General features: G+C 39.9%; 1 protein-coding gene across 2 annotated transcripts; it reads right to left on the bottom strand.

The window, feature by feature from the left end:
• Positions 1-27,954: 27,954 nt before the first annotated feature.
• Maged1 (MAGE family member D1) lies at positions 27,955-63,102 on the bottom strand. 2 transcript variants are annotated; one of them, XM_042665790.1, is made up of 13 exons: positions 63,046-63,102; positions 35,755-35,826; positions 34,372-35,091; positions 32,747-33,412; positions 32,569-32,632; positions 32,052-32,131; positions 31,797-31,888; positions 31,484-31,563; positions 31,350-31,392; positions 31,031-31,093; positions 30,117-30,231; positions 28,381-28,766; positions 27,955-28,175 (listed from the first exon to the last, which is right to left on the bottom strand). In XM_042665790.1, the coding sequence occupies exons 2-12, from the start codon at positions 35,797-35,799 to the stop codon at positions 28,389-28,391; spliced, it is 2,346 nt and encodes a 781-aa protein (XP_042521724.1). In that variant the 5' UTR covers positions 35,800-35,826; positions 63,046-63,102; the 3' UTR covers positions 27,955-28,175; positions 28,381-28,388. The 2 variants fall into 2 exon arrangements, with proteins under 2 accessions (XP_042521724.1, XP_042521723.1); XM_042665789.1 differs by lacking the exon at positions 63,046-63,102 and adding an exon at positions 36,376-36,520.
• Positions 63,103-72,089: the final 8,987 nt, after the last annotated feature.

Here is a 72,089-nt window from a genome sequence, read left to right as displayed (position 1 = left end):
TAAGCAGGAAAGTCCATGAGATTCTTATCTCCAATAAACCACTAGAAAACCGGAAGTGGCACTGTGGCTCAAGCGGTAGAGCATTTGCCTTGAGCAGAAGAGCGCAGGGACAGCGCTCAAGCCCAGAGTTCAAGCCCCACGACCAACCAAAAAAAAAAATGGAGAAGGGGTTTTTTTATGTGTGCTGTGTCAGTACTGGGGCTTGAACTCAGGACCTCAGTACTGTCCTTGACCTTTTCTTCTCAAGGCTAGAACTCTACCACTTGAGCCATGTTTCCATGTCTGGCTTTTCTATTAGCTAGTTGGAGAGAAGAGTCTCATAAACTTTCCTGTGCAGACTGGTTTGGAACTGCAATCCTCAGATATCAGACTCCTGAGTAACTAAGATTGTAGTCAGGAGCTAGTGGTGCCCCACAGAAGAAAAGTTTAAGGAACATGACTGAAGCTTCAACCTCAAAAACTAAAGAAAAATAACAGCAGCAGCAACAACAAAACAACATTAGTGGAATTTCAAAGAAGAACTGGTTTTAAACGGCTGTCAGAAGATCCCAGGTCCCCATCCTTCCATAGAACAGAGGACATGGAAAGTGGTTCCTATAAAAATAGGTTCCCTCACAGAAAGAGGCCTCATGACACCAGGTCTAAATGTGGATTTTTGTCATGCAGGGAAGAAAGAAAATGAGAAAAGAAGAAAATTGCATTATAAATGCATGTGCTTTACTTCCGATACTTCTCACAACAACAAGAGCAGAATTTTGAGATTCAGCCTGGTGTTATTGTTGGTTATTAATACAGGCCTACCACTCTTATTAAAACACATTGAAAATATATCCTGGTGAAATTACAAGTGATTCTCATGCTCATCTCTAATAGAACCATTGAAGTAAATGCATTCAAATACAAGTCAATACAAGTGCACCAACTACCAACATTATTTTCAACATTCTTCTACAGGTTAAAACTGGGACAAGAATGGAAGAAGAGCTGAAGTGTACTTCTGCTATTAAGCACTGGCTTAGAGATCAAGAAGCCCTGGATTCTACCCTCTGTACCACAAATGGAAGAGGAATGTTAGTAAATAAAATGATCAATGCTTCTTATTGAATACCCAAAAGGAGTCAACTCTGAACTTAGTAAAACTTACCAAAGATCAGTATAAGGTTACAGAATACAAGATGACATTGTGTGTATGCCAGGCCTAGGGCTTGAAATTAGTCCTGGATGCTGTCCTTGAGGTGTTTTGTTTTTCTTCTCAAGGCTTGAATCACAGTTCTACTTCTGGATTTTTAGTAGTTAATTGTCGATAAGATTTATAGTCTCATAGACTCTCTTGCCCAAGCTGACTTTGAACTTTAATCCTCAGATCTCAGTCTCCTGAGTAGCTATGATTACATCAGGGAGCCACCAGAGCCCTGCCTGAGATGACTTACAAAACAATTACAGGCCAGGCACTGGAGACTCATGCCAACATTCCTAGATACTTTCACAAGGCTGAGATCTGGGTATTGTTGTTCAAAGCCTGGGCCAAAAAGTTCATGAAACTGTAATCTTCAACTAACAAGCAAATAGTTGGAAGTGCAACTGTGGCCCAACAAGTCAAGATCAGTGATAGCATGTGGCTCTGAGTTCAAGCCTCAATACTGGCAAAAAGTAAAATAAATATCAATAAATTCAGCATTATAAGAGTCTGTGGTATTTGACCACAGAATGAGCAGTAGCCATTTAGATAACATTTTAGATAAGAACAAACCTTAATGTCAACTATAATTTCACTACTCAGAGATAATTTTATAGTTTAAGACCTTGTGAAATATTTTCTTCTAGACATTTGTGTCTAGCAGAAAACAATATTTTCTTACAATACACTGTTTCATAATCAGTTTTCCATTTATTATACCTGAAACATATATTCTGTGATAGCAAATAATTTTACACTTGTTCCAAATAAATACCAAACTAGTGTTTGTCAGGTTCTGATGACCCACAACTGTAATTTTATCTACTCCATAAGCGGAGATCTGAGGATCAAGGTTTAGAGACTGCCTGGGGAGACAAATCAGATAGACTCTTACCTCCAATTAACCAGTAAAATCCAGAAAGTACAGATGTATCTCAAGTGTTAAAGTACCAGCTTTGAGTGAAAAAGCCAGAGTGCAAGGCCCTGAATTCAAGCCCAAGTACCAGCATACACACACACACACACACACACACACACACACACACACACACACACACACACACACACACACACACACACATACACACAGAAGGGAGGGAGGGAGGAAGGGAGGGAGGGGAGGGGAGGGGAAGGGAGGAAGGAAGGAAGGAAGGAAGGAAGGAAGGAAGGAAGGAAGGAAGGAAGGAAGGAAGGAAGGAAGGAAGGAAGGAAGAAAAGAAAGGGAGAAAAAAGGGGAAAGGAAATATAAAAAAAACTATTTAGAGAAAAGGAGTTAGATTTATGGAAGTCTGATGATCTGGCTACTGCTAAGAATAATAGAGTGTATAACCTAAAACATGATATTTTGGTTGTGTTTATGGAGAATCCAAACTCAAGAATTCCATCCACTGGGATGAGTCAGTCAACTTTTCTTACTTAGTTTTCTGAAGCCTCCAACCTCTTTGTGACTATTTTATCAGGGGAGAGGGTGCATATTTATCAACACTAGTCATTCAAAATAGAGTTGTGTTAGTTAATTGGCTTCTGGGATTTGTGTGTGCGGCAGGGGGGAGATGGGTGTGGGTATTTATGTGTGCATTTTTTGTTCTGTGTATGTGTCCTGTGTGTGGTGGCACTGGGGCTTGAAGTCAGGGCCTTGAACTCTAACCCAACTCTTTCACTCACAACTGGAACTCTATCATGCCTGCAGTTCAGCATCTTGATGGTTAATTGGAGAGAATCTCAGACTTTTAAGCCTGGGCTGGTTTTAAACCTCAGTCCTCATATCTCAACCTCCTGAGTAGCTTACAGGCTTGAGCCATTTGACCCAGTTTGCTTGTTTTATGTTAGTTTTATGTGAGTCTGATTGCTATGGATTAGCCTCATGAGACTAGACCTTTTCTGGAAATCAATAATCTGAAATACAACAACTCACAGCACTTGGCACAAGAAGGCTAGTCTTAAAAGCCTGTCTAAAGGAGACCTCTGTAAGGGTTTCTAAATGGAACAAGATCTTTAGTGCATCACCTAAGAGAAAAGGAAGGAAGGAGAGAAGATATATTAATGAGGGTGAGCATTGGTTATCTCTACATTGCCAAGTGTCTCTATGTGAACAACTTCATTCATAAATTGCCTAGATCTTCCTTATTGAACTGAACCATAAATTCATTTGGATAAAAGAAGAGGAGCAATGGATGGAGTGAAGGGAGAGGCACAGCTTATACTTCTTTTCAGGTTCTGTGTTGGGGCTTGCTTGCATCTCACATCAGCTTTGGGAAGTGAGTGCCAGCACCCCCATTTTAAAATACCTAGAAACTGAGACACATACATTGTGTATTAACTAGACAAGGACACTGTAACAATAAACAGAAATGGTAAACTTCAGTCCTGAGTTTTCCTGACTTCAAAGCCCATACATGTTCAGTTGCTGCTGGCCTGGGAATAGATGGACACCTTCCACTCTTCCTCTTCCTGTGGAGTGCCAACCTCCACCACCTGAATACTTGTCCCAAGTGAAAGAGGTTTATAATGTTCTTATCCTAAATTCTGTTTGGGTCCAGCCAAAAGTGAAACTTGAGCCTTGAGGTCCATTCTGTGCTCCCACCCACAGGCCTCTTCCTATGAGTAATGTTGTCACACTGTCCCTCGGGCCTTCCTTGTGCCTGATAAGCCTGAAAGAACAGTCAGATGCTTATGTGTCTGCCCTGCAGGGAGAAACTGGATTGGACTTCAGAATTCCAAGGACTAAATACTGGCTGCCCTTCTCCAACTGTGTGAGCTTCCTTGTGTCACTCTACTTCTCTAAGCTTCATTTCTCAATATGCAAAATTTCTCAATATTCAAAAACACAGCAGTGAGTCTTGCCAAAAAAAAACAACAACACAGGTTTCTGTGCTTCTAGGATGACTGGAAAAACTCACCAAGGCAGAAGATGATATACAGATATAAGGTGACTCAATCAAACTAAACTGACAATGCTTCAAAATCCAAGGTAGAACTTCATGGATGTCCTGTTGATTCTACCATTAGCTCCATCCAGGAGCCTGAATATGAAAGGAAGCTAATGGTAGGAAGGACTGCAACATTTGGTCCCTAAGGGCCAACATCAATTCTGCCTGGCTGGATGACTTTCCTCTTGTGTTGCATAGCAACCTACTTCTGTCAGCTGCCTGTATTTCTTCAGCACTTCCTCTGTAAAGTGTTGGCAGTAGGACATGATTAGATTCAGAAAAGGAGGTTCAAAATGCGTCTTATTCTATCAGCTTCCATATCAGTACTTCCAGTCCTGAATTAACCTATGAATTCAAAATCTGTGATCCAACTATCTACCTCACTTCTCCAATTGGATATCTCTCACAGTTCTGAAAAGCAACATTCTTTGGGGGGGTTCCGGTCATGGGGCCTAAACTCTGGGCCTGGGCACTGTCCCTCAGCTCTTCAGCTCAAGGCTAGCACTCTACCACTTGAGCCACAGCGCCACTTCCGGATTTTTTTCTTTTTGCTTATGTGGTGCTGAGGAATCGAACCCAGGGCTTCATGCATACAAGGCAAGCACTCTACCACTGAGCCACCTTCCCAGCCCCAAAAAGCAACATTTTGTTTATTGATTATTTTGTTTTATTGTTTGTGAGTGCCAATTGTTAGAGTTGAACTCAAGGCATCATGCTCTTCCTCAGTTTTTTCATCCAAGTCTGAAACTCTACCACTTACACTATAGCTCGACTTCTGGCTTTTTGGTGATTAATTGGTAATTAATTGGTAATTAATTAGTTATTTATCATGGGCTTTGTTGCCCAGGTTGGCTTTGAACCATGATCTTCATATCCTTCTGGGTAGCTACAATTATAGGTGTAAGTCACCGTCACCCAGCTGAAAATCAGCATTTTAAACTGACCTTTTTGAAACTTTTGTTGTTGTTGTTGGTCACGGGGCTTGAACTCTGGGCCTGGATGCTGTTCTTCAGCTCTTCAGCTCAAGGCTAGCATTCTACCACTTGAGCCACAGTGCCACTTCTTACTTTTTCTGTCTATGTGGTGCTGAGGAATCGAACCCAGGGCCTCATGCATGCAAGGCAACCACTCTACCACTGAGCCACCTTCCCAGCCCCAAACTGACCTTTATGAAAACATAACCTTGTCACAAACATGAATTTGAGTTCTTCATCTTAGCAAGTACCACCAAAATATATTTTAATCCTTAAGACAGAAACTGATGAGTTGTCTGTCACTATTCTCTTTCCTTCATTTTCTTTCCCATACTCACATCATCACCAAATTCTGAAAATTCTACCTCAAATAAATACCAACTTCTTTCACTTTTGATCATTTTTGCTTAGTCCACTATTATCTCTACCCAGGGTTACTGACAATACGGCCTCCCTGTTTTCGATTTCCAACTTGATCAGTTTTCTACCAAGTAATCTTAAAATGTACATCAGACATGTTACTTCCCTACTTAAATCTTCCATTACTCTCCCATTACAATTAGAATCAAGGTCAAATTCTTTACATTGGACAATACTGACTTGGACAAAGCTCTGATCTTCTGCTTTCTTCATCTCTATTCCTTTCTGTTATTTCTTTCAAATACTATTAATATTTTTCAAAAGGAATTAGTATTTTCTGTGTGTGAGGAATACACCAATTCTTGTACTATCCTCCAACTGATAACAGTGTGAGGAAATGGAACATCACACATTGCCATGATGGGCCAATGGAGAAACAGATGCAGAACTCAGATCAGGCCTTCTGACAGGAGTGGAAAACTTTTGTAGAAGGAGGAAGGAAAAAATACCTTGACTTCATTCTTCTCTTCAGATCTCTCCCTGTACTCTTGAAGGCAACAGAGTCTCCTGATTGGGGGTGAAGATCCATATGCAGCTGTGTTTGGCAGACAAAACTCAAGTCTGTTCCTTTCTGGCTTCTACAAGCCCATGAGGTGGGCAGATCTGGGCAGGCCCAGTTGATGTGCTCAACCTAGTCGCTCTCATGGGGAAAGTATTATCTCCTTCAACCAATCTAGGTGTATCTGGCAATGACTACAGGCATTTTCTCTTTTCATAATTGGGAGAGAGAGGATGCCAGTGGAATCTAGTGAGTAGAGACCAGAGATGATGTACAGAGATACAAAAATACACCACACAACACCCACAACAAAGAATTGCCCAGCTCAAGATCTCAATGATGTCATGGCTAGAAATCCTGGCTTAGGGGGAGGTTTCAGAGGAACTCATACTCAGGTCAATTTTGCGTTGCCCTTGTTGATTCTGAAGAGCTCACTCTCCTGGATAAGATAGCATTGGGCTGTCTAATCCAAACATACCAGCCAGAAACTGACACTTCTTGAGTCCTTTTGAGAAGGTATTATGTCCAAGAAGAAGTCAATTTGCTTTCCATATTTCACTAACAACAATGTCCTCAGAGTGACCAAGATGGTGAAAGACCAATGTCTATTTCATCCTGATATGAAATTCATTTCCACTGGGGTTTGGATACCACAATGAAAACTATTGGAGTTGAAGTCACTTTGGTCCTTAATAAATGTCATTTTTCTCCTTGTCATGTGTTAGAGAGTTTGTCTCAAATACGTTGTATATATGCATTTATGCCAAATACCCATTGAGAAACAACCAGAAGTTTGATGTTTCATGGTTTGAAAACACCTGATAAGCAAGACAGGAGATCTTGAAAAGAGACTCTTGAAGCCAAGTCATAGAGTACCCTAATAATGGTACAGTACATTTCTTATAAATTTACTATGAGCTAGCTACTGCTCACATACTTCTATGTACTCATTCACTGAATTCTTAAGTATGCTATTATAGCTCTCACTTTATAAAAACCTCAAGCTGTCAAGATAATTGCCCAGGGATCCTAAGTAGCAGGCTCAGTACTAACACATGCCCCAACATGGATAAACCCAGACCATTGTGCAAAATGAAAAAACACAAAACATCAGTTACAAAAAAGAGCAAATGTTATATGATTCCATTTAATGGATAGCTGTAGGGTAGTAACATTCATAGAAATTACAAATTAGATGGATCATTGTTACAGGATTTGGAAATTGACTAGTAGGTACAGGTTTAAGTTTGGCATCTATTTTTTTTCCTTTAGTTTTTTTTCTTTTTTTTAATATATTTTTATTGTGAAAATACTGTACAGAGGGGTTACAATTACGTGGGTAAGATAATGAGCACATTTGTTATCAAGCATTGCAGCCTCCTGCTTTGTTTCCCCTTCCGGTCCCTTTGTATCCTCCCCCCCCCCCCACCCCGTCCCGCTCACCAAGTTGTAAAGTTTGTTTTTCGACATAACGACTTGTACATCTCATTGTTGCAATGGGTCCTCCTGTATCCCTGTTTTAACAATTTGTTTTTTCCCTTCCCCTCCACATATACCAACATCATATATAGTGAAAGCAGGGGTTGTACCATGGGGGAGGGACATATAAGGCAACAAAGACATAAGCTTATAAATATGGCATCTATTTTTAAAGTCCTGGAGATGGATAATATATTGCAAAACAATGTGGGTACACTTATTGCTACTAAATTGTATACCTAAAAATTGCTGAAGTGCTCAATTTTATGCTATGTGTATTTTCCCACTTTACAGTTGGCAATTAAAATTCATAAATTGATTTCAGAAAAAAAAATCAATGTTTTCAAAGTAAATGCAATTCATGAATATACGCATCTTCAGAAAAAATTGATGGTTTTGTTCACTTGTAATATGCATTTCTAAATAAAACATCTCTGCTTATAAAATGCAGCTTTGTTGCAGATAATCTTGCATTGCTCTTTCAATGTAAACAGAAGCTACCTATTTGCCATATGCAGAAATTCTGGAAACCCCTTTGTTAACTTCCTGGCCTGATCTAAATCTTCACTACTCCCATCTGCAATCTCAGTCCATTCCATTGTTTTCCCTTCTCCAGTTATTTTGTGCTAATATGGAGACTAGGCCTCAGAACCTCATGTTTTCACTTGGCTTATCTGCTAAAGGCTGATGCTCTACTACTTTAACCATTTTGCTACTTCCTTTTCCACAGTTAATTTGAACTTTCTTAATTCTCTCAAAACAGAGCCTTTGTATTCTTTTTATTTTTTTCAGTAACATGATTCCCAGTCCTTGCTTACTCTTATGCATCCTACAGAAACTGAATCTCATTTTCTCATATTAAATTTCCCTGCCCATCTTGACCTGTGTATTTAAATTGGAGATTTTTCAAAATAATAAAACTATATTGGTACTGGCATAAAAACATACTTATAGGCCAATAGAACAGACTGAAAGACCCATAGTAAAAGTTTCAATAAGTTCTAACACTAGAACTCATTGACATAGATAAGCACTTCCCAAATAGAATTACATGAAACCACAGCCAACTAATTTTTCACAAATGAGGCCAAAATATACAACTGGAGAAAAGATAGCCTCTTCAACATGCAGAAGACTGAAATTGTGACCATATTTCTCATCCTATACCACTATCAATTCAAAGCAGATCATAGACCTTAAGATTTGAAGCTACTACAGAAAGGAGTGTGATAAACACTACAACTAAGTTGCATTGCCAAGAACTTCCTGGATAGAATCTAAGAACTCAGCAAATAGGAAAAGAGAATTAAAAAACAGGATTACATTAAAGTAAAAAAAAACAACAACAACAACAAAAAACTTCTGCAGGGAATAAACCAAAGGAGAAAAAGAAAAAAAAGAAATAACTGCCAACAGTACCCTATAAACAAGCTCTTGTTTCCATTTCTTGGAGTTCATTTCAATAAGCATCATTTTAAATGGCCATATGCACGTAGCTATCGAGCTATTGTGATTCTTTTTTTTTTTTTTTGGGGGGGGGGTCCGGTCGTGGGGCCTGAACTCGGGGCCTGGGCGCTGTCCCTCAGCTCTTCAGTTCAAGGATAGCGCACTACCACTTGAGCCACAGCGCCACTTCCGCCTTTTTTCTTTTTGCTTATGTGGTGCTGAGGAATCGAACCCAGGGCCTTGAGCATGCAAGGCAAGCGCTCTACCACTGAGACACCTTCCCAGCCCGCTATTGTGATTCTTCTAAGAAGGGGAATCACAAAAATGGTGGGACAAAGGGTGATGCAATAGTGATACTCCCTATGTTGGAAATGAACTTTACAGTTTGTGGGAAAGGAGAGTGTGGGGGGGGGGGGGAGTGAGGGAGGGTGTAACACTGTTCAAAAAGAAGTGTACTTATATAACTGTAACCCCTCTATACATCACCTTTACAATAATTTTTAAAAAGCTTCTACACAACAAAAGGCATTGTCACTAAGCTAACGGCACCTACAAAGCAGCAGAAGATTCTTGCTAGCTCTATGTTAAAAAAGGGTCTTATACCAGTTGCAACAATGAGATGTACAAGTCGTTATGTCGAAAATGAACTTTACAACTTTGGTGAGAGGGGGGAGGGCAGGGAGGATTGGCGGGGGGCGGGAAGGGGGAGGATGGGAAGGGATGGGAAGGGGAAACAAAGGAGGAGGCTACAATGCTTGATAAGAAATGTACTCATTATCTTGCCCATGTAATTGTAACCCCTCTGTACAGTATTTTCACAATAAAATAAAAAGAAAGAAAGGAAAATACTGGATATTACCATCAAAAAAGGGGGGATATTATAAAAAATAAAACCCTAAAAGAAATAATAACCCAACAAATAAATGGGCAAAAGAGCAACAAACCCTGGGGAGGATTCATGGGACAAGGGCCCCTAACATGCTGTTGGTGGGAATATAAATTAGTGAAATCACCATGGCTATCAGTGTGGAGATTCTTCAAAAAGTAAATAGAGATCCACCCTATGATCCAGTGGGGACACTCCTGGGCATTTAGAAAAGATTTCAAGATAGGATACAACAAATGTGCTTGCACACTCACGTTAATTATATGTTAATTTCAGGAAGTTCAAATATCTTTTTAATGAAAGAGTCTAGAGTAAGGAGGATGGATGAGTTAAAGAGGGAACAGTGGATAAATATAGTCATATATTCAATACATTTGTTAAAAAAGGAACTGGAAATGATAGAACTCATTGGGGAAGGTAGGGAGAATGATGGAAGAGGTGACTCTGAATAAAAACACTTTATACGTAAATGGACATATTAAATTGTAATGCACTTATTCAACCATTTTAAGAATAAAAACAAACCTAAAATTAGCTGTATTTTTGGTAATAAATTAAAATTTTAAATAAATAAAGAAAATGGTGCTTCATTACAGCTCCTGGGACCATGGCAGTTTGCCTAGGACAGTACTAGTTTCTGCCTATTTCCTTAAGAAAATTATAGATTTAACACCATCATTTACTCACAAAGGTGGCATGACTCATTTAATATATATTTTATGATGAGCTTTAAAATGAGTTCACCTGAAAGGGAATAGTAATAAAGCACAAGAATAAAGTCAGGAAAGGGTTTGACAGGAAAATGAATATAATTTAAAGGTAGGAAGAGTGGAAGGACCCAGGAAAAGAAGATATTATGAAAGATAATTGAGAAAATGAGAGGAAGGACTAAATACAGGAAAAGAAATGATAAACTTAGGAACAAGCAAAAGAATCAGGACAGAAAAAAGTAACAGATGAGATAGTCACATTGTCATTTCAGTGGTTATATTAAGTATTCTTACCTCATTAGAATAAAAACATAAAGGGAATTTACTTTTTCCAGTAGCAACTCTGTATAAACTAAAGTTGAAATTACTCCCTTTATACTGACATAGATTGTTAGTTTCCCTAAGTTGCTAATGATATTGTTACTAGAATAATCTCAAATTTATGTTTATGAGTCAGTTCTAATTAACTATTTTATATTTGAACTTACTACAAATATCAAATCTCTTTTCTGAATCTATGGGAGGAAGTAAAGTCAAGGATTGTACATTTCTTCCCCTTCTCCTTCCTTTTAATCATTTATTTTCTCCTCTATGATGTAATGGGATATAAGAAGAGAAAAAAAAGGACAAGCAATTCTTTACTCAGCTGTCTAAATTTTCAAATCTTACTCTATTATTGACTTAATTCCTTTCTTCCTCATAGTCAAGAGTTTAATGACAATAGGTTGCAACTACAATGCCCTACTCTTTTTTTATTTTTTAACATTTTTATTGTGAAAATACTGTACAGAGGGGTTACAATTACATGGACAAGGTAATGAGTATATTTCTTATCAAGCATTGTTGCCTCCTCCTTTGTTTCCCCTTCCCATCCCTTCCCATCCCCCCGCCTCCAAGTTGTAAAGTTCATGATTCACCCCGATGTAACTTTCCTAAGTATTGAAAGTCATTTGAAATATTTGTTCACTCAGTTCCACTGACCTCCAGTGAGTGGCTTTCCTACAGCATATCTCTAATTAAGTATGCCTTTTACCTACCCGATAATAAATTGTGTCAGTACTAGAAAAACTATAATATTCAATATTATCTTCTCTCAGTTTACCAATACTATTACGGTATGAACCCCTGTCTACCAGGCAACCCTTAGTTCTCTTTTCTTCTACTTGTATTTAATTTGTTCTCCTTGTGATCGCTTCGGAAGACAGGAATTTAGGTAATGGACTTTTAAGACTTTGTGTTTTTCAATACAAGTATTTAAAGCTATAAATTTCTTTGTGTACTGTCCTAGCTGTATCCAAAATATTTTTAATATGTTGTGGTTATATACTATATATTTAAAGATTTTCATATTTTCTTTGTCATTCCACCTTTAATATCTTGCTTAGGAGTATATTACTTCATTTAAAAGTATTTGGGCAGCATTTATAGGTACTTCTAGATATTTCATGTTTACTAATTTTTAATATAATGTTATTGTGGACAAAGAAATATTCCACAATGGGCTGGGAAGGTGGCTCAGTGGTAGAGCGCTTGTCTTGCATGCATGAGGCCCTGGGTTCGATTCCTCAGCACCACATAAGCAAAAAAGAAAAAAGCTGGAAGTGGCGCTGTGGCTCAAGTGGTAGAGTGCTAGCCTTGAGCTGAAGAGCTGAGGGACAGCGCCCAGGCCCAGAGTTCAGGCCCCACGACCGGACCCCCCCCCCCCCAAAAAAAAAAAATAAATATTCCACAACACAGCAGACTGATTATTTGTAAACATATGTTTAATTCCCCATAATATATATAGTCTATCTCAATGAGAATTCCATGTGTCATTAAAAGCAATATTAATTCTGTAGTTTTTAGGCATATTGTTCTATAAAATATCAAGTTGATTAACAGACGACATTATTATTAAAATATTCTAAATCCTTACTGGGTTTTTTGTTTCATTCTACTAATAGCTAAAGCAGTTTAAAGAAAATAATTATGATGGTGATTGGGTCTTTCTTCCTCTAAAGTTGTCTGCATTTATCTCCTGAGTTTTATGTTTGTTTCTCTGTGACACTGAATCTTGCTAGCCTGGAGCTCGTGATCCTCCTACCTCAGCTTCCCAAGTTCTTGAATTACAGATGTGCACCATGACTGGCTTCTTCACTAAATTTTGAAGGTTTGTTTCTATGTATATACATATTTAACATTCTTTGTTTGTTTGTTTGTTTTGTCAGTTATGGGGGTCTGAATTTTGGGCCTGGGTGCTGTCCCTCAGCTCTTCAGCTCAAGGCTAGCGCTCTACCATTTAAGCGAAAGCACCACTTCCAGCTTTTTCAGCTTGTGCTGAGGAATCAAACCCAGGGCTTCATGTATGCAAGGCAAGCACTCTACCACTGAGCCACCTTCCCAGCCCTACACTACTTGTTTCTTTACTTTTGTTTTTTAGATCTAAGTCTGGAACTCAAACTCAGTACGTGCTGCTTTTGCTCATTGGCTAGCACTCTACCAGGTCTACCACACCTCCAACACCAACATTGTTAGTTATTAATCTACTATTTTTGTAAAATTTCTCACTTTTACCATGTAATGGTTCTTATTAAAGTCTACCTTGCCTGATATTCTTAGGTTTATAATTTTCTTTTCTATTGTTTTATCTTCAACCTATTTGATCCTGTATATTCAAGTTCAGCTCATTTGTTAGCAAGTTGTTTGGTCTTCATTTTTTCCCTAAGAATCTTTGTCTTTCTACTGCAGTATTTGTTTATTTCATGTAATTATGTATATGATTGCATTCAAATCTATCACTTACTATTTTTCTTTTTTCCATTTATTACTCCACTCTTTTCTATCCCTATCTTATGTGGTAACAAATATTTTAGCATTTTATTTTAATAGCTATTTAGATTTTAGCTAAACCTGTACTTTTAGTATTTACTCAATGTTACCAATAAATGATGTAATGAAGATACAATTAACCTACTGGCATTTACTACAGTTGATATTTATCATTTCACTTAAAATAATAATACATTGACAGTAGAATAGAATAGAGGAAATTATTCATGTCTCTAAACTGTGTAGTTGTGGTCATATGTTTTATTTCAACATTCACTCTTAACTCCATAACAGATACTTTTGTAAGTTTTCCTATTTATATTTAAGAGGAAATAAAAGATAATATTTTACACTTAATACTTCTTGTGTTCTCTTTTCCTTGGTGTAGATAAAAAACATTCCTTTGGATTTTATTTTGCTTGGGGCTGAAGAAAACTTAAAATTTCTTTTAATGCTATTCTATTAGTGATTAGATTTCTTACCATTTATCACAAAAAATTTTGTATACATTTTATATATATATATCATATATATATGATAGAGAATTTTTGTGTGATGGTTAATTTTTCTAGTTAGTACTTTACATCTTTTGAAGCAAACGAAGGCAGTGTTGTTTGAGAGTTGTGTAAAAGTTCAGCTCTAGTTCTTGATTGCTAAACCTAAAGTCTCTTTCTGTTTTCATGTTTCTTAACCCAGAAACTGAGACAATAAAACAAAGTACTATTGGTTGCCAGGGGCAGAACAATAAACCACCAAAAAGTGAGGATTTGTGGAAGCCTGGGCACCTCTCCTATCATCCAACTAAGAGATAGGAAAGTAGCTATTTGTAAGGGAGGTAATAGAGGAAAGGGATGAGGAAGGTGACTCTCATCTCAACACACCAATTATACAGATTTATACAGATTTTACCTGCTTGGCATCTTGACTTAGTGGGGGTTTTTTGTTTTGTTTTTTGTCTGTCATGGGGTTTGAACTCTGGGCCTGAGTGCTATCCCTCAGCTCTTCAGCTCAAGGCTAGGCCTCTACCACTTGAGCCACAGAGCCACTTGCAGTTTTCTGGTGGTTTATTGGAGATAAGAGTTTCACAGTTTTTCCTGCCTAGACAGACTTTGAATCACAATCCTTAGATCTCAGCTCCCTGAATAGCTAGGATTACAGGTATGAGCCACCGGTGCCCGGCTTGTCTTTTGTTTTGTTTTGTTTTTTTGTTTTTACCCCACCACTTTTAACAGAAAATTAAGAAGCCACAGAGAAACACAAAAGATTAGAAAAGCAGCAATAACAATAGAGCTTCTTCACCAGTCCCAGCTTCAGTCCAAACAGAAATCTACAATAAGAGAGAAAGATAAGCCTAAGAGCTTTTCAACTTGGTTGTACTGTTGAGGTGCATCCAGTTTTCTCAATCTGAGAATATTTAAAAGCCAGAGATACAATGTTTCTGAAGAAGGCGTACAAAGGAAAATGAGTGAACATTCCATTACTCAGCTCCCAGCCCTATAAAGAAGAGCACTTCTTAGTCAGGGGGTATCCTTAATTTTCTAACCTAAGGACAGTTACCATCATTTCTTCCAGGTTTGAAGATGAATAATCAAAGACCAATCACAAACAAACACCAAACCTAAACATTTACAAGGAAGATTGAGCAACTGTGGCACAAATAAGGCACAGCCCAATAACTTAAGGGGAGAACACATACGTCACTTAGAATAATGACAGAGAGTTTTGTGTGGTGAGTGTGTGTGTGTGTGTGTGTGTGTGTGTGTGTGTGAGAGAGAGAGAGAGAGAGAGAGAGAGAGAGAGAGAGAGAGAGAGAGAGAGAGAGAAAGGGGTTTACATGATCAGTCCTGGGAGAATAAAAAGAAATGGGTTAAGGCGATGTGGTAAGAATATAGAAAAATATAATATGGCAATGAGATTTATTTATCCTGTAGGTGACTGTTGAAAGAATTTTAAGGAAAATGCATTCTCACAAAACTAATAATACTGATAGCACCAGAGGGAATGGACCCAGTGAATAGCATAAACTTTTTTTTTCTATTTTATGATGAACTATCCATACTCTTTTCTGGTATGCTAGGGTGTTATTCCATTCTCACTCTTGGCAAAATACTCAGGCTGATATTTTAAATCATCAGATAAAAATAAATCTACTAAACTTCATATTGAAGTCATAAATGTATTATTCCCCCCAGCACAAATAAATATTAATAGTTATAACCATTAAACATGGTAATCTTAGAACAAAGCTGTAACATAATATCATATGTTTATCAAGTTATATGTGGTTTTATAACTCACTATGAGGCAGTTATTTGTGAAAACCGGATGATAAGAACTTTTTTAGCCAAGGTTTTCAGTATCCAAATGAACTAAAATGGAAAAATTTCTCCCATCCTGAATGATCTTGCTATACCAATTTTAGTTATGCTGAAAGGTTTTTTCACTCTGCTTTCTTGAGCATGTATAAGGAAATGCCTACTATATGACCATTACAGTGGAGCCAAATTTGAGTGATGGCACCATGTGATATGAGCTTGAATTCAAAAGTGGATTTATTTTGGGACAGCAGAGGAATGAAGCTTTTCTTAAGAGTTTATAGGAGGGCTGGGAAGGTGGCTCAGTGGTAGAGCGCTTGCCTTGCATGCATGAGGCCCTAGGTTCGATTCCTCAGCACCACATAAGCAAAAAAGATAAAGCTGGAAGTGGTGCTGTGGCTCAAGTGGTAGAGCGCTAGCCTTGAGCTGAAGAGCTGAGGGACAGCGCCCACGCCCAGAGTTTATGGGAATAGCCGGGCACCGGTGGCTCACGCCTGTAATCCTAGCTACTCAGGAGGCTGAGATCTGAGGATCACGGTTCAGAGCCAGCCCGGGCAAGGAAAGTCCGTGAGACTCTTATGTCCAATAAACCACTGGAAAACTAGAAGTGGCGCTGTGGCTCAAGTGGTAGAGCGCTCGCCTTGAGCTGAAGAGCTGAGAGATAGCACCCAAGCCCAGAGTTCAAGCCCCATGACCAACCAAAAAAAAGTTTATGGGAATAGAGAAATAATTTTCCAGTGCTATACTGTCACGTAATAACAGTTGAGGATTGATTATAGAGAATATAAGTCTGTCTACCTGCTCATATAGAGGTATATTTTGAAGTGGATAGCCAAAGAGAAATGCATTGATCCTATTTGACTCTGCTTATATTAGCAGTAGATATGAACCTGTAAGCATGAAATTTTTATGCAAGCAAAAATGGTAGCAATGTCATAGAACAAAATTTCGAATACACAACTTACTGAGAGCTGAAAGTCATTTCCTAAAAAAAAACAAGAATGATACATGTTCTCTATTCGAAGAAAATTATAAAATGTGAGGTATATAAAATAATACTGTGTGCATGGCAAGTTAATAATTATGTATATGGGAGTAGTTACCAATTCTCTGAGACAACTGAGAAATGAAAGAAACCAGCAATTTTGTCTGGCCTGTATTTACCAGTTTTGACACTGTAAATGTCAAGGTCAAACTACTAACACATAAAATATTGTTTAAATGAGTACAACTTACTGCAATAAAAGATTATACTCAGAATCTAGTTTCACTGTATTATGTGAAAAAAACAACATGGAGAAAGTAAAGGGTTTAAACTACTTTAATTCAGGAGGCCTACTACCAGTTAATCTCCCTTTGACCTTTCCACTCAGCTTGCCATTAGACTTGGGTTTGTATCATCATATTCCAGGGGAGACAGACAGGCATAGACATTCTGAAAATGATAGCCAGGTGTCGGTGGTTAACTCCTGCAATCCCAGCTACTCAGGAGGCTGAGATCAGAGGATCACAGTTCCAAGTCAGCCCAGGCAGTAAAGTCTAAGATCTTTTGTGTGTGTGTGTGTGTGTGTGTGTGTGTGTGTGTGTGTGTGTGTGTGTGTTTTGTGTGTATGTGTGTGTTCGTGAGCCTGAGCACTGTCTCTCAGGTCTTCAGCTCAAGGCTAGCGCTCTACCACCTGAGCCACAGCACCATTTTCCGGCTTTTCTGCTTATGTGGTGCTGAGGAACCAAACCTACGGCCTCATGCATTTAAGGCAAGCACTGTACCACTGAGCCACCTTCCCAGCCCAAGTCTAAAACTCTTTATCTCCAATTAACTACCCCAAAAAACTGGAAGTGGAGCTGTAGCTCAAGTGGTACAGTGCTACCCTTGAGCACAAATGCTCAGAGATAGTACCCAGGACCTGAGTTCAAGCTTTATTCCCAGGGAATGTGTGGCCCGGAGGCTTTATAGGCCCTCAACATCCTTTGGTACATTACAGGAAAGACAAATCTGCTTCTTAACTTTCATCAGCTGCTCACTGCCTGCTAGCCAGTATTATAATTTAGTATGATCCATGAATGACGTTATAAATATCCATATGGCCCTTGACAGATAAACAGTTTCTCCATCCTTGCCAGCCAGTCTGGTCACTATGTTTTCTTCCAAGGCTTGCTTAAAAGGGACATACATACAAGGAACTGGTTTGTCAGTCTTTCAGCCAGTTCTATGTCCCTCAAGGCAGAACTCTCTGGCCTTGGTAGGTTGAAACATAGGCTCAGGCACAAAAAACAAAGCAAGGTCTCTTATCTCTGTACTCTGACATTTTACCATCAGCTGACTCCTAGTGATATGATAGAGAAAAAAATTCAGTAAGAAGAAAGAGGGTGATGTGTCAAAGTCCATTCTTCATGGTGAGCACTAGATAATCTTACCACTTCAGTATTCTAACAAAATGAAAAGGTATCTTACAGATTTGGAAAGATATATCTGTAAAGGGGTTTAATGTCCAAAAATGTACGTAGAACTCATACAAACAATGGTAAACAGGGGCTGGGAAGGTGGATCAGTGGTAGAGCGCTTGCCTTGCATGCATGAGGCCCTGGGTTCGATTCCTCAGCACCACATAAGCAGAAAAAAAGCCGGAAGTGGCGCTGTGGCTCAAGTGGTAGAGCGCTAGCCTTGAGCTGAAGAGCTGAGGGACAGTGCCCAGGCCCAGAGTTCAGGCCCCATGACCGGACCCAAACAATGGTAAACAAATTTGATTAAAATTGAGCAAAGTTAATCAGGTTCTCTATAGAAAACTTAACAGTAAACAGCTATATGAAAAATGCTCAACAGCATTAATTATCAAGAAAATACAAGTCCAATCCACATTGCGATACCACCTCACAACTGTAATACTGGCAATTATTTTTTAAACAGACAAGAGTTAACAAATATTGGTGAAGATATAAAGAAAAGCTTCTATACTGTTGATTGGAACATATATCAATACAGTCATTACAGAAAAGAATTTGACGGTTCTTAAAGAAATATGCAGTATGTTTTCTAGTATCTACCTTAAGGATATGAAATCATCTCCTTTAGACCTCTGCACCACTAGGCTTCTTGTCTCACTTTTTTCATATTAGCCAAGACATAGAAACAACTCAAAATCTTTTCAATAAACAAATGGATAAAGTATGGTGTGTGTGTGTGTGTGTGTGTGTGTGTGTCCATCTAATGAAAAGTTGATCAGCCTTAAAAAGACCTTCTCACTTGTTATAACCTGATATTATACTAAACTAAATAACCCAGATATAGGAAATAAAAAAAGCTACATTATCTCCCTTAGGTATGAAATATTTTAAAAGTCAAATATGAAGAAATAGAGAATAAATGGAACATGGATGGGCAAGGAAATTTGGACATGTAAGTCAAATACATAAGAACTATACGTATTAATCTTCTATTGGGTTTGATATTTTTACTAATGTACATTTTAGCTGTGCTTCAAAAACATACACAGAAAATGGATATTTTAAATAATGTATATGTTAATTTGCATACGTGCCCCCACTGTACTATCATGTTTACATACATGTGTATTAAAAAATTTTAATTATATTAAATTATTATATAAATATAATTAAAACATTTAAATATATTAAAATTATTAAAAAGCAAACAATCACTGCCAAAGACAAAAAGGAAATTCACTTCAAATACAGATATATATAGATATATAGGATCAAAATTAAAACTGGAACCTAATATATAATGCAAATACTAAGAAAAAGAAAGCAAGAGTGTTGACATTATCAGATGAAATAGAATCCTTTAGCTGGGCACCGGTGGCTCACGCCTGTAATCCTAGCTACTCAGGAAGCTGAGATCTGAGGATTTTGGTTCAAAGCTAGCCCGCAGGAAAGTCCGTGAAACTCCTATCTCCAATAAACATTCAGAAAACTGGAAGTGGTGCTGTGGCTCAAGTGGTAGAGAGCTCGCCTTGAGCTGAAGAGCTGAGGGACGGCACTCAGGCCCAGAGTTCAAGCCCCATAACTGACAAAAAAAAAAAAAAATAGAATCCTTTATCACAGCCTGGCACCGGTGGCTCATGCCTGTAATCCTAGCTACTCAGGAGGCTGAGATCTGAGGATCATGGTTCAAAGCCAGCAGGGGCAGGAAAGTCCGTCCGTGAAACTCTTATCTCCAATAAACCACTAGAAAACGAGAAGTGGCACTGTAGCTCAAGTGGTAGAGCGCTCGCCTTGAGCTGAAGCCCCACAACTGACAAAAAAAAAAAAAAAAAGAATCCTTTATCACTATGTAGTGCTTCTCTTATTAGCAAGCAATTTCTTTTGCTTTTAATTCTATTTCGTCTGATAATGTCAACACTCTTGTTTTCTTTTTCTTAGTATTTGCATTACATATTACGTTCCAGTTTTTATTTTGATCATATATATGTATATGTATCTTTGTATTTGAAGTGAATTTCCTTTTTGTCTTTGTCAATCATTTTTTTTGCTTTTTAATAATTTTTCCGATTCTAAGTGTATATGCATTAAACAAAGCCTCAAAAATATATGGGGGGAAAACCCTGATATAACAGAAAGGAGAATAGCAGGGCACTGGTGGTTCATACCTGCAACCCTAGCTCCTCAGGAAGCTGAGATAGGAGGATCCTAGCTTGAAGCCAGCCTAGGAAAAATAGTCCATAAGATATCTCCAATTAGTCAGCAAAAAGCCAAGAGCAGAGGTTTTTGAGTAGAAAAGACAAATGAGAGTACAAGACCCTAAGTTGAAGCCACAGTTCAGACACTTAGGAAAAGAGAGGAGAAATAAACAAATAAAAAAAAAAAATCATACTAAAGGACCTTGGCAGTGCACTCTCAACAACAGACAAAACTACAAAACAAAACACCCACAAGGAAATGGAAGAGAACATGAATGATCAATGAGAAATAATTTAGATAAGATAAATAGGTAGATAATAGATCTATATATGTCCATCTCTATATCTAGATCCAGATACATATAGAGAGCAGCACTTCACTTAACATGATCAAAAAACACATTTTTTTTTCAAGTACCCAGGGAATATTCAACAGGATAAATTGTACTTTGGAGGCAAGCCTCAACAACAATTTAACATAACCACACAATATGTTCTCTGGCCGTTAAAGAAATGAAATTAGTGATCAGCAAGAGAAAAACAGCATCAGAAAATATAGGCAGGCTTGGAAATACAGCAACCTACTTCTATATAATCCATGGATAAAAGATAATACTTCAAAGGAAAGTTTAAAAACATCTAACTGAGCAGAAATGGTCAAATAAGTTGATGTTAAGCTAAATGAACCCCAAGATAAGGACTCAAATGTTTTTTCTTTCTTGCTATTGTGTCTAATGTATTAAGATATTTCTTTGTTGCTTTGTATGTCCCTCCCCCACGGTATAACCCCTGTTTTCACTGTATTTGATGTTGGTATAATTTGTGGAGGGGAAGGGAAAAAACAAATTGTTTAAATAGGGATACAGGTGGATCCATTGCAACAATGAGATGTACAAGATGTTATGCCAAAAATGAACTTTACAACTTTGGCCCAAGGCAGGAGAAGGGGGGTGGCGAGGTGGGGGGGGGGGGGTAGGAGGGAGTGAAGAGGGGTGGGAAGGATGGGAAGGGATAGTAAGGGGAAACAAAGGAGGCAACAATGCTTGATAAGAACTGTACTCATTACCTTGCCCATGTAATTGTAACCCCTCTGTACGGTATTTTCACAATAAAAAAAAATCTAACTGAATGAAATTGAAATAAAAATATTGTGATAAAATAAAACAATGATGAGAGGAGGAGCTCATAGTATTACCTGTTTACAACAAAAATAAGAAAGGAAGTGAAGGTGTGGCTCAAGTGGTAAAGCACCAGCCTTGAGAGAAAAAGCCAAGCAAGAGCAGAGGCCCTGAGTCAAGCCCCTGTACCAGCACAAAACAAAGGAGAAAAATACAAACATACAAAAAGATACAAAATGCTGTTTGGAAAAAGGGGCAGAGGTAGGGGAACAATAGGAACATAAATTTGTTCAAAATACACAGTGAACATCTACAGAAGTAACAAACCTCCTTCATATTACAAATGCTAATTTGTATGTTAATTCGATAATAAAAACTAAAAGAAAAAGGCTAAAAGATCTGAAATCAAATATGTAAATTTCATCTCAAGAAATTAGGGAAAGAAGTGCAAAATAAACAAGCAGAAGGAACAAAATAAAAATATGAATAGAAAACAGTACTTGGGAGGAGAGTTGTGGTAAAGTCTTGCTATATAATAACTCAGGCTGGCCTCAAACCCAAGATCCTTCTACCTCAGCCTCTGGAATGTTGCGATTACAGGTTTACACTATCATACCTAGCAGAAAGCAATGCATAGGCAACTACAAGATAAAAAGGGAAAGACTACACCGTGATAAAGGGTCCATCACCTTTATTGTTTATTAAAAAAAAAGTGGTCCAGAAAACCAATGAAACAAAACCAAGTTCTAGTTGGAGAGGGAAGGGCAAAGGCAAAGGGTGAAGGAGGATAAATATGATAAAAATATTTTATGTACATATGAAAATGACAGATTAGTCTAATCAAGGTGCATTATATGCATACATGCAAATGTCAAAATGAACCCCCTTTTACACCTAATTGATGCTGAGAAAAATTACAAATGCCTAAAAAATAAAAGCTAAACCTACATATATGTGATAAAACTTAACCCATGCTTTCACTGTATTTGATGTCGGTATAATTTGTGGAGGGGAAGGGGAAAAACAAGTTGTTTAAATAAGAATACAGGTGGACCTGTTGCAACAATGAGAAGTACAAGTTGTCATGTCAAAAACGAACTTTACAACTTGGGGGGGGGGAGGACTGGGGCGGAGGGAGGATAGGAAGGTATGGGAAGGGTAAACAAAGGAGGAGGCTACAATGCTTGATAAGAAATGTACTCACTATCTTGCCCATGTAATTATAACCCCTCTGTACAGTATTTTCACAATAAAAAAAAAGAAAAAAAAACTAAATTTCAAAAGGCAAAAACAACGATAATCTCACAATCTAAATAGAAAAAAATGAATGATCATGTTTACTTGTCCCAAACACCAGGGGAATTTTTTTTTTACTGTTTTAGTAAAGACCTTCGACTCTTTCACTTATCTGCAAATGCCTCAGCAGTTTAGACACAATTATACTTTTATTATAAAGTTACGGCAATCTTAACAGCAGCATGCTAGGAATGGTGGCAAACCCCTGTAATCTAAGCATTCAGGAAGCAGGAGCAGGAGGACTATGAGGTCAACCTGGGCTACACAGTGAGATACTGCATTAAAAAAATGATTGAGGTTGTAGATGAGTGATAGTGTGCTTGCCTAGCATGCTCAAGATCATGGGTCCAATCCCCACACTACAAATAAACACATACACAAGTAATATAGCATAGTTTAAGATAAATCCTCATCTCTGTGGTTAAATGATCTTTGACAAGGCTGCTAAAATTACTCAGTAGGGAAAGAAACAACATTGGGAAAACAGGATATCCATAAACAAATGAAACTGGATCTGTATCATATATCAGGAACAAAAATTAATTCAAAATGTGGTATATGCATAAAATTCAATACCATTCAAACTTGAAAAGAATGGAATATTTTATAACAAAATCATACAAACCCACAACAAAAAACATCCAACATGAATAAAAATAAACAAAGAACCTGAACAGAAAACCTTGCCATTTGACATGAATGTAACTAGAGGTTCATTATGCCAACTGAAATAAACCACTTACAGAAAAACAAATACTACAAAATACAACTTATATGAAGTACTTAGAAGTGACAAATTTATAAATATAGACAATACAATGGTAATTTTCAGGCACTGAGAAAAGGGAAAATAAGTTGTTTCTTAGGTATAGGTTTATAGGTTTTGGTATAATGTTTTGCAAGATGAACTAATACTGCAGATGGGTTGCACAAGAAGATGTCCCCAGACCATTACTGAGCAGAACCCTACAAATGGTAAAGATGGAGCTGGGAGCTGGTGACTCATGCCTGTAATCCTAACTATTCAGGAGAATGAGATCTGAGGATCACAGTTCAAAGCCTCCCCAGGAAGTAAAGTCCATGAGACTCTTCCCTCCATTCATCACCAAAAGCCAGAATTGGAGGGGGCGGGGTTGGAAAGGATATGTGTGGCAGGGTAGATATAGGGAGGCTGGATTTAAGCGGTACATGTTATAACGTGTAGAAATATCACACCAAAGCCCACCGATATGTACATTTAACACATACTAATCCAACATTAAAAACTAGAAAAGGAAAAGGATTATTTCCTAAATTACAAAATGTTTTATAAAATTCTTTTGGGGGTAAATCTAGATGATTTTCATTTATTTATTTTAGCTTTTTGTAAATATAATTCTGTTATTATTAAGGTCTTGTAGCGAGGTGTTACCATTTGAATTTTATTTGTTTTTAAATAATGATTTGTGGAGTTTATGATTTGGATCATAACCCATAAAAATGATAGAAATAAAGTTATCTCCATATGATAAGCATGGTAATTGAATGGGAAAGAATCAACAGATAGTAAAACTAGTGAATGGAAAAAAATCGGCAGCATATGCATGGCAAATGGCCCAGTCTGTCATTGAAGTTTTTCTTCATTTTAGTCTCAAACTACCTTTATTCCTCTGGTTTCCTTTTGGCCCTTAGTCCTAAGTTTGTGTCCTTCACTTGACCTTCACAACACTCAAAATTCACATAATTGAAAGGGTAAAATTGGTATGTAGGATTATTTTTCTTGCCAATATAAATTTTATTAGAAAGATGTCAGAGGCTAATAGAACTGGAGGAAAGCTAGAGAAGGAAACTTCAGAATAGGATAGAAACAAACACAAAGGCATGAACAGTTTGATGAGAATGTTGTCCTGGGAATCAAATCATATAAACTATTTTTTCACTCTTGTATTAATTACTTAAGTTTCAAATTCCAAAAAGAGAGCATGTAATTGACAAAAAGTAGGTTGCATGCTTGCCTGTTGGCAATTTCAAAGGGAATAATCTGGTTTATTCTTTAAATATGCTAGTCAAACTACTGTTTTCCTATTAATGCATAAAAATGACCACAAACTAAGTGGCTAAAACACAATCCTTTAAGATCTCCTAATTATTGCATGTCTTAAATCTAGGCATGGCTTGGCTGGTTTCTTTATATAGATAAGACTGAAACCAAAAAGTCAGTACAGGTGCATTCCTTTCTAGAGCCTCTGGGTGGAAAATCTAGTTTTAATCTCATTCAAATTATTGGCATAATCCATTCCTGTAGCTGAAGGTTTGAGGTCCTGGTTTCATTGCTGGCTGATAGATCACCCATCTTGTTTAACATATATCTTCAACCAGTTTCAAACCTAGGAACAGCAAACTTCCATGTATCAAATCCCTTCACTCTTCAAAAATATCATGTCAAAAAGAGTACAGTCATCTCTAAATTGCACCTGACCAGGACAGGCCCATACAGTATTATCTCTTCCCCACTCCCCCTCCACACACATACCACACATATGTACATGCATGTGCACACCCCCAAATTCCTTATTTTGACATTAAGTTACTATTTTTGACATTAAGTCATTCACTTACCAAAAATCCGCATTATAATAAAAATAAAACTATCTACACTGATAAGTATTTGAAAGTCTTTATTTACTTTCTACTACTTTGAAAATTACACCAGAATTTCCTAAAAAGAATCAGATCTAATCTGGGGTGTGTACTGGATGGAATGGCCTACTGAAGCCTACAGTAAGAGAAAAAGCTAAAGGGCTTAGTTCCAGGGTTTCTTCTCTCAGTTCCCGGTCTTAGGGTTGCATCCTTTTCCTTTTTCTTTTTCTTTTTTTTTTTGGGGGGGGGGGGGTCCAGTCGTGGGGCCTGAACTCTGGGCCTGGGCGCTGTCCCTCAGCTCTTCAGCTCAAGGCTAACGCTCTACCACTTGAGCCACAGCGCCACTTCCGGCTTTTTTCTTTTATTGCTTATGTGGTGCTGAGGAATTGAACCCAGGGCCTCAGGCATGCAAGGCAAGTGCTCTACCACTGAGCCACCTTCCCAGCCCTGCATCCTTTTTCTTTAGATTCCCCAAACTACCTAGTGAGTTCCACAATCTGATGTCTTAACAATATTACCCTCTAAACAAACACCTGTGCCTGAATGCCAAGAACAGTGGCCTAGGACTCTTCCACATCTTAGGTAACTGGCATGAGTTGGAGGATTTACATGAATAACATTATTTACATTAGATCACTGCCTTTTGGTCACAAGAATTGGGTAAGGACACAGACATCATCTCCTACCTATCTACAAATGAGCAACTGAAACTCAGGGAACTCCAAAGACTGTTAGGAGTGGAGATGGGAAAATCTTCATACACATCCCGCTGGTCTGAATTCCTCTCCCTACAAAACAATGGGGCGGGGGGGGGGGGGGGGGTGAGGAGAAAGTTTCTGTGGAATTGGAAATGATAGCTCAGGAAGACCTGTGCTTACCTCAAAGGCTTATGAACACATGGCTTGTTCCTTTCTGAAGCGGTAAAGTGGAGTCCATCTACCTGAACATAGAGGTTATGAACACACACTGGGAGAAGCTAAAGGGTTCTGTACCAAAATTAGCTGTGGGCATAACACATGGTACAAGCACCTTTGCTCACATAAGAACCAACCTAGCCCTAAAGATCCTAGTTTTATCAACAGGAGGAACAACAAACACGCAGAACTGCAGAAACCTTGGCCCAGATCTGAAGCATTGTAGGCACTGGACTGGGATAATCCCTGCCCCAAAGGCCCTAGATGATTAAGATTCCCAGAGGCCTGCCTGAGGAGAGGTTCATAACCCAGGCCTGGCTAAAATGTGAGATTCTACCAATGTTAAGCAGGAGACAGGAAAGGGACTGAAGACCTACACTCTCTTTCCTATGAATCCTGAGACCTCTCATTGGGAATTTGGGAATTATTTGGGAGCCCTTGGAAGCCCTGGACATTGTTGTTATTCATTCCCAGACCCTTTCCAAGAGATCAGACTGACTTTGATCTTGCTTTATTCTATTCCAGGAGTTCCTTCTTGCTTTCTCCCACACATCCAGATACCACTTAAAATTCCTAAAGAAGTTATGGTTAAGGCTTAATACCATCCTCAGTAGGACATCATTGCTTCTAGCATAGACTCAGCTCAAGCCAGAGCCTTGCTCAAGGTCACACACGGCTAGAGACTTTCTTACTCTGAAGGAAGATCTATAAGTTTTATCTTGTTCTCTTAAGCAATAGACTTTTTCTCTGTGATGGAGAAAAGGCCATTGAGGATGTCTTCACTGTCCATGAAAATCTATCTCTAGGGCTAAAGGAGCAGCTACCTGCCTAGCAAGCTAGATAGAGGCCAAGTTCAAGCCCCAGTTCTATGAAAGAGAGAGAAGAAAAGAAAGGAAGTACAGACATGTGAAGAAGGGAGGGATGAACAGACTCACTCCTGTAATCCTACGTAGTTAGGAGGCTGAGATCTGAGGACTGAGGTTCAAATCCAGCATCAAGAAAAGTTTCACTAGCCTTGAATGAAAAAGCCAAAGGACAGTGCCCAGGACACAAGTTCAAACCCAAGTAAGCATGCACACACACACACACACACACACACACACACACACACACACACACACACACACACACACACACACACACACACACACACACACACACACACACACACACCAAAAACAAATCTAGTATCTGTAATGAAATTTCCTAAGGAATAGCATTCATAGGAGTCCATCCCTTTATGAACAATGCAGCTACATGACAATTCTCACAAAAACTTAGGTACCTGGCTTCAAAAGTTCTTAAATTTCTACTCCTTCCTCCATCCTTGATTTACTTCATTTCCCAGAGAACTTAGCACCCTGGAATCAGAATCCACTGACTTTTCTCTCCCCACTCTGGATCTTGTCATCACCTGTATGTTCTAACTTACCAGTCCTTAAATTCAACTGTCTATTAACAGACTCAAATTTCACTATTCCATTTCTAATGTTTGAAATGGAATGAATGACCCCAGCATACTTACATGGAATTTACTGAATAATATTAGTTATTGGGTCTCATTAACACTTACATTCACTGATCCCTCTGTTCATTGATTCACAATTAGCAAGATACACACATATTTCTATCAGCTTAAAAGCTGATCTGCCCTTAGCTTAGAGCTAATTTTTCCCATTAAAGGCATTATCTCCCTAAATACAGAATAAAAACAAAGCACATAAAATTCACTTTGCAATTTCAATGTTTATTTCTGATACCAAAACTTGACAGCACACAAGAAAAAAAAAACAAAGCAATAGACAGGAACAGCAAATAAAGTTATCTTGCATGCCACTTTCCATCAACAGGATGTGGCTCTCTAGATAGATGGGTTTAGAAGGAATCTGAGGCTTCAGCCTCACTCGAGGGAAAAACTATTCCAATTGATGATGAGTATCCATGAACCTAAGAAAGAAATTTTTTTTAAAAAATCCTTGATATATATTAAATAGATGCAACATGACACCAAATACTGCTTCCTTTATTTCCCTCACCTCCACACCATGGCTTTTCTATGGCTCCTACTTTATGCATACAAATTTGACCTCATCAAACCTATACCCCTAACTCCTAAGAACCCCAATTGCCCAATCCAAAGTGATATACTTACCCAACATCTTACTCGACCCAGAAAAAACCAATGGCACCAAAGCTGGCAGCAAAGTTGGCACTGGCTGTACCACCAGGACCAATAATAGGACCAGTAAAGGTCTGAGGAAACCTGGAGCGGGCATTCTGGTGGTATCTAGCCCAGAAGGTAAATGGGATTCTGGACCAGGGATCTCCAAAATCTCCTTCCTCGTCCCAGGTCAGCAGCTCAAACTCAATGTCATCCCAGCTCCAGGGACCAGACACAGCCTCATCTCCAATCCCCATTCGGGTTCTTGCTTCAGCCCGGGCCTCAGCCTCAGCTGCTGCAGCATCGAGAGCATCCAAAGCCTCATCTGCAGCCTCCATGAACTGTGCAGTCCAGTCACGAGGATCTCTCTTCTGAACCTGAGATGAAAAATACAAAACAAAATAAAACTCAATTCACAATATAGCCAAACATACAATCATAAGTGTATTCCAATAGATGAACAAAAAATTGTGATATATATACACATACATGTATGTATACACACACACACACACACACACACATACACACTAATGGAAAATTACTCAGCTTTTGGTATCAATAAAACCCAACTATTTGTTGTCAATATGGACAAAGCTAAAGGAAACTGTGCTAAGCAATCAAGATACAGCAAGACAAATGCTGTATAATCTCTTATTGGTAGAGTCTACAAAAAGCCAAATTCATAGTAGAGTAGACCTGGAGCAAAGTGAGCAAGCAATAGAAAGATATTATTTAAAGGATATGAAGTTTCTGGTAGACAGGGTTAGATGAGTCCTGGAGACCTATCATATATAATCATGATTATGTATTAATGATTAATGATTATGTATTACATATTTGAAAACTGCTAAGAGATTGGGCTTTAAATGTTATTAACTGTAAAAAAGGTAAATATGTGAAGTAATGGATCATACACAATAAACATATTAACATAATACTGAACCCCACAAATACATACAATTTTTACTCATCAATTAAAAATAAGTGAAAAGAACAGTCAACACTTAAGAATAAATCATGTTGTAGCCCATAAATATTATCTATTTCTGTCAGCTATACTGTAAAGTTTAGGGGAAATTTTTCATTTTTAAAATATGGCATTTTATCTGCAGAACTTATTCATCTGCTCTAACTGAAATTTCATACTCTTTAACCAGCATCCTCCAATTCCCTATCCCATCCCCAGCCCTGGCAAGTCCCATACTGTTCTTTTATAAGTGCAACTCTTTTTAAGAGTCCACATTGAGATCATTCAGCAAAATAAAAAAATGTGTCTGTCTTGTGACTCGAAACTTAGGGCTTAGATGCTGTCCCTGAGCTTTGTTGCTCAATGGTACTAATCTACTACCTGAACCACAGCTCCATTTCAGGGGTTTGGGGGTTGGTAGTTAACTGGATTTAAGAGTTTTATGAACTTTCCTGCCTGGACTGGCTTTGAACCTTGATCCTCAAATCTTAGCTTCTTGAGTAGCTAGGATTACAGGTGTGAGCGACCAGCACCCAGCAATAATTTTTTTAAATCTTAATATGCATTAACCATCTAACATACATATCAACATATCAATGACCCTATTTGGGTACTGCTCACAGAGCAAGCAATATACCTAGGATATCATCATTCTTACTCTTGGCCATGGATATACCTCATCTTTTAACTTATCTTTCCCAGACACAGATATACCTCATCCCTTAACCTAACAATTTTAGAACAGTTCTTCTATTACCTCTGCAATGAATCGCAACACTTTCATCTTGCTAGTCTCATGGTAGGAACGAAGGCCCCAGAGGAACTCATACTCCGGAGGGTTGCTATTGGGCACTCGTCTATAGTCCAGATATCTGAAAGAGTGAAAAAGTCTGTGTCTACCTATCCAGGCAGAATAAAAGCCCATCAATACCTAAGAATCTCAGTTTGAAATTTATTTCAAGTAGTAACTCTCTTACCCTATATTCATTCCCAGACACAATTTAGGACATTTACTTATTAGGCCTTTGAATCCTGTGCCAGTTATTCTACACTAAGCAATCACTCACAGCTAAAGTTTGTACAATCACAGAAAAGAAAACATTAATCTTACCGTAAACCTATGCCAAAGCTCTAGCTCCACATTCTTGTTAATCCTGTCGAGCCATAGATAGGCCAATACCATCATTACACTACTGTGCAAACACCTCTACCTGACACAGCCTTGAGAATGTCTGTAGTGAAGACTATGGACAAGTTTCACTTATAAGATAACTATATATGGCAGAAACATTCAACCTTAAGAAGTATAATCAATAAACACAGTACAGATTTGCTTCTCTATGAACCTATATACCGAACACTGTTAAAAAACAAAGAAGCGCTGGGTGCCAGTGGCTCTCGCCTGTAATCTTAGCTACTCAGAAGGCTGAGATCTGAGGATCACAGTTCAAAGCCAGCCTGGGCAAAAAAAGCTGTGAAACTCTTATCTCCAACAAACTACTCAGAAAAACTGGAAGTGGCACTGTGGCTCAAGTGGTAGAGTGCTAGCCTTGAGCTGAAGAGCTGAAGGACAGCGCCCAGGCCCAGAGTTCAAGCCCCATGACTGACAAAAAAGAAAAAAGAAAAAAAAAGGAAGCATGGACAAGAAAAGGATCCATATACATTACTTACTTCTGCTTTACAAACTCATAGGTAAGAAGTTTTCTTAGGTCTCCAAGAAGGGGATGCCTCACCCTGATAGTTTAAAAAAAGGAAAAAGAAAAACTTAATCAGACTGACTTTGTCCAAAGGCAAAGGACTTTCCAGCACCAGGTCAGAAATATGAAAAGAGGCAGAATTCAAGATTTTCTATATCCCTCTATCTACCCTTGGACTCTGAACCTCCCCAAACAAACCTCTCCTCCAACACAACCAGGTTAATTCAATTCTGTGACCATCTTCTGTTGCCAAAATATGATTCAAACAAGCAAGAGATGAGAGCCAATCATACCCTGGACGCAGTCCCATTTTGCGTAGTGCCTCCCAGAGGACAGCTACAGTGGGAGGCAAGGAGAGACAAGACATACAAAATGAGCTTGGAAATCAGATTGTGGCCAACCCCCTACTGCAAGTCCAGTCACTCACCCTCACTGGCACGATTGCCATTCATAAAGATGATGCCCAGTATCACTAAGAGGAGACCCAGCTTGGGTGTGTCTTTGGTCCTAAAGGAGTAAAAAGAATATATTTTCAGTAGCTATTTGCATGAGCAAACCTCAGCCACTTTACCCAGGTAGCCTCCTCAATACAGTTAGATAGGAGAGAATTACACCCCCCCCCCAGTTCTGCTCATGACCTCCTTTATCACCCTAAACCCTCAATAATTTGAAACTCTTGGAAATGGTTTAACCATCACTAAGAAAGGTCATTTTCCTTTCCACCTCCTTTCCCAGCTTACGTTCCCAGTATGCCAGCAAGAGATTCAGGGGTACTGATGAGAATATACAGGTGTTCTTCCTTGTCAATTTCCTTTAGTTGAATCCCAAATTTCTATAGGGGTAAGAAAACAGACTATGAAATTACAAATCTGGCTACCCATAGGTAGTCACTCAGGTCTCTGTGAGACTTGTCCCAAATACCCAACAGGAATCCCATGAATCTTTGAAATCAAGACTTTTCCCATCATTCCATTCCTTCAAGGCTTCATTCTTACCTTCTCCAAGACAAAGCAAGCACGTTCAATGATTTCTGGATAAACATCAGTGTATTCTCGGATAATGTCCCTCAGCATTTCTGTAGAAGGGGGCAACTGGAGTGAGCAAGGGGAACAAAGCAGTAGTCCCTTTGCCAACCCTGCTCAAAGGTGGAAAGACGGTACCATGCATGTATGGAAGGAAAAGGACAGGAAACTAAAGGGTACCAGGCACCAAGGAGTCATGCTACAATCCTAGCTACTCAGGAAGCTTGAGAGCTGAGAATCACAGTTCAAAGGCAATCCAGGGAAGGAAAGTTCATGAGAATCTTATCTGCAATTTACAACCAAACAAAAATTGGAATTGGAGGTGTGGCTCCAGTGAAAGAGCACCAGCCTTGAGTAAAAAAGCTCAAGGGACAGTGATCAGACCCTGGGTTCAAATGCTAGTACCAGCACACACTACATAAGGAAAAGACACATAAGCAAAAGCAAAGGGATGTCAACAGAGCATATGGAAGGGGCCCTGGATTCCTACCTGAACGCTTGATGGGTACCTTTGTGTAGTCTTTAAGCATCAGGTACTTGACCAACTTATTTGCCTTGGAAGAGAAAAAGAAATAATCATATTTGTAAAAAACTTGGCTAAATATAAATTAAAGAACAATAATAATAATAAAAAGAAGGAAAGCAAAAAGTGGAAGGACAGCTCTTACTCTTTCCTGAAGAAGGGCCACATCTCGGGGCTGTGGGGCACCTAGATTCTGAGAGGCACGAGAGTTGGGGGAAGGTCGAAGATTAGGTGAGGGTCGCAGGTTCTGCCAGTCAGGTGGAATTGGCCAATCAGGAGTGATCCAGTCAGGTGGAATTGGCCAGTCAGTGGGAAGTGACCAATCAGGTGGCAGTGGCCAATCAGGCGGTAGTGGCCAATCAGGAGGGCCTTGCCAGTCTGGAGGGCCTTGCCAGCTTGCTGGGGTCTGCCATCCTGATGGGGCCTGCCATCCAGGAGGATTCTGCCAGGCTACGGGGTTTGGCCAGACAACTGGGCCAGGCCAGACAATGGGATTTGGCCAGATCACTGGATTCTGCCATATCACTGGGCTTGGCCAGATTACTGGATTTTGCCAAGCAACTGGATTCTGCCAGGCTGGTGGGGTCTGCCTAGCCACAGGGCTCTGACGTGCTGCTGGGTTCTGCCTGGCTGTCTGGTTTTGCCAGCCAGATGGATTCTGCCAAGCCAGTGGGGTCTGCCAGAGCACATGAGGGGGTACACCAGGTGCATTCTGAGTGGTCACTGGAACAGGTGGAGATCTCCATGTTCCTGCAGCCAGTGGAGGCTGTCTCTGATCCCCACTGTTCTCTTCCACATTTAAGTTATTAATCTGCATGATCAGAAAGAAGTAAAGTCTGAGGTTACTAGTTGGTCCTATGCCTTTATTGTATCTACTTTGGGAAGGTCCTCTAAACACTCACTTATAATGACAGCAGGATCACTAGCTACTAGTCACCTTGAACCCTAGACTTGTCTTTTACTGTCTTACAGGAAGGAATTTTCTCTCCAAACCAAACCAAGAGCAACCAAAGGCAAGGTCTGAGGCTTTTCCTCTTCTTATTCCCACCATTGCTTAGCTTATATAGCCCTGGATTCATATCATTTCATCTTTCTTACACGTATGCTTCCTTCTCTGTAAAACTGAGACTAGGAGTTTCAGTGTGATGGTTCATACCTTCAACCTCAGCTACTGAGGAGGTGGAAGACAGGATTGTGGTTTGAGGCCAGCCATGGCAAAAAAATTAATAATAAAGTTATTGAGACCCTAACCTCATTTGCACCTGAGAACTCAGCTCACAGGAGTTGAAGTTAGGAGGATCCTAACCCAAAGCTAGCCCTGAAAAAACTAAAACAAAAGGGCTGGCGGGCATGGCTCAAGTAGTAGAGCACTAGCAAGCACAAGGCCCTGAGTTCAAACCCCAGTACCACCAAAACAAAAAGTGACAACCAAAACAAAAAACCCTCAGACTATGATCCCAAGCTAATAAGGAGGTACCTGTAATTACAGATTTAATGAAGAAACCTGTATGAGTGTGCCTAGCTTGAGCCCTAACACATAGTGGCTGCTATATGAATGTAAGATGAATTGTACACAGGTAGTATATATTATCTGTGTCTCTGTATTAACTGTCCATCAATTTGTGGACAGAAGTAAGCATTTAACTCAACATCTACTACAAACTAGTTGAACAAATATAGGCAATTATATTTATATGTGTTTTTGTTTAAAACAAACCTCAAAGAAGAAAGGATAAAACCAAAGCAAAGTGATGTTAGTAGAGATCTCACCTTGCGGGTTCTCTTGCCTCGAATTATAGTCCGAGACTCCAGATTCTGAGCCTGGGAACCATCTGATGTCTGTGCAGCTGCACCATCAGGTTCATATATACCTAAGTTGGTCTCTATGTCACCCTGGGAATTGGCCATTTTGGCATCAATTAAGTTCTGGCTCTGGCTATCAGCTGTAGGAGCCTTAGTGGTATCATTCCACACCTTGAAGGTTGTCTTAGGCCGGTTGTTAGCTATCTCATTGGCCTTAGGAGATGGAGACAAATTGTAGTTGTCATTTGGGCCCACCTTAGTAGTGGCTTTCTGAGCCTTAAAGGCCAACTCAGACTTGGTAGTGGCTAATTCACCAGTACTTCCAGCTTGGGAAAAATCACAGGCAGTATTTGGACCCCTCAGAGTGGTATTGTGGTACTTAACAGCTGCCTTAGGCTGGGTATTGGGCATCTCCTTGGCATTATGTGTCTGAGAGAAATCATAGACACCATTTGGGCCTTTTGTGGTAGCATTCTGGGCTCTAAAAGCTGTCTTAGGCCTAGTGGATGCTACTGAGACCTCAGTGTCAACCACTGCATTGGCAGTTAAAGGCTGTAAACTCTGGGGACTAGCAGTCTGGCTGCTGGCAACTGCTGTGGCAGGGTTAGTAGGTGGAGCCTCTGAGATGTGGATGGCCTCCATCAAGGTCTGCATAAGCAAGGTGCTGTCTTCTACAGAGGCCTCAGCCTGAAAATACAAGAGAGAAAAAATTAAATCCCAGGCCTCAAAAGCCAGAGAAGGAGTGGCAGAGCTGAGAAAGCTCAGAGGAGGCAGACACTGTCACAGTGTAAAAAACAGGCCGGCCAGTGACAGAGATCTAGGGGCAGACACCGGTCCAGGGAAGGAGGAGGAGGAGGCAGGCCAAGTACAAACTGGTAAATATGGGGGAGGGGTAAAGGGGTGGAGTTGCGCGAAGAGACTGCGTGGAGTTGGGTGGGGCACTGAGAAGGGCCCACGAGGTTTGCAGTGGGAACTCAGTATTGTGAGGCGGAACTAGGAGTTGAGGCTAAGGAGAATTGCAAAGGGTGAAGAAAGGTAGAGGAGGGAGTTTGGGGGAAGGGACGACAGACTGCTCTGCACGCATCGGGACTAGGGTGGGGGGGAAGGCTCCTTACAAACCAGCAGTCTCTGGGCAAATTGCCTTACTAACAGGGTCTCCCCTTTCTCTGAGCAGGGACTAACAGCAAAACGGGACGCCCCTCCCCCCTTCCCTAAATGCTGAGAATGAGCAAGTCAACGGACTCTAGGCACGAAAGGGCAAACCAGATCCTGGCAATTGGGCAACTGAAGAAGCCCAAAGGGGGAGGCTTGTCCACTTTGAGAAATGGCGGGGTGAGGAGAGGAGCTCACCTGGAAGCCGAGAAGGCCCGCACCACAGTCCATTTTCTGAGCCATGGCTCCCGTCTCCAGCAAGAGCGGAGCCTAGGGGGTGGGGTAGTAAAAGAGGGGCGAGGCATTACACTACAGAAGGCAAATACAAGGGGCCGGATAGGGGGTGTGGTCTGGTGGGAAGCAGAGGAGAGAACTGAGGAGATGGGTTTGAAGAACCGGCCAGAATGGGGCGGGAAAAGTAAATGGCTTTCCCAATGGAGATTCAAAATGTCCAGTAGCTGGCCAGGGAAGGGCTTCAAATTTGCGGTACAGGAAGTATTAAGAAGCGTGGATGGGAGGTGAGGTTAGGTTGGAATTCCAATATGGGGAGTTTAACAGACATTCAAACTAGATATTGTTAAATGCTACAGACTGAGGTAAAAACAAAACACTAACAAAAAAAACTGTGAGGGTTCTGTGAAGTGGGTTCAGAGAATGAGGGTTTCAAATCAGGAAAGATTGGGGTGGGGGGGGTAATTCGGGCTTCAGGCAGCGGAAGGGGGTTCTGAATCGAGAGGTAAAGGAACTGGAAATTTTTTTTTAAATGGAGGGGATCCGCCTGTACGACGGGGCAGATGCCCTGTGGGGGGTAAATCTCACCTTGCCTTCCGCAGCCCCAACCCTAACCCCCTCGGTGCTTGCCTTCTTCACGACTCAGGATCAGGATTGCGTTGTTTGGCTCAGCACTGCACTCTCTCCTAGTCCAGGAGAAAATGCCAGCGCGGCAGCAACGACGACCCCGCCTCTTCAACTAATATACCACCCACGGCTTGAGGAAGCGGCGCGCATGCGTAAGACCTAACTGACCAAATAAATGTCCCGCCTCCTTTCCCAACAAAAGCTTCATCCAGGAGACCACTGTGCGCATGTGTGCACCAGAGGAACAGCCTCTCCTTCTCACCCCCCCCCCCACCCCATTCACCGCTTTGCCAATACACCACTCACCACAAACCAAGTCCACAGGGTAAAAAGACTCTTCCTCTTTCTGTGCACGCCTCCCTGACAGAGGAGCCTATAGCTCTAGGTTCCACCCTTAGCCCCTCAAAGGGCTCCCTACCTATTCCGCAATGCGTGTCTATTCTGTCCCTTGAAACTCCCCTATTGAGAGCCCCTCCAGCCAGGTCCTCTTGTCTCTCTCCCCTGTTGCCAAGCACCACTTAGGTCTTAATTGAGGTATCAATATACGGGGTCTCATTGCAACAAGTGTTTGACCTCTGTGGAGTTGACCTACTTTCGGACACAGGAAATAACAAGACTGAAAAAGCCAGAGTATGGAGTTAAAGTAGCAATACTTCACAAGACTCCATGTTACCCACTCCCCTCTAGCTGCCAGACTAAGAAAGAACAGTAGATTCTTTCCTGCTCTTTTTTTTTCAACTCCAGACATGAAAATACTTTTCGAAATGTGGGGGAGGAAAAGGCACAGCTTGTACTTCACAGCAGGGTCTGTGCTGGGGCTTGCTTCCTTTTCACAGTAGCCTTGAGAAGTTGGTGCCAGCACCCCCATTTAAAAACAAATAGAAGCTGAGACACTAGTCAGACAAGGCAAGTTTTGATTTGCATTTTCCTGACTGCAAAGCCCATGCAACCTCCCCTACCCCAACACCTGCCCAACATGAAATAAATGTGTTATGTTCTAGAAGGCCTAAACTCATGCTTTGAGTTCTATATATGGGGGTCCAGCCAAAAGTGGAACTTGTGCCTTGAGGTCCATTCTGTGCTCCCACCCACAGGCCTCTTCCTATGAGTAATGTTGTCACACTGTCCCTCAGGCCTTCCTTGTGCCTGCTAAACCTGAAAGAACAGTCAGATGCTTATGTGTCTGCCCTGCAGGGAGAAACTGGACTAGACCTCAGAATTCCAGGGACTAAATACTGGCTGCCCTTCTCCAACTGTGTGAGCCTCATTTCTCAATATTCAAAAACACAGCAAGTGAGTCTTGCCCCCCCCCCCAAAAAAAAAACTACACAGGTTTCTGTGCTTCTAGGATGACTGGAAAAATTCACCAAAGCAGAAGATGACATACAGATGTAAGGTGACTCAATCAAACTAAACTGATAATGCTTCAAAATCCAGGTAGAACTTCATGGATGTCCTATTAATTCTACCATTAGCTCCATCCAGGCGCCTGAATATGAAAGGAAGCTAATGGTAGGAAGGACTGCAACATTTGGTCCCCAAGGGCCAACATCAATTCTGCCTGGCTGGATGACTTTCCTCTTGTGTTGCATAGCAACCTACCTCTGTCAGCTGCCTGTATTTCTTCAGCATTTCCTCTGTAAAGTGTCTGCAGTAGGACGTGATCAGACTCAGCAAAAGAGATTCAAGATGCATCTTATAGGCTATCAACATCCATGAATTCTAGATGTGTAATCTAATCAAGTACCTCACTTCATGAATTGCATATCTTTCAGTATTTCTCCATATGTATTCTCCTTTCCACCATCCCTTCTCCATATGCCTTCTCTCTCCACATCAGAATATAAGCCTTTTAGGCTGATGAATTTTTGTCTGTTTTATTCATGTTATATATCCTCAGTACCTAGAATAATATTGGTACATTTTATATGTTTAATACTTTTTAATCAGGAAATTAATCACGTCTGCCTTATTGCTAAAGAAATCTAAGAAGCAGTTTTGCTTTGATAATCAGGAAATTAATCACTCTGCCTAATTGCTAAAGTAAGAAATCCAAGCAGTTTTACTTTGATAAGTTCACTTCATCACACAAATATTTATTTTTTGTAGAAATAATGCACAGATTACAAAAACTCAAACACTATCTAAAATATTTTAAAAATTAAATAGACATCACTTTAAATGTCACTACTTTGTGATGAATGCTAATCTTATGTACCTTTTATATACCACATACAGCAAATACAGATGTGCATTCTTATATCAATGACATTATAGATATACTTTATTTTTAAGTTACAGTATTTTGCCTGTTTATTCTTTCACTTCTATCTCCACCTGTCAGACATGCTTTAGTCCCATGTTTGTACTTCCATGCCCCAAAGGTCATAGTTTATTTTATAATAACTAAGATCATATTTTGTAAACTTTTTTGCATCTGATTTGTATTATTTACAACCTACTTCTTTAAATTGATTCTTCTGAATAGGTACATAATCCATGATAGTAATGTACTACAATGTATTCAAGCATTCCCCACAGATAAGACTTTAATGTTAGTTTAAGACCTTCAGCAGAAACACATGCAAACAATACTACAATCAAAGTACCTATGTGTATATTCATTTCAATGCCTAATGCATTTTTATTTCTACGTCAGCATATACCCAACAGTAAGAATGAAATACTTTTTAGTACTTGATAACAGACTTGTCCCTTATTTTGCCAATTTAATGTGTATTTTTGTCATTTACTGGTAGTTTTAATTTGTTTTTCTGCTAAGTGATGTGGGAGAATACACTTTTATAAAATAATAGAAACATAAAAATTCAACATAAAATATGTACAAGTCTTTTATCTATTTTAGGAAGAGATTGCTTTATCTTATTGTTTTTTGGGAGTCCTTCAACAGAGCTTATTAAAAACTTCGATGCTGAACTCCAGGAAATAGAAAAACCAAACAACAACCAAAAACAGTGGGAGATGGGAAAGGACGGGAAGGGGAAACAAAGGAGGAGGCAACGATGCTTGATAAGAAATGTACTCATTATCTTGCCCATGTAATTATAACCCCTCTATACAATATTTTCACAAAAAAAAAATTGGGGCTGAAGCTGGGAATCGGTGGCTCACGCCTGTAATCCTAGCTACTCAGGAGGCTCAGATCTGAGGATCCCAGTTCAAAGCCAGTCCCGGCAGGAAGGTCCATGAGATTCTTATCTCCAATAAACCACTAGAAAACTGGAAGTGGCACTGTGGCTCAAAAGGTAGAGCACTCAGTAGAGCACTCGCCTTGAACTGAAGAGCTGAGGGATGGCGCCCAATCCCAGAGTTCAAGCCCCACGACCGACCAAAACAAAAAAAAAAATTGGGGCTTAGCCAGGGGCTGATGATTCATACCTATAATCCTAGCTACTAAAAGGCTGAGATATGAGAATCGTGGTTCGAAGCTAGCCCAGTCAGGAAAGTTCATGAGACTATCTCCAATTAACCACGAAAAGCCAGAAGTGAAGCTGTGGCTCAAGTGATACAGCACTAGCCTTGAACTCAAAAGCTCGGGGTCAGTGCCTAGATGGGAGTTCAAGCCCCAGAACCAGCACAGAAAACAACAACCAAAAACAAACAAACAAATTGGGGACTGGTTAGATGTATTTAAGATTTTTCCAATTTGTGTGTGTGTGTGTATAAGTTCCCATTTCTCTGGTGAGGGGGAGGGGAATAATCCAGAAATGCAATTTTGAGGTTTTATAGTAAATTCATGTTAGTTTTACCAAAAACTACTGAACTTTCCTGGAGCAATCTTATCACTCCATCAGCATTATCTACCCAGCATTTGTTATCTATATTTTTAGCAACTGATGTGTAGGAACATCTCAGTGTGGTTTTGATACCCCTAATTTGTGGTTTTGATATCCCTAATCATTTAATATGTGGATATTTTTCCATGTGCTTATTTTCCATCCATGTATATTTTGCCCATTTTTGAATTTTTTTTGACTTTTTAAAAGGTTGCTTTGATAAACTATACTCATAAGTTGACATATTGAATTGTTAACTATTTAATGATAATAAAAGTGTAATTAAAGACAATAAAAATAAATTATGAGCCTTTTCGTCAAATATTGTGTTTTCTCTTGATTTATAGCTTGACTTTTCATCCTTTTCATACAGTTTTTTTGAGAAGTTAGGCCTTCCCACCTAGGCAAAACATAGCATTAGGGAGGGGCTCCAAAATGGTTCAAGTTCGAAGGTGAAGGGGGGAAAGCATGACTCAACAAGATGCATGTTCCATGAGGGAGGTAGAGGATGACTCATCAAGATACTAGTTCAATGGTGGAGATGATGACTCAGCAAGAGTCTTGCCCCTTGTGGCTATGTCCTGGTGAGTGCCTCTATCCACTCAAGAGCCCCTTCTGTATTCTTTTTTTTTTTCTGTCAGTCATGGGGCTTGAACTCTGGGCCTGGTACTGTCCCTGAGCTCTTCAGATCAAGGTGAGCACTCTACCACTTGAGCCACAGCACCACTTCCAGTTTTCTGTTGGTTAATTGGAGATAAGAGTCTCACAGACATTCCTGCTTGGGCTGGCTTTGAACCGTGATCCTCAGTCTCAGCCTCCTGAGTAGCTAGGATTAACATGTGGCTCATTCTGTATTCTTGTACTGCATGGAGATGGGAGAACCAATTGTGAGATTCCACTTGGTGCATGTCTACTCCTTGACCAACTCAACCAGGATACTCTAAAGGGAAAGAGGCAAGGGACATCAGAAAAATCCTCATGGAACTCAGTTTATGACAGACGTTTCCAGATTTCATGTTATGAAACAAAGCTGACCTGAGAAATGCTGAAAAAATGGTCTATTCCTACCCAATCATAGCATATGTATTTGCATATGGATAAGTGCAAGTAATACACATCATCTGAATTTTTTTGACAGTGCTGGGGCTTGAACTCTGGGCATGGGCATTGTCCCTGAGGTCCTTTTGCTCAAAGCTAGCACTCTACCATTTGAGCCACAGCCCTACTTCCAGGTTTTCTGGGATTAATTGGAGATCAGAATCTGACAAACTTTTCCTACCCAGGCTGGCTTTAAACTGCTATCCTCAGATCTCAGTCTTCTGAGTAATTAGGATTTCAGGCATGAGCCACTGGCACCTGTATAATCTGAGACTTTTGCACATAGCACAATATTCTATCACAATTATTCTGACAACATTTTGCATAACATTATAAAGCCGCCTACTCTGGATATTCCATCATAGACATTTACCTACTTGACTAAAAAAATATCATTTCTATTTATTTTTGTTCATTAAATTATCATTGTGGAACCCCCAACACACACACACACACACACACACACACACACACACACACACACACACACACACCTCTGTACAAATGCTCTTTTGTTTCCTTATGGTATGTTATTAGAAGTAGAATTATTCAGGCCACCTGAAGTGGCTCATATTTGTAATGCCAGCAACTTTGGAGGAAGGTATCAAGATTGCAGAGGCAAGCCTGGCAAAAATGAGACCACATAACTTGCATTTCCACTTGGACGTTTCCCAAGATAGAAGTATGACCTTAAGATACCCTTAGAATATGTGGGTACATATCTGGCCCAAATTCTTCCTCAAATCCCTAATTTTGAATGAGTTTCTTATTCTCGGGAAGAACTCATGTGATAACAACAACAAAAGCAACTGTCATGAACACAACTTGATATCTAATACATAGCAATAGAGAAGGTCAAAAAAGTGTAAAAGGAACAAGAAAACATTTAAAAAATGAACCAAGGAAGTGGAGGTGGTTCAAGTGGTAGAATACTAGCCAGGAGAAAGCCAGGCCATAGCATAAGGTCTTCAGATTACAGTAGAACATTCCCATCCCCACAAATTGAACAGAAATATGAGACAATAGTTTTCAAGACATTAGACACCAGTCAATGAAAAATAGTGATCCTTGACATGTTGAAAATGTAGAGCCCTTACTGCTTAAGAGGCACCTCAGACAGAGGTGACTGAGATGGAAGACAGGAAAAGTCCAAGGTTGCTGAAGTTCACAGAACCTATTGCCAGAAAGGAGAAAGTTATACATAAGAGAACTCTAGAGATCTTTGAAGGATTGCCAGCAGAGTATGGATCAGTAAATTTATAAAAGGAAAGTACCAAAAATTACAGAAAGAACCAAATGAAAGGATTCAAGATAATAAGTGCCAAAAATGATTAGAGGCTGGGCACAGGTGGCTCACACCTGTGATCTTAGCTACTCAGGAACCTGAGATCAGAAGATCACAGTTCAAAGCCAGCAGGAAAGTCCATGAGACTCTTATTTCCAATTAACCACCAGAAAACTGGAAATGGCACTGTGGTTCAAAAGCTGGAGCACTCACCATGAGGTGAAGAGTTCAGGGACAGACAGCATCCAGGCTCAGAGTCCAAGCCCCATGATTGACAAAAAAAATGACTAGAGGAAACAAGTACTAGAAGTTCAAACAGTTCTCGGGACCATGTTAGTTCCCACCAACTAAAACCAAATAGTTCTTAATTCATGTGGCATGGGATATTTATTTATATGGGCCTGGCCTCTGCAGTTGTGGCTAATAAGTTTTCAGCTTATTTCTTGCGTGGCCCTGTCTAACAAATTATTTTGTATGTGTGTTCTAATCCTGGAGCTTGAAATCAGGACCTGGGCACTTTTTTGCTCAAGTCTAGTACTCTAGGGGCTGGGAAGTTGGCTCAGTGATAGAATGCTTGCTCACATGCATGAAGCCCTGGGTTCGATTCCTCAGCACCACATAAGCAGAAAAAAGCTGGAAGTGGTGCTGTGGCTCAAGTGGTAGAGCGCTAGCCTTGAGCTGAAGAGCTCAGGGACAGTGCCCAGGCCCAGAGTTCAAGCCCCATGACCAACAAAAAAAAAAGTCTAGTATTCTACTATTTGAACCACAACTCCACTTTCAGCATTTTTTGGTGTTTAATTGGAGATAAGAGTATCCTGGACTTTCCTGCCTGGACTGGCTTTAAACCTAGATCCTCAAATCTCAGCCTCCAGAGTATCTAAGATTACAGGCATGAACTAGTAGCATCCAGCTTGCCTAACAAATTCTTAAAGGCAAAACTTTGGGCTGGGTGTAGTGACTAATGCCTGTAATTCTAACTATGCAGAGGTGGATATATCAAGGATAGCAGTTACCAGGCCAGCCAATGCAACCAATAAAAAGCTGGGCAAAGTAGCAAGAGCCTGTCATCCTTGCTACGTAGGAAGCATAGATAGGAAGAACATCATCCAGGCCAGCCTGGGCATAAACATAAAGATTCTATGAAAACAATAAAGCAAAAAAAAAACTAGAAGGGCATGGCTCAAAGTAGTCTAACACTTGCCTTGCAAGTATAAATCCCTGAGTTCAAACTCTAGTACTGAAAAAAAAAGACTTGAAAATATCTATTTTAAATAAGTGTACCGCCAAACAAAGCTCAGGAAGATTTATATAAACATTAAAACATCTAACACCAAAAACCAAATCTCTAGCAAAATTTCATACTAAAAATATGGTCAGACCTATTCATACACTCATTCAAAATTTTCATTCACTGTGATCTCATACATTCTCAAGTGTGTTATTCTGTCCTCATGGACAGACAGACTTCCCACTTTCCTTAGCATTACACACAGATCTATCAGTCCCTATCTTCCACTATCATATTATACTTATCCAGACTACCCATTCTGCAATCCTAGTATTCAAAATGTTCCACATACATTTTCACATATAATGATCCCAGTGTCTCATTATCATCCTGTCCTTTCCCTACATGATCATTACTTTTCCTTTCTCGCACACACAACCTTATGCATGCACATAATCAATTCTTATTATTCATATTACCATATATACGGTGACAAATACCACTATCATTCTTAGCTCTCCCTGTGACTTTCACTCCCTTTGTTCCTGCTTACATTAGCACAGGGATTTCCAGTTCTCAACTATTACTCATATTGTCCTCTTGTTACCATTATCACACAAACTTTCCCACATACTTTCACTTTACATTGTTATAATATTCTCCATGAAACACATGACCTAGATCACCCATCCAATTAAATGTCATTCTAATTTCCTCTCTTCTCCTCTTCTCTGGAATTCCTTTACTTTCCCTCTCCCTCTCTACCTTCTTGCCTTCTACCATACCATATACATTATTGTGTTAACCTTACATGAAACCAGATATCATAGTAAATGTCTTTCTTGAAGCCTCATTATAAAATTCTAGCAAGTATTAAGTGAAGGAACATATAGTGCTCAAAATGTACAATGTTAACCAGGCCTTTGTGGCTCATGCCTATAAGTCTAGCTACTCAGGAGGCTGAGATCTGAGAATCACAGGTCAGCCTGAGTAGAAAAGTCTGTGAGACTCTTATCTCCAATTAACTAGCAAAAACCTGTGTAAGTATAGCTCAAGTGGAACAGTGCCAACCTTGAGCAAAAAAGTCAAGTGAGAGTATGAGGCACTGAGTTGAAGACACAGTACTGACGTGTGCACATGCATACACACAACAGTACAATGTTTACTGTTCTCACTTGCTAGATAATGATGAATAAATTTCTTTTGGTACATTTGCATTTAAATAACATTTCCACATTCTTTATTATCCCATTTGTTAGAGTTTTTAATATATTCTTGGTATGTCATTAATTTGAAACTCTGCAGTTGAGCTATTCCTAAAATACCAGTTTTGTTACAGTAAAATTTGATATTTTTGGTCCTGAAGAGCTAGTCAGGTTCAAGCAAATGACAGTACTGAATATATCGCTGAGCTGTGTTATAGAGAACACTTAATCTTACTTCTATTTCCAAGTGGACTATTAATTAGCCTATTTCCAATTAGACTAACACTCCTGATTTTCTCTCCACAGGATGAGGAATGAGTTATATGACAAGTATGTTTAGAATAAACAGTTGAGTAAGCTTGGATTAGGTGCTTACCCTCCGCTTTCCTCCCAGGAGCCTATATGCTTAAGGAAATCCAACATTCTGACTGCCTCCTGGCCTTACAATGATGAACACTTTTGGTTAAAGTCTTATGGTTGTTGTTTTTTTCCCCAGAATTGCTTGTGATTGAGTAAAACTACTATATTTTATGTTCCAGTTTTGTGAAGTCCATACTAAAATCATTTTCTCTAGTCATCTTCATCAGTAAGGAAGATCATGTTTTAATCTTTTTATTTGACTCCCATTATCTTTCCATTTCAATTGCTTCTGAACCTTCTCAGAAAATGAGTACTATCTATTGAAGACCTACAAGTTCCATGTATGATAAGCCAGCAAAGTCATATAAACTCTTTGTTAGAGAAAGTGCTATCCAGATTTTAACACAAATGGAGTACAGTTTTTATTACCACTTAAGACAAATACTGGTAACAGGATCAGGCCTAAACAAGAAAATTGTATTGCCAATACCCCTAGAAGGAATGGTTCCCTAGGACTATGGATTCAAATTCTGAAGAGGTGTTGCTACCTTAATACAGTAAGTGAATAGCAGGGAAAAGTACTAACATCCAAAATATACAAGGAATGCACACAACTCAATGCAATATGTATGTGTATATGTGTGTTAAAAATTAAAAGTCAGGGCTGGGAAGGTGGCTCAGTGGTAGAGCGCTTGCCTTGCATGCTCGAGGCCCTGGGTTCGATTCCTCAGCACCACATAAGCAAAAAGAAAAAAGCTGGAGCCGGGCGCTGGTGGCTCACGCCTGTAATCCTAGCTACTCAGGAGGCTGAGATCTGAGGATCACGGTTCAAAGCCAGCCCGGGCAGGAACGACTGTGAGACTCCTATCTCCAATAAACCACCAGTAAACCGGAAGTGGCGCTGTAGCTCAAGTGGTAGAGTGCTCGCCTTGAGCTGAAGAGCTGAAGGACAGTGCCCAGGCCCAGAGTTCAAGCCCCACGACCGACAAAAGAAAGAAAAAAAAAGAAAAAAGCCGGAAGTGGTGCTGTGGCTCAAGTGGTAGAGCACTAGCCTTGAGCTGAGGAACAATGCCCAGGCCCAGAGTTCAGGCCCCACTACCAGACCCAAAAAAATAAAAATAATAAAATAAAATAAAATAAAATAAATTAAAAGCCAGTTGGTAGAGTGCTATCCAATGAGCAAAAGCAGCAGGTACTGAGTTTGAGTGCCAGTCTCAGACTTAAAAAAATTAAAAGCCAAGTGCTAGTGTCGTACGCCTGTTATCCTTCTCAGGAGGCGGAGGTCTGAGGATAGCAGCTCAGGTAGGAAAGTCCATGAGACTCTTATCTCCAATTAACCAGCAAAAAATTGGAAGTGGAGCTGTGCCTCGAGGGGTAAAGCACTGGTGTTAAGCAAAAAAAAAAAAAAAAAGCTCAGGGTCCGAGTACACTGGTGGCTCATGCCTCCTAGATACTTAGGAGGCTGAGATCTGAGGATTGCAGATTGAAAGCAGGAAAGGCCAAGAGACTCTTATCTCCAATAACTACAAGTGTTGCTATGGCTCAAATAGTAGAGCACTAGCCTTTAGGAAAAGAAGTTCAGGGACAGTGTCCAGGCTCTGAGTTCAAGTCCCAGGACTGGCATAACAAAAATGAGGCAAAGGATCTGAACAAACAAGAGTGCAATGCAAAACACGCACCCATACATGCACGCATACCAAGCTTTTCTTTAATATGCAATCTGAAAATATTTTTTCTGATAAGCTAAGAATATTGGAGAACATTAGTTACAGCATTGGTGAAACTGATAACATAAAAATCAAAAATATATTTGGAGTTATAATTTATAATTCTCATTAATCTTACTCTTCCATGAAACCAACTAAAAAAGAATTTGGTATTCAAGACTGACATTTAGCAAGCTGCTGTGAAAGAAACTGAGGAAGAAACTATGGCAATCTAAGTGTTGTTCAATAATGCAAATATGTATGTGTGCATACACATACATATATACATATATATTATATGCATTTTACATGTGAGAGTTACAGTACTCATCAATGAACAACATGTTCAATAATTATAGTGTCCCATCCTATTTAAATGACCCATGGGTGGTACATATTGACCCTAGAAAGAACTGCTTATGTTGTGTTTAATTTGGGGTGGTTGTGTTTTGCAGTTATTATCTACAGTCATTTTAGAATGTGGTAAAGAACAATGGTATGTACCCTTTTCTAAACATCCTGGATAATGTGGTCTAGGGAAAGTAGGCAAAATGAACATCCTACTATGAGTAAGATTTTGGCAATGAATAGCTACTCTGGTGTTCACTGCATTATCATTACACAACACTGGCTAAAAATTGAAACTTAATGTACATATGTGTATGGATAAATGTATGTGTATGTTTTATGTGTGAATTTCATTTATATCTTAACATAATTTTCATTAAAAGCAATTGTATACATGTTCTACAGTTATAAACAGGATATGGTGTGTTTTAATTGTTTCATTATTTCTAATATTGGAGCCTTCATACCTCATGCAAGTTTATGTCTGAGGCCATGAGGAGTAACTGATATTCCATAGCAGAGCTGAGTATGTGGTTCTCCATACTCCTCCGATAACTTATTGTACAATTACATTAATAATAAAATATTGTTTCCAACATTAAATAGTTAAAGGAAATATTCAGAGCTGTAAGATAATTCCAAAAACATTAAATAACATTATCTTATATTGTATTATTTTTCTAAGCTAGTTTTTCATGGACACTGATGAATTCTGGATGTTTCTTAAAACTACCAAAGAAATCAATAAAATAATAACCTACTAATATCTATATAACAAGAGTATCAAAAGGATGATCAAGAGAAGGGAGAACAAAGAAGCATGTATTCTATGTGAATATGTTGTTCTGGGAATTATTTTGTTACAGACTTAATCACAGTCCACAATTTACTTTTAAAAATATAAGCAGTATAAAATTGTTTAAATACAAGTAGTATCTATACTTTACAATGGTCTCAATATAACATCTTATGCGAAGTATTCAGATGACATTACATACTTTTTACACTGAAAAAGAAAAACACAACTTCCAGGATCAGGAGTAAAAATAATCCAGATTGGACAAGGACAGAAAGCTCTAGAAAAGAGATTTCTAGAAAGTAGATTTTTTTTGTTGGATAATATGACTTATTTGAGCATATTGCAAAATTAAGAAAATAGATATATGATACGTCTAATGGAAACACGGATAGACAAATAGTAAGTATGTAGATGAAAGGAAATAAATGCAGAAATTATACAAATATATGAAAGAAATAATCACAGTTTAATTATCTGCCTCATTAGTGTGACAAGTGTTTGCACAACCACACAGTCTACACACCATCATTAAGCAATAGGCAAATATAACAATTTTGAAAGGAAAAAAAGGGAAGTGGGGAGAAAAGGTAAAATTTTAATACTTCATCTACCCTAAAAAGCAACAGCTAATGCATGAAATAATTAAACCAAGAAATAATTGTATAGCTATATTGTTTAGACTTGAGATTTTTAAAAAACTGGCTAGCTATAAAATTTATACAAAACTGTATACAAATATAGTCTGAGCAGGAAAGTCTGTGAGACTCTTAACTCCAATTAACCATCTGAAAACTAGAAGTGGAGCTGTAGCTTAAATTGCTAGAGTGCTAGCCTTGAGCTAAAAAGCTCAGGGACAGTGCTCAGGCCCTGAGTTCAAGCCCAAGGCCAACAAAAAAAAAAGGAGGAAGGAAGGAAGGCAGGAAGGAAGGAAGGAAGGGAGAGAGGGAGGGAAGGAGGGAGGGAGGGAGGAAGAAAGAAAGAGTTTTGTTTTGTTTTTTCTTTTTGTCTTCTTTGTTCATTTATTGGGCTTTGGTGAGGGAGGGTGGGAGGTGGTGGTGGTGGTAAGGAAAGGCATAGAAAGGGAAGGACAAAGGGTGAACAAATGCAGTAGCAGTACTCATTAGACACTATGTGGAAATAACTATAGAACTTGCAGATGAAAACAGGAGGGGAAAAACTGGGAGAGAGGAAGGAAAGGGTGACATTGTCCCAAAAAAATGTACTCATTATCGGACTTAGGAAACAGTAACCCCTCTGTACATCACCTTTATAATAAAAAATATTAATGAAAAAAATAGTAAAAAAAAAAACAAAAAAAAACAAATATAGTCTGGAGGTAGGAAAAGGTGAAACTAAGTACTGATCATCTTCATTGGGGTTTTGGGGGGTACTAGGGTTTTGAATTCAGACGAGCTCTTGCTTAGCTTTTTCCTCAAGGCTGGCAGTCTACCACTTGAGCCACACCTCCTCTTGTTACTTGGTTTTCAAGCCATACATAGGTCTTACTAGAATAGACTAACTATTGTTACAAAAACAAGATATATTTTAATTATAAATATATGCATATTGGACATGATAAGTACTGAGATTGACTGGTTTGAGGAACAATAAAACGTGGAAAGGAATCCAACCTCTCATTAACACCAGGGGTCGTTTTTTTTCCTCTTTTGCAATTGGTTGGTAGAGGGATTCCAATGTAGGGTCATGGACTCAAGAGACAGAAGATAGAAGAGAACTTATTCTTGGAAATACTTGCCACAAGAGGGCACAACTAGAATGCACTTAGATCCTATAGTTGCCTTCCCACCTCTCTTGTGATTCATTCTCAGCTTTTTTCACCCTTCCTTAAAATGCGTAGATCTGGGCAATTCTACTTTGAACGCTTTTGTTTCTATGCTTGTTTTTTGTTTTATAAGACAGGGTTTCCATATGTAGCACAGGATGGATCTGAACTCAGGACACTCCTGCCTCATCTTCTTAGTACTGAAATTACAGGTATCACCACTCCTGATCCCTCTTTCTCTGGCCATATCTTCCTCCTCTTTCCCCTTTCCCTTTCCCTTTCCCTTCCCCTTCCCGCTTCCTTGTTCTCTTTAAAATCTCACTCACATACTGTTCTAGGATGATTTCACTCATACCCCCATTAAAACAATCTCTGTCTGGGCACAAGTGGCTCATGACTGGAATCCTTACCTACTAAAGAGGCTGAGATATGAGGATCACACTTCAAAGCCAACTGAGGCAGAAAAAAGCCCAAGAAACTTTTATCTTCAATTAACCAGCATAAAGCTGGAGGCAGAGGTGTGGCTTAAATAGTATAGCGCCAGCCTTGAGCAAAAAAGCCAAGGAAGTGCTGGAAGCCCTGAGTTCAAGCTCCAAATACTGGCATAAACACAATGCTTGATAAGAAATGTACTCACTGGAAGTGGTGCTGTAGCTCAAGTGGTAGAGCGCTCGCCTTGAGCTGAAGAGCTGAGGGACAGCGCCCAGGCCCAGAGTTCAAGCCCCACGACCGACAAAAAAAAAAAAAAAGAAATGTACTCATTATCTTGCCCATGTAATTGTAACCCCTCTATACCGTTTTTTTTCACAATAAAAAAAACCCAACTGTAAACAACCACAACCGCTATACTGGACGACTCCCAGATCTGTACTTTTGTACTGCCGTGGCTTCCTTCAGAGCCATATGATGCCTACCGGTTAATTAGATAATTCCTGCAGGATGTTGCAAAGGGATGTTCAGATATGCTTGTTCAAAACTGAACTAATCACTCTCCACTGCAAGGACTGGTTTTTACCAAAGCACAAAGAAAACAGAACCATCCTAGATCCCTGCTTCCCTATCAGCTTCTCCTATAAATCAGTGGCTGAATTCCTAATGTCTTGCACAGATGGCTTCTCATTTTTTGTCAGTTGTGGGGCTTGAACTCAGGGCCTGAGCACTGTCTCTGATCTTTTGGCTCAAGGCTAGAGCTCTACCACTTTGAGCTACAGTTCCATTTCCGTTTTTTAGTGGTTAATTGGAGATAAAGAGTCTCGTGGGGACTTTTTTTTTTTGCCCAAGATGGCTTTGAACAATGATCCTCAGATCTCAGCCTCCTGAGTAGCTAAGATTATAAGCATGAACCACTGACATCCATCAAGATGTCTTCTCATTTAATTATTACTGTCTTCACCCAGATTTCAACACCTCTTCTCCACTTTAAACATCACATGCTCATCCTCAGGATCTTCCTAAAAAGCAAATCTGATTCTGCCTTAATTCCCTAATTAACATTCTCAAATGTCTCTTTAGTGTTCTAGGTATGATATCCAAGGCTCAGCATAACTCCAATCTAACCTTTATCTCTCTTTTTTTTTATTGCTATTATTATTATTATCTTTAAGGATTTCAATTCAATGGGTCAGTTTATGAACACAATGCATCTTACTCCCAATTCTTTCTTACTATGGCTCCTCTATACTCCAATTACACTATGTTTCTCTAACATAAGACATACTATAGAGATTGAGCATGCTGGCTCATGCTTGTTGTTCTAGTTACTTGGGAAACAGAGGTCAGGAGGACCACCAATCCAGACAAAAGTTTGTGAAACTCTATCCCAATAAAAAAGGTAGACATAGTGTTCATGTCTATAATCCCAGCTATGTGGGAGACATAGGTATGAGGCTTGTGCTCATAGGCAAAAGCAAGGCCCTACATAAAATATAATGTACTGTTTTGCTCATGGTGCTACTGCATAGCCCTAAGTTTCCACTAACATCTACATACTTGTTAATACAACATAAGCTGGGGCTAGGAAGTTGGCTCAGTGGTAGAGCGCTTGCCTTGCATGCCTGAGGCCCTGGGTTCAATTCCTCAGCACCACATAAGCAAAAAGAAAAAAGCGGGAAGTGGCACTGTGGCTCAAGTGGTAGAGCGCTAGCTGAGGGACAGCGCCCAGGCCCAGAGTTCAGGCCCCACGACCGGACCCCAAAAAAAAAAAAAAAAAAAAAGCTAAGCAAGAGTAAAGCCCTAAGTTCAAGCACCAGTATCAGCACCAAAAAAAATCTAAAAAGTCAAATGTGGCAGTACACATCTATTAGCTACATGGGAAACATAAAAAGATTACAGTCCAGGATGGCCCAGGCATAAACTTGAGACCACATTCAAAAAATAACTAAAGCAAAAGAGCTGGGAACATAATTCAAGTGGTAGAATGGCTTCTGGCAAGTTACAGACCTTGAGTTCAATCTCTTGGGGGTGTGGCGGGGGTGGGGGGGAGGACAGAGGGAGGGACAGAAGGAAGGAGGGAGGGAGAAAAAAGAAAGAGAAGATGGCAGGGAGGGAGGGAGGAAGCCAGGGAGGGTGAACAAAATAATTCTTGAGACACCAAGTTAAGAATCCTGCCTTCCCTTCCTTACCTGAAGTTTCTGGAAAGGCTAAAAGAATACAATTTGGAATAATCTCAGTGCTAAATTGACACATAAAATTATATTATTCCATATTTTTCTAAAATTCTAAGTACTCATTTTTGAAATGGTAATGCTTATTTGAGAACCAGAGACAGATTTGCAAAGGTAACAGTGTTAAACACACTCTTCAAAAACCATACTATATATGGAATATGCTCTCTTACTCAATGAGCATTTTCAATTCCAGGTAACAGTGATCTTTCTAAAAGAATAATAATTGGGCTGGGAAAGTGGCTCAGTGGGAGAGTGCTTGCCTTGCATGCATGAGGCCCTGGGTTCGATTCCTCAGTACTACAAAAACAGAAAAACAGAAGTGGTGCTGTGGCTCAGAGTAGTAGAGCGCTAACCTTGAGCTGAAGAACTGAGAAACAGTGCCCAAGCCTAAAGTTCAGGCCTCAAAACCGAACAAAAACAAAAAAAAAAAAAAAGAAGAATTAAAATAATAATCAATGTACCACATGCACCTATTCAAACCTGTCCTTATTAAATTCCAGCCTGTTAATATAAAAAATGCCCTCTATAACTTTGCCTACTATCTATCTCCTACCTGTGTCTTTATCTATTAACTTAAACCTAGTATTAATGATATCTCCATGCAAAAGAATTCCTTACTACCTGTACACTGCAATTTGAAAGCACTCCCCTCCCTTTGAGCTCACAATACACCTCCTTACATCCTCCATCAGCATCCCCTGAACACTGGCTCCAGGACTTCCTGTTGATACTAAAATCTGAAGATGTTCAAGTCCTTTGCATCTTATTTGTACATCACTACACACATCCTCCTATTTGTACTTCAAATCACCTCTAGATGGTGTGTAATATTAGCATAATACACATGATATGTAAATAGGTATTACCATTGTTTAGGCAATAATGACAATGGAAAAAGTCAGCACATGTTTAATATAAAGACATTGCTCTCATCCTTTCTGCAGTTGAATGCACAGGTATGAAACTCAAGGATATAGAGTCCACATATTCAAAAGGATTAATTGTACTTAACCTGTGTAGAGCATCAGCCATAAGCAAAAAAGCTCCAAATTCAAGCCCTACCATCAGCACAAAAAAATTATAATTTTACTTAAAAGTTTCCTTACAAAAATACAATTATCCAGCACTGCTGGCTCACGCCTGTAATCCTAGCTACTCAGGAGGTTGAGATCTCAGGATCGCAGTTCAAAGCCGGCCTGGGCATGAAAAAGTCTATGAGATTCTGATCTCCAATTAACCACCAGAAAACCAGAAGCTGCACTGTGGCTCAAGTGGTGGAGTGCCTGCCTTAAGCTGAAGAGCTCAGGGGCAGCACCCAGGCCCAGAGTTAAGCCCCATGACTGACAAAAAAAATACAATTGCTGGGCTGGGAACGTGGCCTAGTGGTAGAGTGCTTGTCTAGCATGCATGAAGCCCTGGGTTCAATTCCTCAGTACCACATAGACAGAAAAAGTCAAAAACAGTGCTGTGGCTCAAGTGGTAGAGTGCTAGCCTTCAGCAAAAGAAGCTCAGGGACAGTGCCCAGGACTGAGTTCAAGACCTAGGACTGGCCAAAATAAAAAAAAAAGAATACAATTGCTATGAGTTTTGAAGCCAGAAACCTGGATTTGAATCCCAGTTCAGCAGACTACTGTAAGTGAATTCACCCTGATTTAAGTTTATCCACCTCACAGGGTTGTTGACATGATCCTGAGAACTGTACAAAGCCTCAGAGACAAGGCACAAAATGCATCGTCAATATCCAAGTATTTTCTTAAGTTTTTTCATGTTGTAAGTAGAAAATGAAAATTTCATGGTATGCTAGATTGTTACTGTTCACAGAGTAAGACCTGGGAATGCACATCTGGTAAGCAGAAAGTGGACTACACCATGCAGGCATAGACAAAATTTATTAAAATATCACATGCTTATATACAACATGCAGACATAAAAGTAATTCTTCACTCAGGGGGCAGAAAGTTAATCTTAGTTTTACAGGAATACAGACAGTGAGAGTTAACCTTTAGTTCGTGAGCACGAAGAGTTAATCCTCATCAACAAATTTGAGGTAATTCCAGTGATCAAAGGTTACAAAGAACAAAAGCAAGGTATAGGTGGGCTTCCTCAGACAAACAAAGGGAGTCTAGAGGCATTGTTCTACAGGATTCATCGCAAGAGGACAAAGGGCACTTTCCACATACCTTCACCTGAGGCTTATGACATCCAGACTTAGGCCCAGACTTGGAAGGGGTGTTTCCCTCTCCTCCCCAGGGAATGCATGCCTGCATATGCACCCTCACAGAACACAAGTCCTCTGATCGGGTCGCAAGAGCCAGTACCTCTGATACTAGATAAAATAGAAGAAGCTACTCTTCTATGAAGGCTATAGCATTAATTTAACCAGTTATGAATCTATTCCTTTCCACTTGTACCCTTTCTCTAGCTCTACTATATATAGACCATGGAGTAGCCTCTCAAATGTCCATTTGTTTCTGTACTTCTCTAGGTCAAATCTAGGTGGCACATGCATCTAGTCAGCTCCTAGGTCTAAATGAGCACTTGCTCTCAGGTCCCACTCAAGAGAATTCTAAACCATTGCCAGGTGAACAGATACTTTCAAGGCAAAAGTCAGTTCTTTTACATCATCTCTTCCAGAAAGCCTTCTCTGAGATACCAGTTTGAGTTAGAGGATACTACAGTTTCTGTTGCTACCACTGCACCCTTCCATCAATGTCATCCCAGACTCAGTGGAAAATAGTATCCTAATTATCCATTAATTATCTACTAATTAATGAACTGTCTTAAGGCTTCTAATCAATCCATCTCTATTGGTCTTCTACCATAGATGTTCTAAGCCTGTACACATTTCCCTGTCTCACCTTCTCTGATTTCTTCCTTTCTTCACTCAAATTCTTTTCTGCTGGGGCTCCAGGAAAAATATTCTTCTGATAATCAGAAACATAGCAGGCCATATTAAAGTGGCACTCTTCATGAAGTGATAAAGTGTCAATCTTCAGTGAAAAATCAAGAGAGAGAATGAGATCCTGAGATCAATCCCTAGTACGTGGGTACATGCACATGCATGTGCACACACACACACAAACACACTCAAAAAAGGTTGCTCACAGTTATGGAAGCTGAGAACACAACATGAAAAGGCTGTATCAATTCTGCCACTTGTGAAGACTCAAAAGACTTGTGAAGACTCAACAGCATCACAGTTGGGCACACTTAAGAAGGAGTGATCCCCTAGCAAGATAGAAAGCCAGAAAGCAGGGCGGGCATCACTCTGGTTTTATAACTCAAGTGTCATACATAACCTTAAGATCTATGTTAATTCCTTCCAAAATTAGTGCACTTAGTGACTAATCACTATTCACCAGGCCTCACCTATTAAAGGTTCCACCAACCTCCATTATTATCATACTAAGGATCAGGCCTCCAACACACAAACCTTTCTAGAACAAGCCACATACAAAGCATAGCACAAGCTATCCGGATTCCCCCTTGCCCTTCTTCCCATCTGGAATATTTCCTTTGTGACCTCTAGAATCCTTCTTAGAAAATAAACCTGCCAGCTGGGCGCCGGTGGTTCACGCTTGTAATCCTAGCTACTCAGGAGGCTGAGAACTGAGGATAACAGTTCAAAGTCAGCCCAGTCAGGAAAGTCTGTGAGACTCTTATCTCCAATAAACCACTAGAAACCGGAAAAGGCGCTATGGTTCAAGCGGTAGAGTGCTCGCCTTGAGCTGAAGAGCGCAGGGAAAGCATCCAAGCCCAGAGTTCAAGCCCCACGACCGACAAAAAAAAGAAAAGGAAAGAAACCTGCCTATACTTTTCAATAATTAATTATACATTTTCTTCACCTCTTGCCCACAAATGAGACATGGGTATGTCCTAAGCCTGCTTATTTTCCCATTACCCTAAGCTCCCAAATGCCTAACTGCTAAGCCACAACACTGGTATGCCCCCAAACCTGTGTGTAGCATTCTATTTAAGCAATATGCTAGATGGACAGCCTCAGGTAGTTTGGTTCACAAAACAGAGAACAGCACATGATGTGAAGAGCCAACAGGGCAACTGTAATGGCCAAATGATAATAAAGAAAGAAGATAACCAGATACTGGTGGCTCCTATCTATAATCCTAGCTACTCTAGAGGCTGAGATCTAAATATCAGTGTTTGAGGCCAGCCTAGACAGAAAAGTTCATACAATTCTTATCTCCAATTAACCATTCAAAATGCTGGACATGAAATTTTGGCTCCAGTTGTAGAGCACCAGGCTTGAGCAAATAAAGCTCAGGGACAGTTCCAGGCCCTGAGTTTAAACCCCAGTAACAATACAAGGCAGAAAGAGGAAGAGGCAGAGAGAAAAGAAGGAAAGTAAGAAGGAAAGAAAGGAAGAGGAAGAAAGGAAAAAAAGAGAGGAAGAGAAAGAATGGAGAAAGAAAAGGAAAGAAGGGAGGGACAGAAAGGAAGGAAAGGAAAGAATGAAAGGAAAGGGAAAAGGAAAGAAGGAACAAAAGGAAAGAACGAAGGAAACATTTCCTGGAATGCCTTTGACTTATGAATACATAGAGGTATACCCAGGGTATGAAACAGGTTAACACAAACAGGATGAACAGAGATCATGTGAGAACCCACAATAAATATGCCATTATTTTCAATGTAGTATATTAGAAATTTATACTCATTACTTATGGAGATTACAAAAATTATAGTACAAAGTAGTAAAAATAAGAAAGCACAAAAAATTAAATCTCCCAACAGCAAATCCTCAAAGAAACAACTGTCCAATAAATAAGTGGGCTAAAGACTTAAAGAGAAACTTCTCTGAAGAGCAAAGGATGGCCAACAGACACATGAAGAAATACTCAACCTCCCTAGCTATAAAAGAAATGCAAATCAAAACAACATTGAGATACCACCTCACCCCAGTTAGAATGGCTAGAATCAAGAACTCTAATAACAACAGATGCTGGAGGGGATGTGGACAGAAGGGAACTTTACTACATTGTTGGTGGGAGTGTAAACTTGTTCAACCACTTTGGAAAGTAATATGGAGGTTCCTCAAAAGACTCCACATAGAGCTTCCCTATGACCCAGCAATCCCACTTTGGGACATTTACCCAAATGATCACAAACAAGACCATACTAAAGCTACCAGCACAACTATGTTTATTGCAGCATTATTTACTATAGCTAAGATATGGAACCAACCCAGATGCCTCTCAATAGATGAATAGATCAAGAAAATGTGACATATATACACAATGGAATTCTATGCCTCCATCAGAAAGAATGACATTACCCCATTTGTTAGGAAATGGAAAGACTTGGAAAAAATTATATGAAGTGAAGTAAGCCAGACCCAAAAAACATAGGTCCCATGGTTTCCCTTATTTGCAATAACTAGTTTATGTCTGAGACAAACAGAAACTGTCTGACAAGTTTATGTTAGGTGAAATGAACCCTAAGATAAGGATTCAAATGTTTTTTTCTTTCTTGTGATTGTTTCTAACATATTTATAAGATGATTTCTTTTTTGCTTTGTATGTACCTCCCCCAGGGTATTAGCCCTGCTTTCACTGTATTTGATGTTGATATAATTTGTGGAGGGAAAGGGAAAAAACAAACTGTTTAAATAGGGTTACAGGTGAACCCATTACAACGAGATGTACAAGACGTTATGTCGAAAAACAAACTTTAGAACTTTGGCGGGGTAGAGGGTAGAGGGGTGGGGATGGTGATGGTAGGGGGGTGTGGGGGTGGGGTGGAAAGGGGAAGGGATGCTATGGGGAAACAAAGGAGGAGGCAACAATGCTTGATAAGAAATGTACTCACTATCTTGCCCATGTAATTGTAACCCCTCTGTATGGTATTTTCACAATAAAAAAAATAAAAAAAAAATTTTAAAGAAAGCATTGAGAGGCTGGGAAGATGGCTCAGTGGTAGAGCACTTGTCTTGCATGCATGAGGCCCTGGGTTCGATTTCTCAGCACCACATAAGCAAAAAGAAAAAAGCCGGAAGTGGCACTGTGGCTCAAGTGGTAGAGTGCTAGCCTTAAGCTGAAGAGCTGAGGGACAGCACCCAGGCCCCCCCCCAAAAAAAAGAAAGCATTGAGCTAAAACATAAGCACTACTTATTTTAACTATGTTGTTTGGGGGGGAAAAGTAGGGATTGTGCTGGTCTTGTGGCTTGAATGCAAGACCCAGGCATTGTCCCTGAGCTTTTTATGCACAAAGCTAGTGTTCTACCACTTGATATAGTTCCACTTTCAGCTTTTTATTTTTTTGTAATATACTGAAGATAAGAGTCTAATGGACTTTCCTGACTGAGCTGGCTTTGAACCTGAGATCTCAAACTCTTGAATAGCTAAGATTACAAGCATGAGGGGCTGGGAAGTTGGCTCAGTGGTAGAGCATTTGCCTTGCATGCCTGAGGCCCTAGGTTCAATTCCTCAGCACCATATAAGCAAAAAGAAAAAAGCTGGAAGTGGCGCTGTGGCTCAAGTGGTAGAGCACTAGCCTTGAGCTGAAGAACTGAGGAACAGCGTTCAGGCCCCACAACCGGACCCAAAACATAAATAAATAAATAAATAAAAAGATTACAAGCATGAGTCATCAGTGCCTTTTCTTAAATGTGTTTTAGTTTTAATAAAATAACTAAAAATATAGTCAGACACAGAACATTAAATGCAAATTTTCCAGTACTGGAGATTAAACACTGGGCTCCATGTGTGCCAGGCAAGTGCTCTACCACTTGAGCCACTCCCTTAGTACTAAGTCTTATATAAATTCTTGCTGAATTAATGGTTAAATAAACAAATGAACACCATATTTAGTAATGATCTCAGCTTCTGGAGTAGCTAGGATTACAGTAGTAAGCCACCAGTGCCTGGCAGAACTGATAATTTTAAAAATTGACAATCAATTATCAATTATATTAAAACTTGATCATTTATTTTGTCAGTCATAGGGCCTGAACCTTGGGCCTGGGCGCTGTCCCTTAGCTCTTCAGCTCAAGGCTACCGCCCTACCAGTTGAGCCACAGCACCACTTCCAGCTATTTCTGCTTATGTGGTGCTGAAGAATCAAACCCAGGGCCTCATGCATGAAAAGCAAGCACTCTACCACTGAGCCACCTTCCCAGCCCCCCAAGAAATTGATACTTTTTAAATGATCAATTATTGTTCATTTACAAAATCATCAAAATACTGAATCTGGTAAGAAATAAAACCACACAACTACAATCATATGGTCTTTAAAAAAGACCTAATACACTGAAAAAAGACTCACTAACAAGTAGTGCTGGAAAACTGGCTAATTGCATGCCATAACTGAAATTAGACACCTATCTCTCACTCTGTACAAATATCAATTCCAAGTGAATCAAAGATCTTAATTCAAGAAAGATTTGAAACCTTACAACTATTACAGGAAAATAGAAAAAACTCTAGAAGATATAGGTAGATAATTATTTTCCAATAGTTCAGCAAATAAGAGCAGGCATATATGCATATGACTATATAAAATTTAAATTTTGGCAGCTGACAATATGGCTTAGTGGTAGAGTGCTTGCCTAGCATACATGAAGGCCTGGGTTCAATTCCTCAGTACCACATAAACAGAAAAAGCTGGAAGTAGCGCTGTGGCTCATGTGGTAGAGTGCTAGTCTTGAGCACAGAAAGGCTCAGGGACAGTGCCCAGGCTCTGAGGTCAAGCCCAAGGATTGGCAAAGAATAAAACTTAAATTTTTGGCTGGGAGCCTTAGCTACTCAGGAAGCTGAGATTCAAGGCTAGATGAACAAAGCCAGCCTTGGCTGGCAAATCAAATATCTTATATACAGTTAACCACCAAAAAGCCAGAAGTGAAGGTGTGGCTCAAGTGGTAGAACACCAACTTTGAGCAGAAAAGCTCAAACAAAAACATTAGAGAGGGGCTGGGAAGGTAGCTCAGTGGTAGAGCACTTGCCTTGCATGCCTGAGGCCCTGGGTTGGATTCCTCAGCACCACATAAGCAAAAAGAAAAAAGCCGGAAGTGGCACTGTGGCTCAAGTGGTAGAGCGCTAGCCTTAAGCTGAAGAACTGAGGGACAGCGCCCAGGCCCAGAGTTCAGGCCCCACTACCGGACCCCCCCCCAAAAAAAAAGAACATTAGAGAGAAAAAAAAAGAATATTAGGCCCTGAGTTCAAGCCCTCATATCAGCACAAAATAATTCTATACATCGAAAGAAACAATTAAGCCAGGCACCAGTGGTTCATACCTGTAATCATAGGTACTCAGGAGGCTGAGGATCACAGTTCAAAACCAGCCCGGGCAGCAAAGTCCATGAGACGTGAGACTCTTATCTTCAATAAACCACCAGAAAACGGGAAGTGGTGCCCAGACCCAGAATTCAAGCCCCACAACCCACCCCCAAAAAAGGAAAAAAGAAACAATTACCAGAATCAAGAGACAACTCACAGAATGGAAGAAAATCTTTGGATAATTCTATGGATAAAAGATTAATACTCAGGTTATAAAAAGAGCTGAAAACTTTGAACTCCAGAACAAATAATGCAACAGTTTTCATGAAGGAATACAAATGGCTAATAAAAACATGAAGAACTGTTCAAAATCCGGATTCCATTTCAGTGGCAATCATCAAGAAAACAAACAACAAAGCCAGGCACAAAAGTTCAGGAACAGTGCTCAGGCCCCAAGTTCAAGATCCAGGACTGGCACCAAACAAAAAAACAAAAACAAACAACGAATGCTGATGAGGATGGGGTGCCTCATACACTGTGGTAATCATCATGTTAAGCAAGAGGTAAGCCAACCCAAAAAGTAAATATTGCATGTTCTCTATCTTTGTGGAATATAACCTAAACTGATGATGATGACAATAGTAATGCTATTGAGACACTTATGTTAGTAGGGAGACTAGGAAAGTATTAGAATGAGGGGAAAAGGAAGGGATACTGAAAGAAGAGGCTGAAATCCACAGGAAAGTTTTTCAAAAGAAGGGAGGGAAGAGCAACGGAAATAAAGGACAAAAATGTATTCCAACATACAGTGTACATATACAGAAATCTCACAATGAAATTCCCTCATAAACATATTGATTTAAAAAATAAAAATAAAAAATTTAAAACTGAAAATGCAGATCACTGAAGTTTGCAGCACATATGGCTAACAAAATAGCCATATACATAATTCAAAAAGAGTTCCTAGCCAGGTGCTGGTGGCTCATGCCTGTAATCCTAACTACTCAGGAGGCTGAGATCTGAGGATCTCGGTTCAAAGCCAGCCCCGTGAGACTCTTATCTCAGGAAGTGGCACTGTGGCTCAAGTGGTAGAGCACTGGCCTTGAGCTGAAGAGCTGAGGGACAGCGCCCAAGCCCAGAGTTCAAGCCTCACGACCGACCAAAAAAAAAAAAAAAAAGAGTTCCTACAGAGTTGAAGGTAACTATAAAATTATTTACGCAATAAATTAACCCATATGAAGTAACATATTTGTGACTGGATGTCATTCTAGCGAAGCACTTCTCCCCTGAAAGGTTTTAGGCGGAATGGAAAAGGTTCTACCTTTTGAAGCAGATAGCGGATTAAGGGCAAAATCCAGTTTGACTCTCCTTCCCAGCCCTCCTTGCCTCCACGCCCCTCCCATTCCCACCACCACTCACCACCATCCTCGGATTCGCCAGAAATTTGGGGGGTTGGCTCTAGGCCAGCATTAGAAAACAAATGAAATGAATGGAAGGCAGAAACCCTGTAATCATAGCTAAAAGATTTTGTTTAAAGTAAAAATAGGTAAACCTTGAATAAATCCCTATAACTTCTATGCTCCTAAAATGAGCTTCTTTGTTCAGTTTCATACACAAGCTTCTTTGCTCATTAAAAAATAAGAAAAGACAAACAAGCACAATATAATCGTGACTTTGAAGTTGCTCAAGCTTTGGGGGAAGATGCATAATTCTCTGGTTAGGAGAGGAGAGAGCGAAAGCAGCTAGGGAGGAAAATACTGGTGCTAGGAGGAGGGTGGAGGGAAGGAAGAATGAGTTGGGGACGGAGCTTGCTAAGTCTGGAGGGTAAAATGTGCCTAGTGAAAAGTGGGTATGAACAATCGAAAAGGAAAAATGCAGGCTCAGGAGAGAAACCGCATAACCACAGGTGAAGAGCTTAAAAAGACAGCAGGAGGGAAGAACGGGAAAATGGGTGTGGGAGTCCATGTCTAATCGACCCCAGTATGGTCGCCAAGAACATCTTACAATGTTTTCCAGGCAGCAAGAGTTCTCATCCTATCCGCCCCCACGTTAAGACAAGAAGGGAAACCTTCCTGTACTTTACTGAGCCTATTTGATGAGAACTACCTGTCCCCTGTTTGACACTCACCTGGGCAAAGAAGGTAGAGACTGCGGCGTGACCAGTACTTAATGCTCTTTCGTTAGACGGAAGCTTTAGCTTCTGCAGCTCCCACCCTCCCGACAACTTCCTGTGTCTCTTGTGTGAGATCAGCGGATGCTTTAATTTCATTGGCTGTCTTACCGGATCCGAACCCGCGTAGCATTGTAAACACGTTGTAGTCAATTCGGGGACTGCAATGTCGCCTCCAAACCTAATATGCACAATTTGTGGCCTAACATTAATTAGCCTTAGAACTATCTCCCATCGACAATTAGCGCACACTAGAAAAAAAATGAGCTGCATGATGAAACAAATAGGGATGGATAGTAGTGGAAAGGGGAAGGGCGAACAGAGAGCATAAAAGAAAAGGTATGTAGACAAACAGGTACACAGGTGAACCCAGAACAAATAAGCTTGTGATTGGTTTGGAAATGGAAATGGGAGATGAGGAAAAGTTATGGAGGGTGAGTCTGATCAAAGTACATTGCATATGTGGTCATATCAAAATCAAACTCCTATGTGTAACTGATGCCAATAAAAATGTAGAAAAAAGAAATATTTTTCATCATCTTAGTCATTTAACTCATAGTTACTTCTACCTCCTGTGACTATGGATACATATTTACCATACAGGTTTAAAATTTTTTTTTTTTTAGTGTAGGTATACTCTTATTTCAATCTTTAAAAAAATCTTAGCTGGGTGCTTGGTTACTCATGGCTGTAATCCTACTCAGGGAGCTGAGAAAAGTCAGTGAAATCCTTATCTACAATTAACCAACAAAAAGCTGGAAATGGAGCTATGGCTAGACTTCAGCACAAACCCTCAGGGACAAAGCCCAGGCCCTGAGTTCAAACCCCAGGACCAGCACAAAACATAAACTTAAATCACATCACTTTTATCTTGTGATATTTTCCACTGAGTCACATGCCATATTCAAATTTCTAAGTAAAGATGAACTTATTTAGAAAACATGTATGCATATTCCCCAAAGACAGGGGAAAAAAACAAAAACAAGAAAAAAATGTTTCAGTAAGAACAGTCCTAGCTGGGAGCTGGTGGCTAATGCCTGTGTAGCTACTCGGGAGGCTGAGCTCTGAGGACTATGGTTCAAAGCCCACCCAGGGAGGAAAGTCAGTGAGACTCTTATCTCCAATAAACTTCTTAGAAAAAAGCCAAAAACAGCACTGTAGCACAAGTGGTAGAGCATTCACCTTGAGAAAAAAGAAACTGGGACAGCACCCAGGCCGAGTTCAATCCCAAAGACTGGCCAAAAGAAGGAAGGAAGGAAGGAAGGAAGGAAGAAAGAAAGAAAGAAAGAAAGAAAGAAAGAAAGAGAGAGAGAGAGAGAGAGAGAGAGAGAGAGAGAGAGAGAGAGAGAAAGAAAGAAAGAAAGAAAGAAAGAAAGAAAGAAAGAAAGAAAGAAAGAAAGAAAGAAAGAAAAAAGTCCCTTTAGAACAAGTTCAGTATTTAGTTAATATGGTCAGTGAAACCATATTTCTCAACTCCAAGCCCAAAAGTTCAGGAGTCCCTTGTTAATTCCAAAAATGTATTACCATATTCCACATAAAGTAACCACATGATGAATGACAGAGAATGGGACGACAGGACAATAATATATCTTCAGCTATGTTCAGAAATACAGACTTTGGCTCAGATTAAATATGGAGAATTGTGATAAGGAAGTGAGAAAGTTATAAGTAGTTAAAATAGTCCTGAGTCACAGATATGTTTGATTGTTATGTGATTGTCTTCCAAAACCACCTCCTTCTGTGAAGGAGAAGTTAACGCTTTCCTACTGTTTAGGAGGATCACAAACAAATGGCCTAGAGGGTGGTTTCCCAAGCTTTGACTGTTATCTCTTTAAGATGATAATTAAGATGTAACTAAGTAGAGCCACTCTGTTAGGCAGTTTACCTTCGTTGACGTGATGCTTACTTGTGAATTCTGATAATAGCAAGGACTTAAGAGGGAGAGGAGCTGTGCCTAGCTTTTAATTAGTTCAGAAGGGCTGAGAAGATGGTTCAGTGGTAGAGTTTTTGCCTCACATGCATGAGGCCCTCTGTTCAATTCCTCAGCACCACATAAACAGAATAAGCCAAAAGTGGCGCTGTGGCTCAAGTGGTAGAGAGCTGGCCTTGAGCTGAAGAGCTGAGGGACAGCACCCAGGCTGAGTTCAGGCCCCATGACCCACAAAAAAAAAAAAAAATTAGTTCACAAGCCCAGCAAAAGTAGCTTTTCACTTTTCATTTGCCTTTTTCATAAAGACCTCCAGAAATATCTTCTGGGTCCAAAATCAGTACCACAGTTCTCTTTTAGTTAATTTCAGACAATCTACCAAATTACATGGAGCAACTACTATGTCCTCAAAACTATGCTGCACCCAGAGCACTGAACTAGGATCCTACAGCCTAGGGGCTAAAAGTAACCTTTAAATGGTTAAGAGCCTACTATAAACAGATTTTTGTCATTTGTTGAATGAATAAATAGGCAAAATGTAGTCCAGACAATGAGGAAGACCAACACAAAGCTCTTTGTTTGCTGGTATTTTTATACTTTAATAATTTAGTCACATTTCTTTATTCAACCAACATAGTTTGAACACTAACTCACTTAAACATTTTGTTCCTGATGCTGTTTATAGAAAGAAAAATAGCTGGGTGCCAGTGGCTCACACTTATAATCCTAGCTACTCAGGAGGCTGAGATCTGAGGAATGCCATTCAAAGCTAGCTTGGGCAGGAACATCTGTGAGACTCTTACCTCCAATTAACCACCAGAAAAACATAAGTGACTCTGTAGCTCAAGTGGTAGAGCGCTAGCCTTGAGCTGAGAGCTCAGGAACAGAGCCCAGGCCCAGAGTTCAAGACCTATGACAGAAAAAGAGAAAGAAAGAAAAAAAAGGAAGGAAGGAAGGAAGAAAACCCAGTCTTAGATTTTCATACCTTCCACCCAGTGGGGGATACAAATGAATAAACAATAGCAGCATCATAATGTGATATAACATATTAATAACTAGGAGACAAGGGAAAAATTATGGCTGTCTTATTGGTAAACCTTACAAACATAAAAGAGATGTTGTCTCCTACAGCACAATCCATAGTCACATATAATGATAAATAAATTGTTGAACGGATAAGTGAAAGAGAAGCATGACAGTGAAGTTGAAGTATAGCCATAAAGGAGGAGTGATGAAATATGAGACTAGAGGGGCTGAAAAGGTGGCTCAGTGGTAGAGTGCTTGCCTTGCATGCATGAGGCCCTGGGTTCGATTCCTCAGCACCACATAAGCAGAAAAAGCTGGAAGTGGTGCTATGTCTCAAATGGTAGAGGGCTAGCCTTGAGCTGAAGAGCTGAGAAGCAGCACCCACACCCACAGTTCTGGCCCCACAGCCGACAAAAACAAAAACAAAAAAGAAAGGAAGGAAGGAAGGATGAAATATGAGACTGGAGATGCTGGAGGCCAGAGACAGAAGACCCTTTTAGGCAAGGCTCTCTTCTGTCCTCAAACAAATTACTGAAGTAGGGAGATTGGGTCTGGACAGTGCCATCTTGACCACATAGTGAATAGTAGGCTCTGGCATCTTGTCTTCAGGGTGGGGGAAGGTGAAGACCCTGCCTGCCAAGTGATGATCATGGCTAAATCTCTGGAAGCAGGGGCTGGCACATGTCCCCATGCTCATGTCCTGTCTCCTGTCTTCTGGGTCTTTGCAAGTCACCCACCATGGTGTCCCACTTTAATTCTCCATTGGAGCTCAATTGGTTTGTTGTTTATTGTTTTTGTTCTTCCTTTTTTTTTTTTGCACTGGTTATTCATTTTTATTTCAGATCATAGCCTATTAAGGATAACTACCTATTTGACTTTGCATCCTGCAGAAAATTAGAACATGTAAATTAGGAGATAAATTGACAAATACTGGTACATGAACGACAGAACAATATTTTAAAAATCAAATAACGGGGCTGGGAAGGTGGCTCAGTGGTAGAGCCTTGCATACATGAGGCCCTGGGTTCGATTCCTCAGCACCACATAAGCAAAAAGAAAAAAAGCCAGAAGTGGTGCTGTGGCTCAAGTGGTAGAGCACTAGCCTTGAGCTGAAGAGCAGAGGGGACAGCGCCCAGGCCCAGAGTTCAGGCCCCATGACCGGACCCCCCCCCCCCAAAAAAAAAAATCAAAAAACCATGTATGAGAATAAAGGAGATAAACATTTGGTTTAGGGTTAATTTCTAATGGATGTTTGCTTAAAATATCATGTTATAATAGTAAGCACCTCTGTGGGGGGGGGGGGGGGGGTTAGGGGTGGGGTGGTGTGGGCGTGTGTATGTGCGTGCGCTAATGCTTGTCCTGGGGCTTGAAATCAAGGCCTGGGTGTTGTTGCTGAGCTTTTTTTTTCTCCTCAAGGCTGTACCATTTCAGCCACAGCTCCACTTCCAGCTTTTTGCTGGTTAAATGGAGGTAAGAGGGGCTGGCTTCGAATTATGATCCCCAGATCTCAGCCTACTGAGTAACTAGGATTACAGCCATCAGCATTGTCTCTCTTTGTTTTTTGTTTTGTTTTGTTTTGTTGCTGTACCTTCATTTTTATTTATTTTTGTATATATTTTTATTGCAAAAATACTGTACAAGAGGGGTTATAGTTACGAGTAAGGTAATGAGTACATTTCCTATCAAGCATTGTTACCTCCTCCTTTGTTTTTCCCCTACCATCCCTTCCCTCCCCATCTCCCCAACTCCTCCCTTCCCTACCCCCTGAAGTTATATAGTTCATTTTCAACACAGTGTCTTGTACATCTCATTGTTACAATGGGTCATTCTGTATTCCTATTTCAGCATTTTGTTATTTCCCTTTCCCTCCCCAAATTAGAAAAAATGTATATACAAGATGCAGGGCACAGGAATCAAATACAGTGAAATCAGAGGTTATACCATGGGGGAAGAACATACAAAAGAAACAAAAAAATCACATAGTACATTATAAATCCATTAAAAACAACAGCAAGAAAGATAAAACCACTTGTGTCCCTATCTGGGGGTTCATTTCACTAAGCATCATCTTATATGGTCATATGTACATAGCTTTTGACCTTTTCTGCTTGTCCCAGACATATATTAGTTATTGCAAATAAGGGGAACCATGGGACTACGTTTCTTTGGGCCTGGCTTACTTCACTTCATATAATTTTTTCCAAGTCTTTCCATTTCCTAACAAATGGGGCAATGTCATTCTTTCTGATGGAGCATAGAATTCCATTGTGTATATATACCACATTTTCTTGATCCATTCTTCTACTGAGAGGCATCTGGGTTGGTTCCATATCTTAGCTATGGTAAATAATGCAGCAATAAACATAGTTATGCTGTAGCTTTAGTATGGTCTTGTTTGTGATCATTTGGGTAAATGCCCCAAAGTGGGATTGCTGGCTCATAGGGAAGCTCTATGTGTTGTCTTTTTTTTTTTGGCGGGGGGGGGGGGGGGGGGGGGGGGGGGGGGGGGGGGGGGGGGTTCTGGAGGTGGGGCCTGAACTCTGGACCTGTGCACTGTCCCTCAGCTCTTCAGCTCAAGGTGAGTGCTCTACTACTTGAGCCACAGCGCCACTTCCTGCCTTTTTTTTCTGCTTATGTGGTGCTGAGGAATCGAACCCAGGGCCCCATGTATGCAAGGCAAGCACTCTACCACTGAGCCACCTTCCCAGCCCTCTATATGTAGTCTTTTGAGGAACCTCCATGCTGCTTTCCAAAGTGGTTGAACAAGTTTACACTCCCATCAACAATGCAGTAGGGTTCCCTTTTGGCCACATCCCCTCCAACTTCTGTTGTTATTAGATTTCTTGATTATAGCCATTCTAACTGGGGTGAGGTGGAATCTCAATATTATCTTGATTTGCATTTCTTTTATGGCTAGAGAAATTGAGCATTTCTTCATGTGTCTATTGGCCATTCTTATTTCCTCCTCGGAGAAGTTTAAGAAGTTTAAGTATTTAGCCCACTTATTAATTGGGTAGTTGTTTGTTTGAGGATTTGTTGTTGGGGGATTTAATTGCTTGAGTTCTAAGTATATTTTAGATATGAGACCCTTGTCTGTTGTATGGCTACTGAAGATCTTCTCTGAATCCATGGGCTTTCTATTGATCTTGCTAGCTATGTCCTTTGCCATGCAGAAGCTCTGCAGTTTCATTCAATCCCAATTGGCCAACCTTTCTTTGATTTGTTATGTTTCTGAATGTTTCTGTTCCTTCTTTCCTCTCCCACCTTCATGGCTCAGTTTCCTAATGGTGTTAAGTGTATTTGCTGGCTGCTGTTCTTTGAGACTGGATTCCACCATGCAAGTGCCGGCCTTGGAATAAAGACTCAAAATAATAAAAGACTCCAAGACTCAACCTCTCAAAATGTGGCTTCTCTCTTTTCTTACCATAGAGAATAACAGTCTTGTATAAGACAAATGTGTGTGCACACACACCAGTCCTGGGGCTTGAACTCGGGAGCCTGGGCACTGTCCCTGAATTTTCCTTGCTCAAGTTGAATGCTCTACCACTTGAGCCAAATCTCCACTTCTGGGTTTTGGGTGGGTAATTGGAGATGAGAGTTTTATGGACTTTCCTGCACAAGCTGGCTTCAAACCATACTCCTCAGATCTCAGCCTCCTGAGCAGCTATGATTACAAGTATTAGCCGCCAGTACCCAGAAATAATAAAAATTTCAAGAAAATAAATGCTAAAATGTGACAGAGGCAGCCAGATTCTGATGGTTCATGCCTGTAATCCTAGCTGCTCAAATGGCTAGGACCCTAAAAGATACCAGTTCAAAGCTAGCCTGGGCAAAAACATCCGCAAGACTCCATCTGCAATTAATTAGCAAATGGGCTCAAATGGTAGAGTACCTACCAACCATGAGTGAACAAGCTGCATAAGAACAAGAGGTACACTGAGTTCAAGTGTTGGCATCAGGACCCTGAAAAAAATGACTATGAAAAACAAAGTGTTATCACCCCAGTCACTTACTCTTCCTTTGGCTTCTTGACTATGAGGTAAAAGAATTTTCTCTGCCATACATTGTTGCCATCATGTACTACCTTGGCATAGTCACCATCAATGGAGCCAAATGATTATGGACTAGAACCTTATGGTTTTCCTTATTTGCAATAATTAGTATATGTCTAGAATAATCTTAGCAGATGAGCAGAAAAGCTCAAAAGCTATGTACATATGACCATATGAGATGATGCTAAGCAAAATGAACCCCAAGATATGGACACAAGAGGTTTTTCATTGTTGTTTTTAATGTACTATGTGATTTCTTTTTTGTATGTTCTTCCTCCTATGGTAAATCCTCCATTGTCACTGTATTTGATTTTGGTACCCTGCATCTTGTATATACATTTACCTAATTTGAGGAGGGGAAGGGGAATAATAAAATGTAGAGACAAGAACACAGGATGACCCATTGCAACAATGATACAATGTTGAAAATGAACTTTACAACTTTGTGGGGGGGGGGGAGTGGAGGAGGTGTGGGAAGGAAGGGATTGTAGGAGAAAAACAAAGGAGAGGGTAACAATGCTGGACAAGAAATTTACTCATTACCTTACTCATGTAACTATAACCCCTCTCTGTACAGCATCTTTACAATAAAAGAAAAGAAGAGAAAAAAACTGGGAACCAAAAAGAAAAACAAAGTGTGTAAGTAAGATACCAATGTCCATGAGTAAGGGAAGACTGAGTTGTCTTTCTAGAAGGGCTCTAAAAACAGTGATGTATGACCAACATTCATGGACCTCTACCAGTCACCAGAATCACTATTGTATGTCATGTCCTCTATACTTTCGCCCCAAATCCAATCCTAACTTCTTAATATTGTTTACAAAAGTTGTGGTACTCTCTCTCCCTCTCCCTCTACCACTCATAAACTTGAAATTGGGGAAAAGTACAACAAAATCTCAAGTCTCTGTTTTCATACTCTGGTAATCATTATTTACCTTTCAAAGGTCAGCTTATGTTTCAACTTGTTCATGAAAACCTCTGTCTTCTTCCTTCCTTTCCTTAACTCAAACCAAACAACAGTCTCTGCTTCTGCCATAGAATCTGACTCATCACTTTTATTCACTCTGAAAACATTGTCTGATTAACTACTGAGTAGGTATCATATTCAGGGCAGTAAAAATAAATCTATAAACAAGAGTAAAAAAATCTTTCCCCTTTGGAATCTTGCATTTTAGAGAGAAGAAAACCATAAACAAAATAATATGTTGAATATGAGGCTTAAAGAACACTTTCCAACTCCCAGTGTCCTAATCTAGGAGAGATGTCTGAATTTTTTTTCAGTACAAATGAATCTAAAGTTCTAGGGGTAAAATAAGATTAGATTAGATTTGTTGTAAGAAAGACTATTGTGGTTTCTTTTTGTTTGTCGGTTGTGAGGCCTGAACTCTGAGCCTGGGCACTGTCCCCCAGCTCTTCAGCTGTAGACTAGTGCTCTATCGCTTGAGCCTCAGCCCCACTTCCGGCTTTTTCTGCTTATGTGGTGCTGAGGAATTGAACCAAAGGCCTCATGCATGCAAGGCAAGCACTATACCACTAGGCCACATTCCCAGCCTCCCAATAGACACTTATCTTCAATTAACCACCAGAAAACTGGAAATAGAGCTTTGGTTCAAAGTGGTAGAATGCTAGCCTTGAGGAAAGAGCTTAGGGACAACGCCCAGGCCCTGAGTTCAAGCCCCATGACAAAAAAAAAAAGAAAGAAAGAAAGAGAGAGAGAAAGGAAGAAAGAAGGAAAGAGAAAGAAGGCAGGAAGGAAGGGAAAGAAAGAAAAATAAGTGAGCACATACATAGCTAAACAAAAGTACATATGAATTGCTGGTTAATGGTTGCCTCTGAAGTAGATTAGGAAAAGCAAGTGTGAAGAGGATAGCTTGAGTTAATTTGTGATTAATTATTTTTTATGGACATCAGAGTTCAGGACAGTTCATTATACTATTATAATTTGAAATATATTACATACATTATTTTGCATGTGTCACATATTTCAGTGGAAAGAT

The sequence above is a fragment of the Dipodomys spectabilis genome, unplaced genomic scaffold, assembly GCF_019054845.1.
Source record: "Dipodomys spectabilis isolate Male_0828 unplaced genomic scaffold, ASM1905484v1 ptg000345l, whole genome shotgun sequence".
Taxonomy (NCBI): domain Eukaryota; kingdom Metazoa; phylum Chordata; class Mammalia; order Rodentia; family Heteromyidae; genus Dipodomys; species Dipodomys spectabilis.
The sequence above is the reverse complement of the archived record's forward strand: the minus strand, read 5'-3'. Positions and strand labels throughout refer to the sequence as shown.

Coding starts and splice junctions, on each gene's coding strand:
- Maged1 (XM_042665790.1), bottom strand. CDS start 35,799: ATGGCTCAGAAAATGGACTGTGGTGCGGGCCTTCTCGGCTTCCAG. Junction 32,633..32,746: donor TGGCCCTTCTTCAGGAAAGA/GTAAGAGCTGTC, acceptor TTCTCTTCCAAG/GCAAATAAGTTGGTCAAGTA. Junction 32,132..32,568: donor GGTACCCATCAAGCGTTCAG/GTAGGAATCCAG, acceptor CCCCTTCTACAG/AAATGCTGAGGGACATTATC.